The sequence below is a fragment of the Argopecten irradians genome, unplaced genomic scaffold (assembly GCF_041381155.1).
Source record: "Argopecten irradians isolate NY unplaced genomic scaffold, Ai_NY scaffold_0303, whole genome shotgun sequence".
Taxonomy (NCBI): domain Eukaryota; kingdom Metazoa; phylum Mollusca; class Bivalvia; order Pectinida; family Pectinidae; genus Argopecten; species Argopecten irradians.
In genome coordinates, this window is record NW_027187770.1 from 1,621 (window position 1) to 63,501 (window position 61,881).

Consider the following 61,881-nt stretch of genomic DNA (forward strand, 5'->3'; position numbering starts at 1 on the left):
GAGGTGCATCACTTTGGGGCGTTTTACGGCCACTCAGTGATAAGCAAAATATTTTGCATGAAGATACATTAGGGTCAGCTGCATATTGTATGCTATTCAGAATATCCGATTTTTTCTGCGCTCATGCTAAGGTCAAAGGGTGAACATGAACATTTTCATTATTTAAGTCCTAATTGATTACAAATTAGAATATAGAAAACATTTTTTGCAGGTTTTGCCTGTAAATATTGGGTTTGTGAAGTTCAGTTCAGAAAACTGATACAAAATTCAAAAAGTAGGTCACAGTGACCTAGATAAGCATTTATTCTATTTTAGCATTAAAAACTTTAATATTTTTGCTGAAAACTAGGATTTTTCAAAGATTTGATAGCATGAAATTGATGTTTAGTACTGCATAAGGATCTTGACATGATCTGCTGGAGATGATTACATCCTAGGGTCACATTGGCTAGGTCACGTGCATAAAATAGGTCTTATTCAATGAATGGTATCATCTGTCCACAAAGCATATGCTATTTTCCCATGTTTAAATGTTTTAGACTTGTTTATGAGCTTAATTTCAAGCAACGCCTTCACTGAAGTATGATGCTAGAATTATGCATGCTGCCCCACTGCATGATTGTGAAAGGCAACTAAATTTGGAACATTAATTTCATGGTTATGAACAAAGTTTACATTTTCAACCATTCAATAGCTTCAGCATGACGTGTAGAGCTTTATTTAGGTTATGTTATGATCTGGTTAAGATGATGCAGTGTCTAACATCACCAATTCAGTGTTATCCCAAATAGCTATTTATGTGTGTTATACTAAGTAATCAATATGGATTATTGAATCCTCTGTGTAACGTAGAAATCAAATGTGAAGATTTTATTTGATTACATTAGTTGCTTTACCTAATATTTATGCCATGGTAACAGTAATGAATAACTTCACTGCATATCAATCGGCGGGTAAGGATTTTTGTTTTTATATTCTTTTGATTGAAATAACAATATGTCGTTTGTGAAATTAAAACTTTCCCAAATTAGATAGTTGAGGTTTTGCCATTATAATATCAGGCTGACACGTAGTCGACATTAATGGTGATTTAAGCCTTGTATTTTGCGAAGCCATAATATTCTACAACACATGTAGACTAACATAGATTAGTTTTAACCACAAATTGTTAATCATTATCATTTATATATATAGGTGTATTTAAACAAATATGCTTATTCATTATAAAGAACGTTTGTTGTTTTACACGATTTCCACTTGTTTAATTTTCTTCCCTTTTTTCGTTGCTGTCTTCTGTCTTTTTATTTAAACAAAACTAAGATATTAACTTGATACTTGCCGTTAACGCCATTTATTATGTGGCTCCGTACGTCAGGCTTATTCGGGTAATTTCAATACACGTGTAGATAATAAAGGGGATATACGAATATAGAGAAGCCTTTGACGTGCGAATAATCCAAAAATGATTAATCACATGGGAATGTAGTAAACGTTACAGTTGTTATGACCCTACTATAATTAAGCACATATAGACAAACTAAAACGAGAAAAACATTAAAAAAATGTTTATGGAGCACTTGAAGAATGCAAATGATTGAATAAAGATATTTTAGTAACTGCATTAGACAAGAATTGCTCATGATTTTTGTTTAAAGATATATGAGCAATCGACAAAGGACTCCTCAATATACAACCTTTTATTATCCATATACGTGTACAGTAAAAGTTGTTATCTAGTATCAACATAAACAGTAATCATTGCATCAATCAACGAGTTCACAGAAACTTTAAATGTGCTCCCTGTCACGTTTTATTAGCAGGTAAAATATAATCACATTAAACTATAAATCCACGACATTACGTGACTGACCAGCCACTTCAGAGACTTTGCTGTTGAAAGAAACTCCAGTATACATGCGCAACGTTTCTGACCATAAAATGACTTCGTGGTTGTCTGGGATGGCATTAACGGTTCCCAAAATTGAATTATTGTATTTGACATCTCTCAAAACCCCTAAATATTGCATTGTCTAACATGTTTACCTGAATTGTGACACCACCATGAGGACAACAAACCACATATCCGATACACATATTTTCAGATACATGTTTATTTTTTCCAGATTGTTATGCCGCAGGTCTGTAAATATCTGGGTTGCCGATGACTACATAATTATGACTGTACGAGAAGTTGTGACGACCATACGTAATCATATAACCAACTCTCCAATAAAGAGTGATATATAGATGTCTCGTAGTACTTTCCTTAGTAAAGTCTTCCTTGAAGTGGCTCAGTAGTCATTGACAGATTTGAACTTAAAATAAACGATGACTATTTGCTGACATTACTGTGTTTACTCGGTTTTAGATTTATAAACGTCTGGACAAAGTAAATAGCTGATATGGCTGATATGTTTCTCGTACCTGTAGTGCTCATTAATCCCACGCAATGTACACTGTACTTCTCTCGTCTGCGTTTACATTTCATAACTTATCATTTAATACAAACGCGTGACGCCACTATATATATAATAACTGTGTAATTTGAATGTCGTTTTTAGAAACTAAGGTTATTTTAAAACTATCAAGGAGGCAAATAGCAGGCTTCGCGTTGAATACATTACTCAATTATCATTTATACATGGTGATCCGACTTAGAGGTGTGGTTTTCTGGGGACCGCGGTAACCGAGTGCTTATGTCCCGACATATCGCCACAAACCTTCCACCTTTGGGGCGCGAGTTCGAGCCCATGTGGGCAGTTGCCAGGTACTGTCCGTTGGTGGCGTTTCGTTCTCAGGATACTCCGGTTTCTCCTATCATCGAACCTGGCACGTCCTTAAATGACCACGATTGTTAATAGGACATGAAACTAAGCACAACAATGGCGATTTTCTCAAAATATTTCAAAATGTTAGGATATCAATATTGGGTAATTTCTGATGAATATAAAGGATAGGGATATTCTACTTTCGTGATCATAGCATGCTGTAAAACACTTGAAAGCCCTCTGAGTTTATCACAATGGTTTGAGCCTCGGATAGATTATTTCTATCCTCCACATATGAAAGGGTCTTATGATGACATTGCAATGAAACTTATATTTAGTTAGCATGATGCTACTAGGTGACTTATTTTCCCGATAGGTGCATGAAATACACAAGTGTTATGTTGTCAACAACAACAAATACAACCAAACGGGTATAACCAGATTTAATAAGGCATAAGTACAAAGAAAACACATTGGTGATAGAGGTCTAATTGATCAATAACATTTTTCTCAAATGAGAGAGCATCATCGACCATTTGCATTTTTAAAGAAAATATTAAACATATTTGTGTATATAAAAAAAAAATTATCCAATTTGTTTCATATTCATCCGATAATATCATCAATCACGAAAAAACATAATAAAGGTTTTAGACTGATTGACATAAGGTGTAAAAAAACAATGATATTCATGTATAACCCATTATAGGGTAATAACTCAGACGTTTTAACACTATACGCCCATTTAGTTTATGACGGATGAATACAGCTGTTTTGAAAAGTTCTCAAGTGTTGAATTGATATACACAATAGTGTAGCTGATTATAGTGTAAATGAAGTAAGCCAGCACATCTTATCATTGCGTTTCCACTTCGTTCACTCAGCAGACCCCATAGATCGGTTGTATACGATATAACGTGTGTAGTGTGTATTCTGAATGGTAGATTTGTTATTGCTTGTGGTTACAGTACGAGGAAACGTTTTACTGGTATCATTTTCCATAAACATCAGAAACCGCGTTGTCAAATGAGAACGAGTTTTGTCAAAAATGCTTGTTAAGTATTAGACAAGTAATTGTATTCGTTTATATGAGTACTGGGATTTATTTATATATATTTTCCTCTCCAGACGATAAGATCACTTCTTCCTGTTTCCGGCTATCATGGTGTTGACATAAGTTCTGTCTGAAATAGTATAGATATTTTATAGATAACAAAATCGGGAACAGTAAGTTATAAATATAATTAAGATCTTAATTCCCGATCCGTACCACTGAATTCGTTTGGAGTTACAAAATACTATCACTTCCATGATCTTATTCGTATCCATGAACATCCCATGATAGAAATCATTTGCTAATCAATAGCAAAAGCGCTTTCTTCTTATTATGTTATCGATCCATTTTGAAAATTAAAACAAAATAACATACTATGGTACTTATGATTAATAAAAGTATGTCATCTTATCATTATACACTGTACGTTTTACTCAATTTAAAAATGTTCACAATCAATGTATTCAATCTGTTCATACTAACTTGTTTCTGCTTTCAATAACGATAAACAGTATGATTCATGTATTGATTTGTGACTGTCTTCTATATAATATCTAAATATTGATTTCTGTCTACTTTTAATACTATAAGATTGACTTACCTGTTGTAGAATTTCGAAGATCTTCATAAACATTTGGAGGAGACTGTCCATGCAGTGACTCGTACTGTCTATATATAACATGTTACAAAGAAAATATAAATTAAATATCAACGAATTCCTGATGACATTATTATGTACAAATGTAAATCAACGTTAATCGTTAATGTTGTAATGTGTAGGACTTTGTATGGAAGAAATGTAATTGAACCATCCTTTGATAGTCGCCTGTTAAAACGCAAGTTATCAGCTATGCTGATTCACTTGTGACTCATAAGAGTTTTTCACCAATGCTGATTGTGGTTGTTTGGCCAACGTAGGTCAAAAACAGTTATGAACTCACTTTAGAAACACTTTACTGTAAAACATCACGTCCGATTTGTTTCGAAAAACATCATTTTTGAAGGTCTAAAAATCTCAGAGACCTAATATTAGGTATAAGCATGCTGACAATAATGGCTGCCAGGTTTGTTTATACGATTTACCTTAATCTGTTTTCAAGGTCACATTGACCAAAAATCTTTAAATCTTCAAGTGACTTCTTGTTAAGTTTTAGAAGGTCTAGAGACCTAATGTTAGTCCTGTAGCATACTGACATAAATGATTGCCGCTTTTCTTAATATGAATGACCTTGACCTTCATTTAAGGTCGCATGGGCAAAAAACCTTAAAATCTTCATATTATATTTCTTCTTAAAACTTCCTAGAAGATCTAGGATCTTAAATGACATTGGAAATTATATTCAATGTAACGGGCCAAAAACCTAGAATCTTTAAGTTAACTTCTTGTAAAGTTTCGAAAAGCCTAGTGAATTGATTTTGGACCTGTAGCATGTTGATATAAAGGGCTATTGATTTTGTTAATTAAATTGACCTTGACCGTAATTCCTTGTTAGAGAAAAGACCATCAATTTTTTCTGTAACAATTTCTTGTTTTGATGTATATTTCACTATGAAATAAGGTGGCTATGAATTTTATGTGCAAAATAATAGCAAATGAAACATTGCTTACCCTCTATCTCCGTCAGTAACTTGGTCGTTCTGGTAAACTGTGAAAAGACAATTTCCTCGAAAACGTATATCGTAAATATATTATATATCGTAAATATATTAAGATAAGGCTCAAGAATATAAGGTAAATAAAAAAATGAAACGCTTAAAATAGATGTGTATTAATTAAGGTATGGAATCAATTTGCGTATTACTTTATATTATACATACACATAACTGTCTTAGATATTTCGATTTGTAGTGTTCCAAATACTCAAAATGCTCACTTTTATATTCATTTTAGATGTACAAAAAATGTAGTAATAAATTCCTGTGATCTGCGTTTGTATCACATAACTTATACCAAAATGTGGTGATGATATTGTTAACAGTTTCTCCTTGGTATATTTCATTGTATATTGAATGTCATTGTCACAGGTGTGTGTATATAATATTCTATATCCCAGAAATGTTAAAGAGAAACATCCGTTCAGCAAAATTAAAGGAGAATAATTCATAAAAAAAACTCACTGTGATTAGTTCCTCCAAGTTCAGAATACACTGATGGACTCGCTATTTGATTTGCATCAAGTTCAAGATATTGGGATCTGTAAAAAATATACAAGAAAATAAAAAAATATATTATATCGCTATAAAATGTAAAGAGATTAGCCCATGTAACAAATAGATGTTTTGCTTATTTCCAAATTTTACATTTATTATCGCATTTAAGTGTTATCTTTCTACAAATTCAAATGCTATGAAATCGCAATTGGTATGCTGTGCCATTCAAAACTTATAATAGTGTCTCTCCAGCCAGTGTTATGTCTATAAGTTGACTTCATATAAGATCTAAGTTTCATAATATAGTCTTACCTCTCCTCGTCTGTATTTGATGATCTATCTGTAAACAGAAAAATGTATTTGAAAATTGTGAGTTTCAAAGATATCAAAACGGACAAACTTGCACGCAGTAATTAACTGTGTTTGAATTGTTTGTTTCTGAATAATCTAATGTATTTACCAGCGATACTTCTTCCTGCTTGGTTTTCATTTGCATGTTCCTTCTCTTTAAAGAACTGGCACTCCCTGAAAACGTCACAAGTCATTATTAAATCATAGATAGTTGATCTGGATACACTTTAAGACAGTTGATGATCCATAAATACACTTTGGAATATACTCCACATTTGCAAATATTTTCCGTTATTGAAATTATCGCGATGAAGTTATGTTTACGTAAAGATATAACCATGATTTACACGTATTATGTAATAATATAAGAAATGTTTTTTCTTGTTATTTACAGGTGTGTAAACTGCATTTTTACATCGTGTTGAAATATCTGTGTAGGAAAATACCTACCAGTAAACAACAAACAGTATCAAAATATCGCTTTTATTTACATTTCGACAAACTGTTTCTTTTAAATTTATATTTCGCTAAAATACATTTCTGTTTTTAACGTTATACGATTATCAACCGGCGCAATCATTTGATGGAATACCGAAACAGCTTCCTTCAAGTTGTAAAAATAAAGTACGGTTCCACAACTTTATCCCATTTATACAATATTCCTTAACATCGTATTTTACAGTTGCGCGTGCTGTTTATCAATCATTAGATAACATAAGATATACCCAAAAATATGTTTTGTTATTCCACCATTAACACAATATTTCCATAAAATTGTAATTTCATAATATAGTTTAAGATTCTTATTAATTCAACCTTATGCTTATGTTGAGGGTCTATCAGTACACATACAATAATCTGCATGGATTATGTATGCACAGAACTTGCGGATGTCAGAGTTCCGGTTTGTTTATTCTTGAGCGACAACCACGAGGTTTACGTAAGTGTAAACGATTACATGTTTAACATGTTTATATCAAAAAGTGAAAATCAAAATGTTAACATTATACTATTTACACAAATGTGTATTATTCCAATTCATTTACTTACCTACAGCTCATTTGATCGGTTCTTCCTAAAAAAAAACCACACTTACATTGATTAAAAAAGTTAAATCATATATCAAACTATTAAAATACTTATTGTTCCTTTGTATTTTGGTCGGTGGCCATGTGTTCAAAATGTTTCGTCATATTACCACAAGCCTTTCACCTCTAGGTTGCTAAAATGTAGCTCGAACCAATGTGGGGCAGTTGCCAGGTACTCACCGCTGATCTGTGATTTTTAGGGTACCCCGGCTTTCCTCCACCAACAAACTTGGCACGTCCTTACATGTCTCTGGCTATTTATAGGGCGTTAGATTAATAAACCCAAGCCTATTGCATATGTGTGGCTGAACTATGGAAACAGTCCTAGGGTTGATGGATGTGAGTTCAGAATGTTGATACTTACGTTTAACAACAATCACGATTCCAACTGCGATTAGAAATAGGAGGACACTGAGGACTGACACCACCGTCACTATAGTAGAGGAACTGTCCGAGTTCATTGTGAGTGCTTAAGAAAAAAACAATATTCAATTATAGAGTTTCTTGGATCAGTCTTTACCTCAATGCGTATCCTATGATAAGACATGATGATTTGGCTCAAATATAACTTACCTTTAATACCTTTGCCGTGACACCATTGTTAACCATTCGCTAATTGCAACATTTAAAATTTGTGGTTGCGCAGCGCCATAAAACCTTAGAACATGTTTACTGTCACCTTATATATTATAGATTCCTTCTTAATTATATTGGACAATCTTTTAATTAAAATAGATCCTGCAAAATATGAGGAAATTGGGCATCAAACAGAATCTATTTTAGCCATCACCAAAACATATAGAATGGAATGTTTTTCGATTGACATGGATGACCATAATACCTGAGTACGGTTGACTGTAAATAACTACCTTGTGTTGTACAGTTAACTTCTTCAGCAAAAGATGCGTTTCCGAATTCATTAACAGCATATACATTGAAGTAAGTCTTTGTGCCAGCTGCCAGACCAGACACCGTAGTTGTTACAGTTTGGTCACGTCCCGGGTCAGAAATATTTATACTCTCATCAATTGCAATGCTGCTCTGTGACTCAGTCCGTACACCAACCATAAATGTTTGGCTTGATCCCCCATTGAATCCTGATGTCCAACTTAGAGTGGCACTATTAGTATCAGGGCAAGTCACTTTACCTTGATCAGGAGGGTCCGGTTTTCCTGTAACAATACATGGATAAACTAATAATTTAAATAATAGATATATCAATAAGAAAAAAAATATCACTGCAAAGTAATGAAATTTCAATTATTGGGTCATTGTATTGAAACTTTTTTACAAAGTTAATAAAATAGCACGATAACATCCGTATCTATAGGTACCCGTAAAATTATTGTACCTCATGTTTATTACAGTATCTGTGATTAGTTGAAACAAATTACATGGCAAGGAAAGAAAACATCGTATTTCTCCCGAGGGAAATAACATAATATAGTTGTGACCGCCCATCTTTTACAGGGAGTTTCATCACGAAAATATACACACACAAAAAAAACAAAAAAAATAACGAATCGCCCAAAATTTCGGTATCATAAACAATTGATGTCACCAGTGGCCGTGTGATAGGGAGGTGTATCAACCCTCAAATATAATACTGGGTAAGCCCTCGGGAAGCATTAGACATTCCGGCAAATATACCTTCATATCACACTGCAACTGGGGCCATGGATTCATATTAGTATATTATTTTGGCCTAATGCATTTAATAACTGTATGCATGATGGACATACATTGAAATGCCCTAGGTGATTCAGATAATAAGCAATATACTGTTTGACGCATTATATTTATCTGGATTTACTCTTAAATATCTCTACAAGTAATTATCTTATTGCGTCTACCATTGTTTTTCTTCCTGGTAAGCAAAAATAAGCCATATGTTCAATTATTCGTGTAAGTTTTTTGCAGAGAATAATTAAATTATCTATGTCTCTGGTTGTTTTTTTTTTTTTTTTTTTTTTTTGTAAACAATAATTTGATTCCTTGGAGAGAGATGCGAACAAGAAAAGCTGAAGTAAAGACACTTTTAATGATGGTATATGTAATCGTACATGTAATTTATGACGAACGTACATTCAATGTAGCAGCTATAGAATTACACCAAGGGAATCGACAACACATTGATAATATTTAATTCTTTGACATTCATGTAGGCCTATGCTGTGAGAATTACACATCATATATATTTCCAGAAAACATATATGCCTACTTATGTTACTTTCCTTTTCTGTTGTTTCCTGTTCTTTTATTGTGCTCAAGGAATGATAGATTGAAGACAAGTCATATTAAAGAAGAAAAGGTGTACCACAGTACTTTGTCATAGCCGAGGGGTTCTATACTGTTTTTTAAAAAGTCAAGTAATTAATAATTAAATTGAAAATTTCAAAATATGATGAAATTGGTAAATTCCATTTTTGAATGAAGTGGTTCCGCCTCCTTTGAGAGTACACAGTGGTGTATTCCCTTCTTGGTTTTTATGATAATACCTGAAATAAGGGAACCTGAAATAACATTGACAATCATCAGGTGTGTGGTTGTTTTTGGGGGGTGAGGGGCTAACATGAGGTTGGGTAAGTTGTTAACTTGAGTGGGGTTTGAAATATAGAATAGCACAGATACCTTGAATGGAAGGGTGCTTTATATAGGAACTGTGCATTTAGCATAAGTTTAACAATGGCTTTTTTTTGGTTAAATTTTGGAGCATCATGAATCCATATTGTATATCATTCTTTTTACCATGTGTAGCTATTCTTCTGTAATTTCACCCTTCGCCCAAGTCACAACTCCCAAAAGGTACCCACTTTTTTGTTTAGGACTCATATCATAAGACAGATGTACATAGATACTAACATCCTACATTTTAGTCTAATGTGTTTTAATCAGCTGTTACAACAGTAATTAATACATTAAATGGTCTATGTACACAGTTTTACACATGACAATAAATTTGGAAATTTGGTTCAGACAAAAAGATTTTTAAACATTTCAGATAACCTAGTTTTATGTTTTAATTTATATAGTAGAAATATAGAAATCCTAAGACAATGGAATCTATACTATATGTTAAAAAAATCCTTATATTTTAAAAGTAATTGTAAAGCTATCTCACAAGCCCTGCAAAAACAAATTGGGCAAAGCATATGGATGCAAGAACTTATAAATCGACTGGATCTAGAGTACGTAATATAAACAAATATTACTACAAAGTTAAACTATGAAAAAGTATTCGCAATCATAATTTTATTTAATGATTACATTTGAAAGGAACATTTAATACATTATACTGTTTAAAAGGTCCATCTTGGAAAAGTATTACTTTCAAGAGCACACAAATCAACATTCTTTCGTCAGTCTGTCAATATGATGCTAATTGTATGTATTTGTATACATCAGTTGTATACAGTTCCAAGGATGAACATAATGTATTCATGTCACTAATGCATGCATGAAAAAAAGAAACCAACAATTTTTTATATCTGTTTCTTGACAAAAAATGAAAATGATTCATTTCAAATATATTATACAAATAAATGGTAGGTTCATTTCTACAGGTTTTTTTTTTTATTTTAGAGAAAACATTTTATAAGTTTGTGAATGTTTGCACTCAAATTTGATAGAATCATATATTGTTTCAAAAAAGATACAAAATTCATTATCTATAGGTCCAACTAAAATTCAAGAATAATTATAAAATGATAAATGGCTGACAGTCTGTAAAGTTTGTCATATACACATGTACAGCACGCACTAAATTAATATTATGGGACCAGAAAAAATACAGTATTAGTCCTCCAAATATATCTAAAGAACAAGCAAAAACCAAACCAGTACATAGATGTGTATATCAGAACATATACAATACAATTTTACCAATTAACCTACAATGTAAATCCTATAACAATGTATGTTAATAACCCTGACCCAGAAGCATGTATTTAGCAAATTAAAAAATCTATAAATATTACTACATCATAACGTATGAATTTGACCGGTAGCCATAATATACCGAACTCAAATAAAGTCATATACCTAAAATTCACAAACTAGGTTAATAGCTGAAGCAGTGAAGCTCAGAGTGTGACTCCCCTGACTGTTGGTCGCCGTGACGTTGTAAACACCAAACCAGGACTCCCGTATATCTGTCCGTGTCCCCACTGATACAGCCGACAGGTTAGTCGTTATATAACGGTTATTGATAGCAAAGTTATCCTGACCATTGACGAGAGTTGTTACACTTGTGGCTGGTGATCCTTGGAAAGACCAGGTGTATGTTGGTTCGGGATTCGAAAGAAACACTGCTCTCATGGTCAATGTTTCGGTGGTTGCTAATCGAAAGTCATAATCGATTTGAATTTTTGAGTCGATGCGTGGTTCACCTATATCACATATTGAATTGAAACTAATATCCATATGAAGTTTCATTAAATTATATCGAAATGCAATATGCTTAGAATACAATTTTGAAAATCTGAGGCAATATACTATTGAGGGAAAAAGCCATCACTTTCAATTTTGGATTTTATTTTAGTTTAAAATCCTTAATAAAGGAATCGATTGACTTTTAGATGTGTTAAATTGAATCCAAGCTGATGTAAACTGTGATTATTATGCAGTTTTGAAATAAACTACTAAACATATATACAAACATAAATTGACTGAATGTCTGAATTTGAAAATACGACCGAAAATTAAAACGTCAATAGGTTCAGGCACTGTATATATGTATAACTTTGATGGGTATATCCCTGGTGGCCACTGTGTTACTTACACAGAACGTTGATAGGTATATCCCTGGTGACCGCTGTGATACTTACACAGAACGTTGGTAGGTATATCCCTGGTGACTACTGTTAGTACTTACACAGGACGTGGATAGGTATATCCCTGGTGACCGCTGTGGTACTTACACAGAACGTTGATATGTATATCCCTGGTGACTGCTGTTGTACTTACACAGAACGTTGGTAGGTATATCCCTGGTGACTACTGTTAGTACTTACACAGGACAGTAGGTATATCCCTGGTGACCGCTGTGGTACTTACACAGAACGTTGATATGTATATCCCTGGTGACTGCTGTTGTACTTACACAGAACGTTGGTAGGTATATCCCTGGTGACTACTGTTAGTACTTACACAGGACGTGGATAGGTATATCCCTGGTGACCGCTGTTGTTACTTACACAGAACGTTGATAGGTATATCCCTGGTGACCGCTGTGTTACTTACACAGAACGTTGATAGGTATATCCCTGGTGACCGCTATGGTACTTACACAGAACGTTGATATGTATATCCCTGGTGACTGCTGTTGTACTTACACAGAATGTTGATAGTACATCCCTTGTGATCGCTGTGGTACTTAGACAGAAAGTTGAAAGGTATATAACTCTGGTGACCGCTGTAGCACTTACACAGAACGTTAGTAGGTATATCCCTGGTGACCTGTTAGTACTTATGCTAGGTTTACACTATGTTCCCGGCGGCCACGGCAGCCCCGTTTCGGGCCACCGTGGACAAAACGTGGTGACCGCGAGACAACTTGAGACAACGCAGAAGAACGTGATAGACAAACGTGAGCGGTCGTGATTACCGTGGATGCCGTGCCAGATTTTTAAACTGTCAAAAAATTTGCCACGGCAGTCACGGTACAGATGGTAAACGCCACAGGACGTCATAAAACGGGATTGACGTAACAAAACGTAACAATGCGTGCGAGGCCGTAACAAAACTTCCAGACGGTCCGTGGTGGAACGGGCAGCAAGCACGTTTCCCGGAATCTAACGGTGATTTCAAGGTTTTGTGACGTTCTGTTTTTTTTTCCACGTTTTATCACGGTTGATGCAGATTGGCTGCACGTTTTGTGCCGTTTCGTCAAGGTTTGTCAAGGTTTTGACGGCAAGCTAAGGTGGATGATAACCGTTTCGATACGTTCTGTCAAGGCACATCACGGCTTGTAGCGATTGAAAGCCCGACGTGATACGGCGTGTTACGTCTTATTACGGTCTTACGTTGCAACCAATATCTGATGAAGTATCATTGCCTGGCCTGGTACATATTTGCTACTTCATGGATTATTTGTATTATTAAACAGAAATAGTCATTATCAAACACATTAAAACCATCAAATTATACAAAAGCTATTATTGCAAAAGACAGATTAAGTGATTAACCATTACAGAAAAAAATGGCGTAAAAACACTTGGCTATAATATTTATATATTCATACCAAATATAATTTGTAATTAAAATGTGTTTGAAATGACATTTTTGGCAATAAATATTGTTTCATTTGCTTCAAAAAAATCCCGGTATCAGACTTTCATCCCTAGTAAGCCTTGGCGGACCGTGGAAAACGTATCGGAGCTTGATCAAAACGTGTAAAACGTAGCAGACCTCATCAGATCGTAACAGGCCTAGTGAGAACGTAGTGGTATCCTTGATAGACCGTGCTAAAGCCGTAGTGTACCTTTAACCTCCCGGAACAGCACTTTCCCGTATATCCACGGTCCATGACGTAATCCGTAAAAGACCGTGGCAAAACTTCACAAGACCTAGCTCAACTTGAATACAGAGACAAAAATAGCCAAAATTCCACGGCGCACCACGTTTCGGGCAAACGGGGCTACCGTGATCGCCGGGAACATAGTGTAAACCTAGCATTACACAGGACGTGGATAGGTATATCCCTGGAAACTGATGTGGTACTTACACAGAACGTGGAAAGGTATATCCCTGGTGACTGCTGTTAGTAGTTCTTACATAGAACGTTTATAGGTATATCCCTGGTGACCGCTGTGATACTTACACAGAACGTTGGTAGGTATATCCCTGGTGACCGCTGTGGTACCTACACAGAACGTTAATATGCATATCCCTGGTGACTGTTTTGGTACTTACACAGAACGTTGATAGGTATATCCCTGGTGACCGCTGTGATACTTACACAGAACGTTGATATGCATATCCCTGGTGCTGTTTTAGTACTTACACAGAACGTTGATAGGTATATCCCTGGTGACCGCTGTGATACTTACACAGAACGTTGATAGGTATATCCCTGGTGACCGCTGTGGTAGAGACACTGTTCCGGACAGAACAGGTGTAGAGTCCGGTGTCAAGACAGCCAGCGTTGGTTAGGGTATAGGTACTCTCCAGGATGTCTGGACTGGTCAGTAGAACGGTACCGTTAGCCTTATAGAACCACTGTATAGTAGACGGAGGGAAACTCTCCACAGAACAGATCAGTGACTTGGATCCATTCTCAGTGACGTCAGCACCACCGATAGTGTAACCAAGACTGATAATCTGAGGTGGAACTAAATTAAATATACAGTTGGAATTCATATCAACCGTGTGGAACGTAAAATCAATTTCGTTTCTTTTATATTGTTGCCTATTTATCATTTATATATTACTTGTCTGCGTTAAGCACATAATGCTAAAACCAAAACAATGAATCTGAGGCTTGAGTAGTATTGAACGTCTTTAAAAAGCAAAATCCTTCATGATAAACAAACTACTAGTGGTATCCTGATGGCAAAAATTGTCATAATAACTGTAAACCAATATCAAAAAAGTCAAGTCAAATAAAATAAGACGAGCAACGAAGTAAACGTAGATTTATGTCACACTTTGGCATAAATTAACGCATATTAATGCACAATGAACACTTAGAATCAATTTCTTACATCTGACGATGAGGTTCCAGTCCTTAGTCCCCTGACTGACCGTGTTACTGGCTGTACAGGTATATTGTCCGGCGTTGTTCCTCGTGGCTACAGACAGACTCAGTGGGTTTGGGTAGTCTGTACCGTCTTTAAACCAAGTGTAGGTACACGGTGGTCTACAGTCAGCGGAACATGTGGCGTCAGATATAGTCTGGTTCTCCATCACATCTACACTGTTTTGTAGGGGGGCGAGTGTAGTACTGTCACCAGGTCCATCTGGGGAATTTGAAACAACGTTTGACTTCATTTTTTTCTTATCAAGGCTTAATTATTTTCATTGTAATATTTCGTATCGATATAACATCAAAACGACAAATTGTGCTTCAATATATCAACCGTTCTTAGTGAATTTAAAAATGGTTCTCATATATCACGAGCTTTTTGCGAGTGTGCTGTTGAATATCATCGAATACATTTTATATATATATTTGTCAAATAAGTTATATATTACGATGAAATGGTAAATTTAGTAAGACCCGTTGAAACAATTTGTTTCGAGAAACTGTTTCTTTACATACATCAGGACGAAAAAAGGAACGTTTTTTATGCAAACCACTAGTTGTCTAGTTATGTTCAGTCTTTATTTGTTCACATATCAGACTAGCAATAGTCAGTTTATTTGTGCGCAAGATATACTTACATTGCACAATAACACTTAGTGTAATAGTTGACTCCCCTGCCACATTCCTAGCAGTACACCTGTACGTTCCATGTTCTGATCTGTCCAGTTGTCCGAGAAACAACACAGGTGACACAGTAAAGTTGGTGTTGTCCGGTCGTGTCCAGACAAAGGTACAGTCAGGTCTACAGTTCGCTGTACAGGTGATGTCCGGTAACGTGTCACCCTCTGTCCTGATGTAGGTAGTGTCCGACGGTAACAGGGCTAGGGCGGTACCGGGGCCGTCTACAAGAACATTTTAAGACAAACATTTTACTATTGAAATATTCACAAAACAGTTTTAACAGTTTTTATAAGGTGGCAATAGTTAGAAAAGTTGATAGAACTAGAAATATTGAAAAACAAATAATTATTTCCGCTATGGGAACTCCGTATGATACATTTTGACCTCGAAGAGTCCTTATTGGAAGTATGAAAAAAAATCTAATGAAATAGTCTTCAGTTTTGATAACAATAAATTTACCGATGTGTTCCTATGATGCTTCCCTTTCACAATGAATTTTTATATCAAAAGAGCTCGAGAACACTTTGTATTATTTTCACAAATAGTTTGGGGACTGTTTATTAGATATGACGGAACTAGTATTTGACTTTTGATTGGAAAGAATGTTCTAAAGTATAAACTTACATTTTGATCCTTATGTTCCTAACTGTTAGAGACCAATAATTAAGGAAATATATGTTAAATCGTTTTTTATGTGTATATAACAGAATGAGCAATTTGAATAAACACAATAACGGTGTGCTCTGGTAATCGAATTCGGGACCTCGGGTCACTAGTTTGACGCTCAGCCGATCAAGCTAAAGATACTTCTCCCTGGTCAAGAGGTATAATGCGGCTAGTGTTGACCAGGGTTACATTTAAATGTTGGAATATGTAAATAGTCATTAGCAACAGGATATCTATGTCAATAAATCTGATTAAATACATATCCTAGATCTCACTCTGTTACATCGAACACAACAACAAAGTAGATGTCACGTTATAGCAGAGAAACGAAAACATTTGTTATTAGTACCAACCTGCTACATTGAGTGTATAGTCATCACTATACAGATCTGGGTCGGGTAAGTTAAGGTTGGTACGTCTACAGAACCATATGGATCCCTGGTCTCCCGTCTGTGGCTGTATGATCCACCGGAACACTGTACCAAGGTTACCTCCAGACGTTACACAGGAACACACGTCCGCTGTACATGGTACTGGACTGGCTCTAGTGTTGTAACATTGACCAACACCTACTTGTATACTACCTACTGGGATAACGACGTCCGGACGGCGGTAAAACAGGACACCATTTGCCTCCTCTGGTACATCACACGTCAGTGTAAACTCAGTCCCGGGGACAGCGTACTCAGACGATCCCGTCAGGGTTACAGCATCTGGATATTAATATATATCCCGTCAGTAAAACACAACAAACAAATCGGGACAGAACCATATTATACACATTACGTCTATAACTCATCAATAAATTGTTTTATAGTTATCTTTTTTTAATTTATGATCAGATTATATCATCCTCATTACCATGGTGTTTTTCGAGATCTGTATTGTATTTCACAGATTTAAAGAGAAGAATGGGTAGTGTAGTGGTTAAGCCGCTCGCCTTTCATCTAGCCGACTGGGGTTCCATCAAGCATAAAACAACTATCTGTTATTATTTAGAGAACTATCGTGTATCCTTTTTCATTCAACCACAGTCAGGAATCTTGAGAGTGCAGTCTCTTATTCATTTTGCACGAAAAAGATATCCCCCTCCAAAGGCATCAACAACAGAATAGCTGATATAATACGCCTCCGTAGACAACAGTGAAATTTAACGCTGATGATACTATCTAAACAAATAAGAAATCGATAAAAATATGTATGGTATTATTACACACAAAAATACCATAACAAGGTATATTTAGTCCTTCAATGGGATACTCTTTTGCTTGATTTCAATGTATTTATTTTAAAGGACCTTCGACGGGATCAATTCGTTGCACAAATTGTTAGTTTGTTTGCCTTGCCCTATAACGTTTTATTAGGATCTAATATGTTTTCGTATTAGGTCACTAATAACCTGAGTAATTAATGAAAGTATATCATGACGAAATCATCATATATGGGAAATATTATCGTTTTGTTTACCTACATGTACTTAATCTTTGATTAAATTAAATAGAAAGGAAAACGAAAAAGAAAGTCTGGAAAGTCTTTTAGAAGCCCATTACCTTTCCGAATCAGCTTTAGTTTTTTTAAAATGGGAATATGGGAATGATAACTCAAGGATAATGCATTTGTTTGGTGTTGTAAAGTCATCGCAGGCCATCGTTATATGCTTTTCTATGTTATTCGTTTTCAAGAACTTTTTTCCGGAGAATGAGCGGGTCTTTAAGAAAAAGGCGAGATGCTAACAACTCCTAAATTTGTTGAACAGTAACTGAATTCTGTTCGTACATGTACGAGTTGTTTCCCTTTATATGTGCTTTGCTATAGCTTTCTTTATGTACAGTCCTGGTGAAATATATAAGCTACACGTACATGTTGTATTATGATCAGTCCGCGTATGTATTATTGTATCTAGAACAATTAAGGCCGGGAAAAGAAATCTATCGTAAGAACATTACACATAACACCTCTCTGCCACTAAACTGAGAGGTATATAGAATGCACATGACACATATATGTATTATTTCTTATCGATGCTAATGGGATCCTACCTGTAAATGTCCATAACACGATAATCAGGTAGAACAAAATCTCGCTGTTGAATGGTGACAGTTCCTGTAAGTTGATGCCAACGGTACTTCGCTGTATTAACATTTTGTATGTACTGTGTTATAGGAACATGAGCGTTAAAATCACTTCCTTGTCGGCCGTTTATAATCCGATACCCAGCTATAAATAGATCTGTTTTTGTCGTCTATGTACTTATTACTTAAATTGGCGTTGCATGCGTGTAGCCAAGTGCCCATCTGCTTTAAATAAACTGTGATTATATAATAATTTTCAGTAATATATTTGCTACGTTGTGTCTTTGATGATAAAAAAGAAACAAAATGACGAAGTGGTGATATATATTTTATTAGAATGCACAGCAATATATTTCATTAACAGATATGTATCAGGTATTAAGGAATCTTATCGTATTAAATATATTAAGCGTATTTCGGTATCTGACTTCCTTTTTACTAGTTACATACCTGTTTTATAAATGTATGTTTAACGAAATGTTCCCGTATATACTTAATATTAAAATGGATTCTAACGAACTATAAGTACAACTTCTTTTGGTTTATAAAACATGTACACTTACAGATATACGTCATTCTCTCGCTTTACAACTCGATCATTAATTCTTTATTTACGCAATGGGCAATTTTCATATCAGATCAAGTATGTCATAAAGTATAGTTATGTAATATAAGATAGAATGACAACACTATAATAACATTATCACATGTTATGCAGCTTTGTCAAATATTGCCAATATATGCAATAACTGCGAAACTATGATTATTCTGGTGGAGTTCAAGTGTCATACGTAGCATACATGTGTGCTGATATTTATCTGGTTGTTCAGGCATGTACATAAAAACTACAAAGTATCATCCAATTACATTCCTACAGGTCAGGTCCTACTAATAACAAGTATATTATTTTTTTATTCAGTATGCCTATCGGTGATATATATCTCAATTAAAAGAACTTATTTCATCACATTTTGAAAATTACTTCTAATCTATATATACGTTAACCTCATACATGTTGTGTATAACCTTTCAAAAGTTATGTACATGATTTCGTTTCATTTCTTTCTTGTTTTTAATATTTTACCGAATTAGTATCAGAACTATTCTATGAACATACATAATATTTCAAAACCATGCCAAAAGACCAAAAGGTGAGATGATTTGAAATAAGATATTAGAATGTTGCCAAATCCATTGCATACAGTGAAATACTTGATTTTTAACTTATTTTATTTAATAAGCATTGTCAGCAAATAAGATATATTGTTTATAACTGTTCCATAAAAAGTCGTAAATGAAACATGATTTGAAATGACATTTAAAAAAAATGGATGTTTACGAACAGCTTGCTTTTAACAGATATAGCACTCCGACGCTTTTTTATATACATTAGACCCCTACACAATGGATGTCCTGGTGTTATACCTACGTCAGTCTTCACCAGCTAACGCGGTATTTATATATGTCCCGTGGTTTCCTGATAAACAGAATAAATATTGGTAGATACTTTGTACACCCGGTAACAACAACAATGTAGAATATTTTGAATTTCAAATACATCTTCCTTGTTTAAAAAATATTATAACAATATCCATTTCTGTATCTTCACATATACCACAACGTATCACAGACTACTATTTTTATCATTTTTGAGGAATAAATTATTATTTATTAGATAACTTATTTTGATCTTCTAATGAGCGCGACGGTGGAGTAATAAATCAAATATAGACTCATTGTTTCCCTTTTGGGTAGAAGACTGGTATATAAGGTAATATCATCTAATATGACAGAGTCCTTAAAATAATAGTAATGGTGAAAACAGTTTGTAAGGTAACATGTATTTGCATCGAGTTTTATTTGGGATGTATATGATGGAAGCTTTTATCAGTGGTAAGAAATCTTATCGAGTAATTATTTCCGCCTGCGCTTATATACTAACCAGATATGCTGCTCTGAAGTTCTTCATAGTGATTCAGATTAGAAAAACTCTCAACTTCCCCATGACCTCTGTTCAGAAAAACAATAACTCACAATATGTGCATACATTTTGGATATAATATTTAAAAAAAGTATAACAAATTAATATTGATGGTGACATGATGACGATGATAAGATCATATTAAATAAGGATTAATGATTTGAGAATTATTTGTTTAATTTTTGTATTATTTATATGCAGAAGATACTTTGAAAAATAGACAATTACAATGAAATATATAACGAATTAGATTAGTTACTGAACACAGTATATCTGAATTAGTTTTTGTTTTCCTATTTTGCTGACCACTCAGTAAATAAAGCGATATAGATTATGTTCATAGCATCGCAAAGTTAGTAATCAAAATAGGTATTCTGTTGGTATCACACCTCGTTATAGAAAACAAAGCCCGTTGTTAATACTTAAATCATGATTTAAATACAATCGAAAGATTCAATGATATAGAAAAAGTACGAAATTGGACTTAACATGAGTTAATATACGATTCGAAATAACTATGTAAAGATACAAACAATTGTTTGGAGTGATCGATTGATGTCAAATAATTTTGTTTATACTATCCATACCTCAAATCTTCATCATTTCTGTTTTCGTTAACTGAAAATATAGACAATAATAGAAAGTGAATATCGTGATTGATCGCAGTACAGTGGACGGGTTAGAGTATCTGTAATATTTATTCCAACAAGAAGGAACAAATATAGAAAAAAAATAAAACTAAAAGCTCATTATCGACAGAATATAGTAGTCTAGCTAGGATAGACGTCATTGTCCCAAGTTGGAGATTTTAATCTGTTGATACTATTTGCATGATTATATATGTGCGACTTAATAATTTGATCCGGCTGTTACGAAACTAATGTACGTGATTTAAAATTTTATCCAGGGTTTTTCTTTAGGTTTGTTAAATATTTCTTAACGGAAACAAATTGATGTTCTGTGGTAATTTGAAATGATTCATCCTTAGACAAATTCAAGAAATACTTTGCAAAAATGAACTTCGTATAAAAAAAAGTCTTAATGCGTAATCACCGTTACTTGCGTTTGTAACCTTATAACACCAAAGTATGTTAGGAAGTATTTCTGGTTTGTTTCTGTGAAAGCCAACCATTTGCCATTTTGCAGCCATAAAGAGTATCTTGTCATTCAACGAAGGTCAATTTTGAGGCTGAACACAAACGTATAACTACTATCTTACACGTAAAACTATTTAATAACACATTCATTTACACTGTATAATTGAAAAGAGAATTAGATATTTATTTCACATGGTATGGATTCTTTTTGCCACAAAATACTGCCATGTTTCCATTTCGCATTACTTGTGGATAACTTTTTTTATTATTCAACCCGGATAGATACTAAATTTTACAAGTTAATTTCACTTTTGATCATTTAATTTCTCGTACATAATTGTAATGGGATCAGCTAGAGTGTACGTAATATTACATTTCATTCCATAGCGAAAAACTCGTCATTATAAAAATGTATATCTACTTTATGCAAATTATTCTATGCAAATACCATTGAAAATATAATTATGATTAAATAAATAGTATCATTTGATAAAGTCGTGCTTCATGACGTTACTTCTAACGATATCCAGCATCCCTCTGTCGCCCAAATATGGCGACGAATTGAAGGTCGTGTTCCATAGTGAACAACGTAACACATACTATTGTTCTTCTGATTTGATTTTAGTGTCGATTATTCTATATGTAAAAAAAATCCATTGGAATTAATATAGGGCTTAAATAATTAGTAGTTAATGCGCTGTGCTCTTGCCAAAATCGTAACTGTGTTCTGTGTCTCGCTTTACACTCGTATGAGACTGTCACAAGGTTGACACTGTAGCAGAAAATCACTTTTTAATGAAACACGCCAGTGCGCAGTACACGTTTAGTATTCATTCATTATTTACTGCAATTTCATGCACGTGGGGTTTTAAAACTCTAAATTGCTTTCTTACCCTGATGGTGTCCTGCAATTTCAGAGTACACTGACGGCTTGGCAACCTTACAGTGTCTAGATCCTGGTAGGACGATCTTGGTAGAATATAATATTTATTTAAACAGAAAAACAGAAAGTTCACTTCTTTGTATTGAAAAAAAAACAAGAGATACCATTTTAGCATTGATTGATAGGTTATTTAATATTTTATTAAAGAACGTAACAACAATAAATGTACATAACGCATGCTTTAGATTCACGTTAAGAATATAGTTGTAAACTGCTATAATCTTATTTCATTATCATATGATTTAACACTTTATTATTATATTATGATCAACCTAGTATATATAATTTCCTTCTTTTTCAATAAAAGAGTTAGTTTTGTCCTTCAAATCGTTCATTCACTTTGTGATATATTTAATGTTATGGCAGTGTCTGTATATACGACATTTTCTGATATCAATTCCAATGGAGGCAAAAAGTCTTTAAAATGAGTAGGGTATATATACTTACCCCTCGCTAGTGTGTCGACGTACCACATCTGTTACTAACATGAAAAATAAATAAAAATAAATACTCACCTTCCACAAAAGACTTATTATCGTTATAAAACACATTAAGTCATCAACATATGAATAGGCACATCAAGGTAGCTGGCATACAATAATGATATTTACCTTGATCTGAAAGCTGTATGTCTTGGTATTTGTCATGGTTTGTATGTTGTTCACTGCTGGAAATGATAAATAAATCAGACAATATATTGGCGTTTTAATTATTTACAACGTTATGGCATCATACAATTTTTTTATACATGAACTGTGGATTCCAAAAATCGAACCATTAACTTTACAAAATTTGAGGATATGTGATATAATTTTAAGTTGCATTCAAATACGATTATGTGCATTATAAATTTAAATTTGTTGTCCGTATCTTTGGTGAATTAGAGATAAAATTATCGTGTATTGAATAGGTGCTGTAATGGAAGAGAAGTCGGATATTTCAAAAGCTGGATTATACCGTGTCTTTTTCTTTCTTTCCAAAATCCAAATCACATCTAAACCTACTTTAGTTTTTATTATATTGTCCTTATTACACAATATAAGTAATAAATACAATCCTACTACAAACTGAATCACAGATAACAAAGTTTACTCACACCTGTTACTTCCATCTTTTTAAAACAACCTTTATACTGCTTTTAGCAGCATTATTGAGATTAATCTAAGACAAAAAGAAATTGTTGTTATTGTTTTGTTAAAACAATATTCAGTCTATATGCAGGAGGAGCTCTGGTAGATTATAACGACACATCGATTACAAACAAAAACATAATATTTAAAATATGTTGAGCTTGTCAATCTTATAAAATGCTAAAAGTGATAATTGTTTAATGTTTCTTAAATCAGAGCAATTAACATATAAAAATACATAATGTTAAATACATTTTTTGCGTTTTTTTCATGATAAGTCGATTGCGTTGTTTGTTAAATAAAGTACAAGCTATGAAAGCCAGAGAAAGAGTACCAATTGTTTTTATACTTACAAACAGCAGATTTTTCTGTGTCCCTTCGAAATCAAATAGATTGATATATAACGTATAGACTTATTTCAAAGAAAAGACAAAATATATCCGAAACAAAACAATTCAGAAATAGATCGCTATTTTTGTTTAATACTACTTTCGATATCGGATTATCATAGCATTTATGTATAGAAAATGAAGGTAAACAAATTCTTTTTAGGTAGGAATGGCAATCATTAGAACAGCTGGTGTACAGTAATGTTTATGTATTTATAATTCATAATATCATATTAAAGCATGCTTGTAACTGATCAAATATGCTTCTGAATATGTATATAGCGAATGTTAAGATTTGATACTGATGCAATTGGATGATTAAACGAAATATATCTTAATATCATTATCCAATTGCTAAAAAGAATAAAATAAAAACTGATATTTCTACGTTCTATGTTCTACTTATAAACATAAGTCTACTTTACTTGTATAGTCATTGTGCTGTGATTATAAGGCAGTGTTTACTTACGTACGTAAATCACGATGACAACTCCGACCAGTAAGCTGACAACCATCAGAATTATCCCCGCTATAAACATACTGTCGGTGCCACAGGAACATTCTATATTATAGTAAAAAGTTACGCCTTGATTTTTACACTCATTATATGACATTTTAATAAAGTAATTAAACATCAATATGCCCTATTTATATTTGGCCGTACTTGGCTTTCACCTTTTGATACCACGTAAATACACAGTTAGCAGTTTTAATAAATGAAAACGGTAGTGATGAAAGACTAGAGCCTTAGTGTAAAAATGCATTTTATAAAGTCATTTTGAAATCGGTGACATCCGGTGAACATAAACTGTATAATAAGAAATAAAAAATAACTGTAATATTCAGAATAATTGCATTTGTAAAAATGAGACCACTTTTTATTGGCATTCGGAATTGGTTTTATAGACAGGTTCGACTGTATTATGATTTTGAAATGGTTAATACATTTGGTATAAGCGATATGAAGAAATGATAAATAAAAACTATACCCTCAGAGATTATAGATTTTACATGCTCTATTGACCTACCAGGCAAGTCGTTAAATCATTTATGACTAAGATCTAATGTTTAGGTCAATTTACTGAATAAAAGCAATGTAAACATGGTTGTTGCTTTATTCAAAATAATTTCATGATCTGTGCCTCCTAGTTTTTCTGTTGTATGAGGTTGTTATGACGTTACTATCCTTAAGTATTTTGACTTTGATGAGGTGTATTTTTTTGTCATTTAGCCTACAAAAAACACAGTTACGTGCCAACGATTCTGCATTTGGTTAATTGTAACCAATTATTTCCATTATGTTTCTTCCCATTACCCACCTTCGCGAACAGAGCAACCCACGCTATCCGCAGATGTTGTGTTTCCGTACGAATTATAGGCTGCGATTTTAAACAAATAAACTCGTCCACCGTTCAGATCTATATTGACACTGTTAACGTCACTCCCGTCGGCTTTGATTGGTATCAACGATGGAGACACGTGTCTTGAATTCAGAAATCTGTCATCACTAAATAAAACCTGGTAGCGTTGTGTGTCCCCTCCTCCGATCCAAGATACTTCAGCCATATTGGGCTCGGTACAGATAACCATTAGGTTTGTCGGAATCCCTGGGTATCCTGAAGCACCAACAACAACAATACCATTTTTAGCTCAATTGTTTTCATCTACTGCAAACATATTTCTACATATCTTGGATAATTTTGCCGGTATTATATATGATAATCTATTGTGGTCATTTTGATACATAATTTTCAAATTCGGTTAGCAAATGTCAATTTTATTACGGCATTTCATATTCTAATGAAAATCGAGAAGGCGGCAATTTCGATGCATCATGACCGGAATTTCATCCCAGCATGTCATGCTATTATAAGCATTATGCAAAGTTAAAATTTTGATCTGTGATCAGGAGGTTATACGGGTTAAGAAAAATATTGGTTCAGAATATATTGGTACTTGATCAAATTTATCGAATTCAAAGAAAAGAAACGAATAAAACAATATGTTTCCATTGTTTACCCTAAATATTAACGGTAACATTTAAGGTATTAATATCAATAACTTCAAACTCAAGCACCGATGGAAAACAAAAACAAACTTACTTATTTCACGAACCTTAAAACTCAATACAGTGCTACCGAGATGGTTCGTAGCTGTGACGTTGTACGTTCCAAACCATTCTTCTTCAATATGTTGGCGAGTCACTACTGACCTCGCTGATATATTCTCTGTATCAAATGTATATAGTATCAGAACGTCGTCCGTCCCATTGGCTAGTTGCTGCGAATGTTCAGATTTGAAAGAGTTAAATGTCCACGTAAAAGATGGCGCTGGGAAAGATGTAAACATAGCATGTAACACAAGAGTGTCTGATTGTAACAAGTCGATCATTTGGTTTTGGTGCATTGTCGGATGTGGCCGTGGCTCACCTGAAATTAAATGGTATCACAGAAATTCGTTTATATTCGTATAAGATGTTCATTATACAACAATCGGCTTTACAATTACACGTTGTGTGTATACCTTGTATATCGCCTAATGTCTGTCCCAATATAATACTTACATTGAACAGTTATACTGTTAACTTTAATCGCCTCCCCGACAACATTCCTAGCAGTACATCTGTATGTCCCGTGTTCTGATCTGTCCAGATGTCCCAGTGACAACACAGGTGACACAGTAAAGTTGGTGTTGTCCGGTCGTGTCCAGACAAAGGTACAGTCAGGTCTACAGTCCGCTGTACAGATGATTTCTGGAAACAAATCTCCTTCAATTTCGTTATAACTCATGGTCTGTGGCAATAATAATATGGATGATCCAGGTCCATCTGTATAGATAATTTTGAGGAAAATATCAAGACACCGATAAAATCTACAAATTTCATTTTCCACTGAATTTCATTTTCCAATAGAAGTGAATAATTTGCTTCACTATATTATTTTTTTCTTTCAAAAAAGACTACACACGTACTCATATGTGATGCGTTGCAAATTGAGAAAAAAAAAAAACATTCATACGTTCGTATTCAACAGTGTTTAGTTACTTGATGTGCGTTTAATACCATGCACCTTAGGCAAATTTTAGATATTGGAACAGATCACATCTAATAAAGAACTCATTTCCCCAAAGGAGTTTGTGAAATGGCTTTACAATTATTGTAAGTATTATGATAAAATAGTTTCAATAGAAATGCTCTATTCTTCTTGACGCTGATTCCTTTTAATTTTCTTGTAAACTGATTTCCGGATACAATTTAATGTATCTGATATTCCATTGTTTACATGGTTGCTGCTTTAAAGCAAAAACCCAAATGTAGAAATATATGTGCAAAATTACTCTCCAATGTAATGTAGAATGGCTTGATTAATTTTAAAACAAATTCGTTAAGGGAAATTAATTAGTTAACCACGTGGTAATTATGCTCACCGTTATCCTCTAATAAAACAAAAGTCAATAAATCAATATCAGAATCATAAAACTGAACAATTTTGCGTCTTAGATTACATGCATGTTTCTGGGTCGTTTTATAAATGCCTGGTTATATGTTACAAAAAATATTTCTGATTTGCCTATTTCTCATCTTTGAATAGCTGTGTCATATATTTAGAGTACCACATCTGCTGTAACGGACCAAGTTTGTTTGTTAAGAGATTTTAAGATTTTTTACTTTTTCCATTTGCTTTTTTTTGTTTTAAGTTTGTGACATCAAAACAGAAATATCTTTGGAAATATGCATAGTTTTGAGCTCACTGTTTATGTCATTCTAAAATAACCACAAAAAATAGATAAACCCGAAGGTGTTATTAAAAGCCCCTAAAATATGTTTTGATTATATTTGATTTGAAGAATGTTTTTAAAACATTGATATAGAGTTAGGCTAGCAATAACAAATAAATCACTGATAAATTTCTCATAGTCTTATAGTACTCACACATTACTGTTATAATGATAGATATAGTTGACTCGCCGACCTCATTCCTAGCAGTACATCTGTACGTCCCGTGTTCTGATCTGTCAAGTTGTCCCAGTGACAACACAGGTGACACAGAAAAGTTGGTGTTGTCCGGTCGTGTCCAAACAAAGGTACAGTCAGGTCTACAATCCGCCGTACAAGTGATGTCCGGTAACGTGTCACCTTCTGTCCTAGTGTGGATCAGATTTGTGGAGATAAAAGCTATAGAGGTGCCAGGACCATCTAAAATCAGTTACGTTATAATGTATGCAGTTTGGGTATAGGATGTCAGAAATCACTCTTACTTGAGGTCAGAATAAGCTTGAAAAAATTTACCAGAATTAATAAGATATTACGCTAATGTTTGTTAATGCTTATTTCACATGATTGTTTGACTCATTCATTTTAATTTTTTTTTGTTTTTGTTTTTAACAAGTTATGTGTAAACTATTGAAGATATATACTGAAAGTTTGGACTACGATACTTACGTCCAATCATTATTAGTTTAATACAGAGGAAATTACATGTGTTTTATCGCATGCCTGATATGTTCTGTTATAGTAATACAAGCACATTTCCAGACAATGATATACAATGTTTTGCATCTGGCACATATCCAATACGTAACGACGGTCTTCACTTACTTGCCAGAACTTCACACTTATTGGCTTAAATTACCATGAAAAACATGTCCATGCATCTACCTGTATTTAGATGAAACGCTCGGAATGAATCGAAAGACAGACATATGGGGACGGTGTCTAAACACAAAAATTTTCACGATGTGGAATGACATTACAAGTAGTAGGAAAAATGTCGGTAACAGGCAACATTCGAAAAATATAATTAAAATGTATAATTCGTCTTCAAAACACCAGCATGTATGTACTAACATTGAACTGTAACATGCATGGAAATAGTTGACTCCCCCTGCCACATTCTTAGCAGTACATCTGTACGTCCCGTGTTTCTGATCTGTCCAGTTGTGCTAGTGACAACACAGGTGACACCGTAAAGTTGGTGTTGTCCGGTCGTGTCCAGACAAAGGTACAGTCAGTCTACAGTCCGCTGTACAGGTGATGTCCGGTAACGTGTGTCACCTTCTGTCCTGGTGTAGGTAATGTCCGGAGGGGAGAGTGCTATGGCGGTGCAGGGCCGTCTGTACAAGATTATGATTAAATAAAACTTACTATTTAAATATCTCTATAATTCGTACAAAGACATTTTTCTTTTTATTGAAAATTATTTGAATTTAGAGAGCATTTAACGTTTAAATTGCGCACTCATTTAACATTCAACTCTGAATTTTGAATGACAAATGTAAAGGTACATGAAAGTATTTAAACGATATGTTTCTGTTTTTATTATTGATAATGGTTGTCATATGATGTATTATGTAACACCAAGTTGGCATTGACATTCAAAATATTAAAAGCCACTGCTTTCTATCTCATGTGTTTTAATACCAACTTTGGACACCACTTTCGGAATATTCCGATGCAAAATATCGAGCATTGTACGATGAATTCAAAATAGACTACATCAACTTACATTACAAAACAATGTGTACCATATTATAAAATAATAAACAAAATCTACTTAACATGCCACGATTGAAAATACGGATTACCAAGAGTATACAGTTATTAAAATGTATCTATAGCCACTTAAATAATAACATAAATTCTTCATAAGCGGTTACGGTACAATTTATTTTTTCTCTAGGAAATTATGAATACGGATCAAGCATACCAAATATTTTCATCTCGCTTGATGGAAATTTAATATTGTTTAAAATTACTTCCCAATATCATATTACAAAGATAACAAGATATCGTACGGTCATTCATACGTCTGGTAGAATGCTTGCTGCACGGAGTCACTGTTTACTTGCACAAGGTTTGTTATCAATTTGTCACCCGTGGAATGTCCTATTTGGTTGTGTTTTGTTCTCACCACGTTAGTCATTACAGTTGTATAGATGTATAGTCACCTGCTGGGTTTTAGATATATTCTTGTTTATTGATTTCATTGTTGCTTCTTTCTAATTTTATATATCTTTTTGCATCAATGTCGTTGAGTTGTTTGGTTAGATAATTTATCACATGATCCGCCTGATTTCCATGATTTCGCCCTGTAAATTTTCGCATATGCCACTAATGTAATTGTGACGTCAGACAGAAACAATAAACATGACGTCAGGAATAATGGGAAGTGACGTCAAGATTACGAGGACGGCAAGACAAAATGGCGGCCTTTACTGTGATAAAAAGTATCGTATGTTTTGTGTTCATTTAATATGATATTTTATGAAACTCGTCTCACAAAGGCTCGCAAAAATAAAAACGTCTTAGACTCGTTTCATAAAATCTCCTACGAAATGAAACAATCATGTAAGATCCTATATATCTATAATTTTATAAAGTTATGAGATTTTAATAACTTTTTTTTTTATTAATTTGTTTAATTTGGTGATCAGACAATTTGATTTGTTGTTCCATAGCACAGACATTATTTCAAGCTCGTGATTACAACTACGTATTTCATTAAAAATACAACCACGATTACTTTGGTTTGTCCTATATATCAGCCTTATAAGGACTAATTACTTTAGAAAAAACGTGCTATTTTATTGTTTAATTTTGTAAACACACATGGAATAAATCTTGTATTAGCTTTATTTATGTTTTTAATTAATGAAATTGCTAATGGCGCAACATTCAACATTATTATATAGTGAAAACGAAAAAAATATGCAACAAATAAATAATAATTTGGTCAAGTAACACTTACCTGCAACGTTGAGTGTATAGTCATCACTTTCCAGTTGTGTGTTAGGTAGGTTATGGTTGGTACGTCTACAGAACCACACAGATCCCTGGTCTCCCGTCTGTGGCTGTATGATCCACCGGAACACTGTACCAAGGTTACCTCCAGACGTTATACACAGGAACACACATCCGCTGTACAGAGGACGGCTGGACTGGCTATGGTATGTTGTAACATTGACCACCACCTACTTGTATAACTACCTACTGGAGTAGTGACGTCAGGACGGCGGTAAAACTGGACAACAATGGCCTCCTCTAGGTACATCACACGTCATGTAAACTCAGTCCCGGGGACAGCGTACTCAGACGACCCCGTCAGAATGGCACAGCATCTAAATATCGTTCATAAAATACATTAATTATCCCGTTTTTTTCTGATAATTAGAAAGTCAGTGTTTGTAATATTCCTTTACATGATTTCATAGCTAAACTGACTTAAAGCAATGGCGTATTTTCGGCGTTGCTATTGTCACACGTCTTAAAGTAACTCTTATACATATATTATGGACATATGCATATTTATTTCCAGGGTATATATCGTTGATAATTGTTGCAATTTCTGCTTGAATGTTTGGGATATGAAATATTAACCAATGTTATATATATAAAAACTGAACTGCGAACAAACAAGTTACAGAGCTTATACAAATCACTTTCGATGGCCTAGATGTCCAGCGTGCAGGGGTATTTTAGAGTGGAAGAAAACTAATCTAAACTAAAGAATCCGCATAAAACTAACATGATATTTTCCGTGCTGGGATTGTACCCATGTCATCTAGGTGAAAGGCATGTGTCTTAATCTCTCGATCATCCCATCGTCCGACCGACAAATAGCGTGGAACCTAGTATAATTGTTGCAATTCTATTTATGTATCGAATATAAACTAGCATTTATCCATTTACACGTCAGATATAAAAAACAACAATGATAATAATGCACTCCATTAGAATTTGTATTTCATGTGCCGATCGACTTATGTGGGTTGTACAGTAGGAAAAGGCGAATGTAATAAATTTACGTCAGAGTTATTTCCCTTGTGTTATGATTTTGACATAAATGTGGAATCACATTTGTTTTATAACGAAATGTTTGTATTAATTACCTTAAAATACAATTAATCGTATAGGGGAGAAACCACTATTTTTACAAAGTAACCAAATAGACTGTATAATTCATATGGCGCTCATCGGCTTAATCGGTTGTACTGTATATCTGAAAGAGGTTATTTTATCGTTTTTGTATAATACAAATATAAAAGCAAACCTGTTGACGATACAAATATCCATAGAGTGATGAATATACAGAACCAAACATCTCTAACTAGTAAGGCGCATTATTTGTATCTTTAAACCAAATCCATTATAGTTTGTTGTCATTTTTGTATGCCACTTAAGAACTTCCTTGTTTGTTGTTCTTACCTATATATGTGCATGCACATATGTATACCGGTACCCGACTATAAATAGAACAGGGTAATTTCCGTTACTTCACTATACAATGTACCTGTTGGGACATAAAACACGTTAATGCCGCCGTGGTCATGTTTACGTTATGCTAAGTAATACTGGCATAAAAACGCCGCATTAGTGTCTTAACATTTTTAACATATTCGATATTTTATAAACTATTATCAAAATGTATTATATACATGAATAATGGAACATAATAGATTCCTTAATTTTGGAGCACACCGATAATTATTTATCTACCTTTATCAAAATTAGTAGCAAACATATTAACAATTGTTTTTAATTTTATTTGAAATCTCATATATCATTACACTTGTTTTGGTTTATTACAAAAACAAAATGACAAGAAATATAAACCTGATATTTAGATCCCTTGTGTTAGACTTAAGTCGGAGGCCTTAATCATGTTTAAAAAAAAATGAGCCAACTAACAACTAAAGATTATTGCAAAATTTGTTTGATGTTAATGAATGTTTAATGATATCTAAAGCTAATAAGCTGAAATTGCAAACTATAAACATAACAGTTAAATAATGAAAGTTTCAATTAAGTGAAAATATTTTAAAGATTTGGTTATAAATACAGTTATTCTTTCGGCAAGATGTAGTACTATGTGGTGAAGAGTGTGATTTGTGTTTCTTATTTCTAATACACGATTTAATTGTCGGGCAGCGAATGTCGATGGGATAAAAAACGTTTGGACGAATTACTCGCAGTGAAATTCGTGATACCTCGTCTATTTACAAAATTTCCTTGATAGGTAGCGTACTCAATTCCAAAACGACGCTTTTGATGAATTTTGAAGTTTTTTTAAGTGTTTATTATCTAACATTGGACATGTTTGGGATCTAGCCGACAATACTATTTCTATGATGCCATTGAAACGTTGTACAAAGATGAGAATAGAACAATGTTTATACAGGATAACTTGTCTAAACCGGATGTGAATGGGACCAGTCTAATTGTTCGGTTTATACAGGCGTTCGGTTTATACAGGTGTCTGGTTTATAGAGGATATACCCAAATCACAATTTGTTCACATGGAAATCATCAGAATATTTTTTTTACTACAGCACAAACATTTATTCTCACATATGTACATGGTAGAACACAGAATTCCCATCCTACGTTTTCTTGGTTTCTGAGGTGTACATGTACGATCCATTTCTCTCGGTGTGATACATTCAAATGAACTCTCAGAAGTTATGTGTATGTTTTATTGTTAGAATTGACCGTGAAAAAGTATTCACAAATACAATATACATGTAACAAAACCGTCGAATGAAAAATGAAAAGTTGTCACTATCTAACCCTTAGTATACTGGTACAGTCCCATGTTGTTGAAAAAATGCTGCCGGTTTGCCCAAGTTAATTGTACAAAGAAAGGTATAGTAACATTACCTAGACAGTTCCGGTTTTCAGAGTAGACAGGTTCCGGATTATGCAGGTTTTGGGTAAAATAGTTTATTAAGAAATTTTCCGGGACCAAACAAATTAATCGGTGGACAAGTTTCCGGTTTATACAGGGTTCGGTTTAGACAAGTTATACTATATACAGTTTGTTAATACGATATCTGCAATATTAAGGCAGGTGTATCCGAGTCAGTTACATGTATGTTAAGAAGGATTGCAGGTGCGTCGATTCTCTGTGCTATGTACAGGGGTTGTGTTGTAAATGGGATTCGGACTCGCGTGCCAAAGGTCGAAGGATTGTTGTAATATGTCGGGACATCTTAACCACTCGGTCAACATGGCCCCTCTATATATACCGGAGTTTGGTCGCAGTGATGTCAACAAGCAGACAAAATGGCTTCATTTCTTTGACACAACATTGCCATCAATACGGGTTGTCTCAGAACGAATTTTGTAAAAACTATACTTCATCATAAATTTATAGAATCTTAAAAAGTATGACTTTTTAACTTACATTGTTAGCTTTAATTCGCTAATGTTTAGATTATAGAGAAGAAAAATCAAAACGACATATTTATGACGCATTTAAAGTCAGTGACAATAACATTTATTTCATATGTAAGATTAGCAGCATTCGATAAACTACAGTCAAACCTCGATGTATCGAAGTTCAAGGGACCGACAGAAAAACTTCGATACTTCGAATTATTCATGGTTAGAATTTGATCGATGTTTTTTACCATGAAACCAACTGTGGTAGTTGTGTACATATCGTCTCCGTTCCGTAAAATGTATAATCATTGTATTTACCACAAACAAAATAAAAACGAAGTTATAGAATTAATCACGTGTATTATTATCGTAAGCAATATATTATAAACAAGACTTACGTGTACTAGGCCTAAACCATGTACATGTGTACATGTAGTGACTATTGAAGTGGTGGTTAATATTACAGATTGAATATAAAAACGAAAAAACGCAGTAAAAAGCTAAACTAAAAAAGAAGGAACCGAAAGCGCTACAACTCTTACAAAAATATTTAAATTTAGAATAATCGATTTGCTCCAGTATTTATGCCGAAGTTTAGAATTTAACACGTTTGAATATAAATTACTTACTATGTGATTCGCTGTTTACCATTCCGATTCATACATGGGTTTGTTAGTAATGTTATATAGTGAAGAAATTCGGGACCAAGCAAAAAGCAAAAAGCGAGAAATTGATTCATCAGAGTTCGAATCATCGAGGTTTGACTGTAGTTGGTACTATAAGTTACAAATCAGTGAAGTTCATTTTCACACAAAATCACAAAACTAGTTCAAAATTATTCTTCGGTAAAAAAAGTAAAATAATAATTGCAGGACGATTAAGTACGTACCTGTTTTTCGGGTACGCTTTATCTGTACCCGAGATAGATTTTCATCAAAATATACAAACGCAATAAATATCCGACATCGACGCTGTCCCTTATATGTTGCACAATATGCATCTTTTGTGCAACTCTAGATAAAACATGTTTACTGGCATGAATTGGTATCACCGGATGTGTATAGTGGAAAGAAAACGATTTTATCATTGATCAAACTGAACAGGTATGTAGCAAATAATTTGCAGATTACAGCGATACTTATTACTAATTACTCATAAGGACCGCTTAATTTCCTATATAAACCATTGGATGGTGATGAATACATATATATATTTATATGCAATATGCTGAAATAGGTAAAATAGGTAGATATTTACAAATACATGTTAGTAAACGAATCGCAAAATAAGTTTGGTATTGTATCAAAGAGATGTAAACGTTGTGCTGACAACATTCGATCAAACAATTCCAGATGGGATTATATCATTATTGTTTATTTATTTTTCCATGTTGAAGAGTGTGTTATTATTAAAAGTAGGAAACTTCATCCACTTAAGGACTAAAATAGCTGCCTCTCACTATCCCCTGACGGATGAAGCAGTTATATGGCTGTCCGTAGTGCTGTATCCATGTCAACAATCGCCAGGCGTGATGGTATTGATGTAGGTCTCGCTGTTACCTGACAACATATAAAACAGGTTTACATCATGTAAGAAAAAAAGTCTATATTTCCAATAAGACATTGTTTTTCTACTTTTACTTTTTTGTTTCCGTTAACATAACGATATTGTCTGACACTTTTGTATTTTTGTATTATATATATCATACCACTTTTAAATGAGTAACAATCAATTTGTTTAATTACCTACCGGAAGGTTTACTCTGGAGTTCTTCATAATGGTTTGGGTTAGATCGCCCTTCCAGTGACTCGTAAGGCCTGGTGATATAAATGTACGGAATGAAAAACATGAGTATGCACTTTAAACTTGACTACTGTAATATTAGAGGGTTTTTTTCCTTCATTACCGATATAATGTTTGGTGGTTCGGGCGATACTCAGGTATTTTATTTGGTAATCATATAAGTATATGGATTAGATGGGGATAATACGATCAAGGTCGACAACTTGTGTAGAATTTTCGATTTTTAATAGATCATCGTTCAGCCAACTCAAAAGACCGCAAATGTAACTTAATATTATGATTTAGAACCTAGAAAACATGTAATATTCTTTGAGAAGAAACAGTCGTTATTACGAGGTACTAAGTCATTATAACGACAAAATTTAGTCGTTATGACGAGATACTATGTCGTTATTACGCCATACTAAGTCGTTATAACGACGTAATGTTTTTTGGGTTTTTTTTTTCAATGTGACCCTAACAGGCTTCTGTACTATCGTAGCGGTTACCCCACTGTTTCCCTTTATAGTAATTCAATTCAATAGTCATATGAACAGAGCGTTATATGCTATCTACAGTCCCTATATTTCCCTGTATTTTCGTACCCTCTTACGCCAGGACAAGTCTCGTAGGTAGGGGCTGCCCAATCACTTGTCCTGGCCCTGGCCTTTCATTCCTTCCTTTTTCCGCATTGCTTGCAAGGGAGATAATCATTGTTGTTTTATTCATTTTGACTTGAGTTCTCTCCCCTCTGTTGTAGTTTACCTTTTCCATTCCTCTTTTTATTTTTGCTATTATACTATGTGATTCACCTTTTATGATTTTGTTATCTTTTAGATGATGAATCCTTCGTGTACGTATGTTTAAATATTAAAATGTATTTTTATACTATTGTGCAGCATATTGTACTTAATACTTTATAGCTTCAATATTTACATAAAACTGACTACAAAGTCTATCCCTTTTAGTTCACACTAAATTAGTTATATTCTATCAAATTTTACACTTTGTTATATTATCAGATATGTACACTACACTCTCTAAGTGTTTTGTATCTTTTGATTAGCAATATTGTGATATACTAGTATTCATTTATTTGTTTTCTTACTCTGTTTGTCGCAATAATAGCTCTACAGAGCTAATGCTGTTTTGTTACTCAATATAGTAAGTTAAATAAACACTCTTGAATCATGTATCTTGAAAGGGAAACTTCTATATTCTATCCACTTGCCGAGTCACACCATAGTCCGTAAAAAGGTAGTTTCCGTCCTTGTATAGAGCTAACTATAAATGGAGCGAGACAATTGCTTCATCCGTTGTTAGTATAATGTGACCGGATAATATTATTAAATGGGGAATAATTCCATCATGCAAAGTGATATAAAACGAGGAATATGAGAAACCTGAACTTAAACGATTCCGACTCTTTATATATGTAAAAATCTCAGCAAGCAAACAACATGACGTCCAGCGCATTATGCAGCCATTTTAGACTTCCACAGAGTATTTGTTTGGGCATAAAGCTATAAATCATTATACAGATTTTAAATAGAAAGTATCACATAATATTTTGCATACCCGCCATTTCCGTCGTTGTCATTTTCGGAACCTGCAATTATAAAGTGAACTACATCAGCTAAATACAATCGCTTCAAATGCAATATTTTTGTTCACCAATTTACAGCCAAGTAATATCAAGGATAGATGACATTTTACCTACACGTACATATGAAACATATTATAGGACAAATGAAAATATTCACTTTACCTACCTACATCTGCTTAGTACTACTATTATTTCGAATACAGCATATTGATAACAGCCATTTCTCCACAAATCTCCGTTTCTATTTAAGCCACAGGACTATCGATTTGCCCTACATTTACTTACCCTGCTGCTGTCCTCCAATTTCAGAGTACACGGACGGCTTGGCAACCTTACTGGTGTCTAGGTGTTGATACGGGGATCTTAATGAAGGTAATAACAGTGTTACACAATTTACAAACAAACAATTATAAGTTGTATTAAAATCTTTCCTACCTCAAGTATTTCAATGGAAACTGGCCATTTTGACTATTTTTTCCTATAATTTGACGCTTATTGCATGTGTATCAAGTCCATGAATGGTATGAATAGAAATAATGCAAATAAATAAAATATGTAATTATACGTTCAGAGGTTAATATGCTTGGTATTATAAGAACTATAATGAGGACGTGTAGCAATCATCGCGTCTATATTATGTCCTTTTAGTGAAAATGACACTAAATGAAAACAGAAATGTTTCCACTGACAGATTGGTGCCGTGAAAACAAATTAAATATTAAAAGTAATCTCAAAATTTAAACATACGTTTGTGATATGAATGAATGGGGATAATTGTGTATCAGTTGTTATTCAAGTTGAACATCATAGAAATATCACAATATAAATACTAATTCATGCCGATATATGACCCCAATCTAATCAATAAATTGTTTTTTAGTGTTATTGCGTATTTTTGACACGCCGAATTACCTTTTTTATGATAGGATGAGAGTACCGGTATCAAAAGGTTTCTCTTTAATTTCCTAAATGTCATTTGTGTGTTAAGGTCTGAACGATTTAACATGGCATTTAAATATGAGTAATTCCATTGCTCCGACTGGTACTCAAATTGTTGAGATTTGAACGTGAATGAATATATCAATCCAGTTGTTTACACATTCTGATGGAGCGTTTTCACTCTATAATTTACATAAAGACAGCTCAAAGTAGATTTTATAGTTTCATAAAAACAGTTTTTACTGTTCAAATGAAGCATGAACTATAAATGATTTTCTACTGACTTCAGAAAATAATGGGGCCATGAAGAGATCCTTTTCGTCCCCTATATTATACACGTATATGGCTCGAAACAATGTATTTCTAGCATAGATGTATAATTACTTAATACATTTATATAAAAATGAACCATAATATGTATTCTAACGTATTCCTTACAATAAATGATGTACCAATACTTACCTATCAGCATTGCTTTGACGGACGTCATCTGTAATTGATAAAACAATAAATCAAACACAATATTCGAAAACATACTATTGCATACATAATAAATACAATATCATAATGATAAAAAAACGATACTCCCATTCTAATGAATCATAAAATTTACAAGTTCAGTAAATATGAGTACACTTACTACGACACAATTAAAACTGTAAGACATGTATCACATAATTTAAAATGCCTTCAAAGTCTACATTTACTGAAAATATCCCAAACAATAGTCTCCGTTTGTGACATCAACATTACCTTGTTCTGAAAGTTGTATGTCTTGATACTTGTCTGGTTTCGGAATCTGGTCAGGGCTGGAAAAAACATTCAAAACATCAGTGTTGCTAGCTTGACCAGGTAAATATGAATAGCCCAATAAACAAATAGTGGGAATCATCTGCAACATGTCGTATACTCATTTAGCATTAAAAGTGATATTTAATGTCGAATTTATTCAACATTTTAAAAAGTTATGCAGCTTAATTTTCATGCGAAAACATTTAGTTTAAAGGAATGTTATATACTTACCTACAACATACCAGTCTTTTTCCTGTAAGACAAATACACATATATCTTTATCACTGATCAACTTTGTATACATGTTGCGTTTTCTTTTTTATAAAAAAACTCACTTCCTTAACTCATTAATGTAAATGTGGAAAATTTACTTACTTGTGACGAAAATCACAAGACCAACACTTATTACAAGTGATATTACTCCGACGACTGCAAGGACTACTCCCGTGACAAACACACCGCCGCAATTATTTTCTGTGCGTGATAAAAAGAGAGATCAAAAAGGAAAAAAAATGTGATTGTCTTCTTGGACTTATTAGAAGATTATCAAACATGCTTTTTTTAATCTTTCTGGAATGTCTTATAATTTAAATTCCTATATGTTAGCCCGTCGTGTTTTATAGTATCCATTTTCTGTTCACATGTAAACATTTATTACCTTTATTAATACGTAATCGTTTATTATATACATATATAATTATGCTCCTTTCCCCATGAACTTACCTTCCCGCACAACACAACCCACAGTTTCAGTAGATGTCGTGTTTCCATATGAGTTGTAGGCTGTAACTTTAAAGAAGTTAAGCTTGTCCTGTGACGAGATTTTCTATTATTAGACTATACCCGCCACTTCTATCTGCCTGGCTTGGTATCGTCGATGGGTAAACCTCTTTTGAGTTCAGAAATCTGTCATCACTGAACATAATCTGATAGTACTGTGTGTCCCCTCCTCCAATCCAAGATACTTCAGCAGAATTAGGCTTAGTACAAGCTGCCAAGGATATCGCGGGGAGTCCTGGGTTCCTGCCATACCATAATGTATGTTTCACACATGTTATAACCCGTCACTTGTGTAGTTAATGTGTAAATTAATTCTTCTGCAGTATGCTTCTCCATCTACAGCATACACTACTGCCATAACATCAGCAATTTACTCCTAACACCTAAGGCAGCCGCGATGTATTTAGTAAGAAATATAACTTTAACTTTCCGTAATTAATTGTTTAAAAACACGTTAACAATGAGCAACGTAGCGTTCATCATTAGATTTATAATCCTTTGTTAACTTATTTCGGTTATATTTCATTTAAATATTAATGCTTTTTCTCAAACCTCCAAAAAGCGAACTTACTTTTTTTCCCGAAATGTAAACCTTAATATTCTTTCGGTACCAAATGTCGTTTGGTTGGACCTGTCACCTTGTACATTCTCAAACCAATCTCCCTCAATATGTCCTGGACCGAGTCACTACTGACCTCGCTGAGATATTATTTATCTGTGTCCAAACGTGTTTTTGTATCATAACGGTCATCTCGTCCCATTGAACTAATTGCTGGACATTAACAGATTTGGATGACTGAAAAGTCCATGTAAACGATGGTGCCGGGACCGCAGTAAAACGTAGCTTGGCAAAACAAGGTTTTCGGATTGCTGTAAATCCATCGTTTGGTTTCGGTGCAGTATTTGATGTGGTTGTGGTCTCACCTGAAATTAAATGGAATCACTATAATAAGACATTTACATTTACCCAATATCATACTTACATTGAACAATCACACTAATTAGACCTAGTCGCCTCTCGAACAACATTCCTACCGGTACATCTGTACGTCCGTGTTCTGATCTGTCTAGTTGTCCCAGTGACAACACAGGTGACACAGTGAAGTTGGTGTTGTCCGGTCGTGTCCAGACAAAGGTACAGTCAGGTCTACAGTCCACTGTACAGGTGATGTCCGGTAACGTGTCACCCTATGTCCTGGTGCAGGTAGTGTTCGGCGGGGATAGGGCTAGGGAGGTACGGGAGCCGTCTAAAAAATATTGTAGGAATAATGTTAAAATTAAAAAAAAAGAAGATTTTTCATACAGTTAAAGTATGGGGTTTTGGAATATAGCAATCTTCTTATTTCCCGAGACTAGCCTATTTTCCAAGGCGACGCACAGCTCAGCAATATTTTTTGAAAAAAGTAGGAAGCTAGTAAATGTAACAAAGTGACTTTTACATATTGTAATGTAAATAAAGTAGATGTATATTAAAAAATATTGAAATTGCCGTTGTGTGTTCGCTATATTACGTTGTCAACGAATTTGACGTTCTTGTTTTATTTGAACGTTATTTTGACGCGCACGCGTTAATGTATATCAAGTATGTGTATATTTGTTAACGTAATTTAACTTCTAAAACGTTTGAAAATATTTGAAAGATATTTGCATCAGTTCTTATAAATGAATACTGGCGTTGAAATAATCCAGAGTTTATTAATGAGTATAAACAATTTTACAATCAAAATAAATCACACATTACTCACATTGTATTATTATACTTTTTGTAATACTTGACTCGCCGACATCATTGCTAGCAGTACATCTGTACGTCCCGTGTTCTGATCTGTCAAGTTGTCCCAGTGACAACACGGGTGTGACACAGTAAAGTTGGTGTTGTCCGGTCGTGTCCAGACAAAGGTACAGCCAGGTCTACAGTCCGCTGTACAGGTGATGTCCGGTAACGTGTCACCCTCCGTCTTAGTGTAGGTAGTGTCCGGCGGGGTCAGGGCTATGGAGGTACCGGGCCGTCTGAAAAAAAGTTGTTTGAATCATGTCTAAAATCACATATCTAATTTTTAAATACGAAGATTTTTTATGGCGTTATATGTATAAAACCCCGGGGAACTTTGTATGGTTTGTGTCATTTTTTTCATTTTAAAATACTGTTTTTGAAAGGAGGGGTATGACTTTGGGCCGTTTTACGGCTAGTCACATATAAGTAAAATAGTTTACATGAAGACACCATTGGGTCAGCTGCATATTGCATGCCATGCTATTTATGGGCTCAGAGGTCAAATGTCAACGGTTGTCAACAGTCGCATATTCGTTTGTTTATGTCCTAATTATTTAAATATTAGAATACAAATTACCTTGTTTTATGAGCTAATTGAACCGAAGGCAGGATGTTAAAAATTGTGTCCGCTGCCTCACTGTATGATAGTAAAAGGCGACTATATTTGGAATCTTAATTTCGTGACTACCGAGATAAAATACTTAACTGTATGATAAAGTATTGATAGTATATCTTCAACATTGCACAGCTTTAGAGTGACGTTTATCACTTTACTTGGATTTTTTCCTAGAAGTAATGGATCTTTGTATAGTTGTGTAGGATGGGTTTTGAAAAGAAATTCATCGCTCTTTTCAACGGTAGTAACCGTTTTGGTGAAGACGGACTAGGAATGTGATTTTTTAGCAGCCAAAACTAGGTGGGGTAGAATTTTTGTTTTGTGGAGTTTTCCATCCATTACGTAAATAGTACTATATAGAGTATGAAATTTACCGATTTATGTAGACCCCTAAATCGTCTAAAACTGATCAATAGGCACTCTGGGGGGTTTAAATTTATATAAAACTTTAACTATTTCTCAGATCTCTGTGTTTACAGCTGTTGTTGCTATTATAACCATTCTAAAGAAATTTATTAATATAGGAAATGTCTTGCCGAGTTCATATTGCGCCGTTCTGCTCCTTCCCAAAGTGAAAAGAACAACTTTCTAATGAAGACGTCTTTGGCTTATTAGTCCGCTAAACCTGCCTATATTATTTTCTATAATTTTTTTTATATATATATATATTTTTTCCCTAAAATATGTATTAGGTACAATTTAAAAAAACTCCTATGCTATCGTGTATCTCTTGCTATTTGAAACACGTACATTCTGTTTCTTAGATGTGTCATTGTTGAGAGAATGTATACCAGAAAAGCGCAAATACTACATAATTTTGCTGCAGGTTTTGGTTATGGTACACACATTAACTACAAACTTGAATGACTTTACGTGATCAAATTAAATGAGTTTTCGGATATACCATGGCGCATTAAATTAATTAGAGCTGCATTTTAATGTTTTTCATGTAATTTTGCACTTTCCAATTCATTTAAAAAATCAATTAAATTGCATGCTAATCATACGCATGTCTTCTTATTACGAACCTTGTTCTCCAAATACATCATACGGTTCATGCAGCTAAAACTGACTTTTTTCAAAATGTACCTAAATGTTTTCTAACCACGAACCACTTAATGTTTGTCAACACGCTCCTACCTGCCAGGTTGAGTGTATAGCCATCACTGTCCAGTATTTGGTTAGGTAGGTTAAGGTTGGTACGTCTACAGAACCACACAGATCCCTGGTCTCCCGCCTGTGGCTGTATGCTCCACCGGAACACTGTACCAAGGTTACCTCCAGACGTTACACAGGAACACACATCCACTGTACAGAGGACAGCGCTGGCTATGGTGTTGTAACATTGACCACCACCTACTTGTATACTACCTACTGGAGAAGTGATGTCAGGACGGCGGTAAAACATGACAAGTGCCACCTCCTCTGGTACATCACACGTCAGTGTAAACTCAGTCCCGAGGACAACGTACTCAGACGATCCCGTCAGGGTTACAGCATCTGGATATTAAGATTTCCCTTCAGTAACACAGAACACACAAGTATTGGGGACCATTTCATACACATTATTCCTATAAACCCAGCAATACATTGTTTTATAGTTATTTTTCTTCATTTATGTTCAGAAAAAAATCTCAACCTAATTACCATTGTATTTTTTCTAGATTTGTAGAGAGGAACGGGTGGTGTAGTGGTTAAGCTGCTAGCCTTTAACCTAGCCGGACGGGGTTCTATGGAACATATCTATCATAGTACAGTGTTTTTTCGTACTCATAGTGATGGATTTGTTATAAAACCACTATCTGTTATTTATCCAGGAACAATCGAGTATCCTTTCTCATTCAGCCTTAGTCAGGAATCATGAGAATACAGTATCTTATTCTATTTTTACGAAAAAAGATATCCTCCTTACAAAGTCACCAGCAACAGAATAATTAAATTTAACGCTGATGGTACGTACAAAACAAATAAGAAATCGTTAAAAAATATTGTAGTATTATTAGACAATCAGAGACCTCAACAAGGTATTTGAGTCCTTAAATGGTATAATATTTTGCATTTATTTCAATTTATTTATTTCAATGGACCTCCAACGGGATCAATTCGTTAAACAAGTTGATAGTTTGTTGGTCTTTCCTTATACAAGTTTTATTTAGATCCAGTATGTTTCCATATTTGGTCACTAATAACCTGAGTAATTAATGATATCATATCATGACGAAATCATCATATAGGAAATAGTATGGTTTTATTTACCTACATATACTTAATCTTTGTTAAAATTAAATACAGGACTTAAATGGAAAAAGAGATAGAAAGTCTTTAAAAGGCCCATTACCTTTCCCAAACAGCTTCTCATTTTTAAAATTGGAATGTGGAAATTATCACACATGAAAAATGCATTTTGTTCGGTATTGTAAACACATCGTAGCTAGGCTATCGTTATATGTTTGTCTACCTTAATATCGTTTTTTAAGGGCATATTCATTTTTTTTGTTTTGTTTCGGAAAGCTAGTGGGTCTTTCAGAAAAAGGGAAAATGTTAACAATTCTTAGATTTGCTGAACAGTAACTGCATTTTGATCATACGTGCACGAGTTGGTTCCCTTGTACATGTACTTTGACATGGTTATGTTTATTTGCATTCCTGCCGGGAGTTGAATTATATGAGCTACACATGTTGTATTGTTATCAGTCAGTGTATATATTGTTGTATCGGTATAATTTAGGCCGGGAAAAGGAATCTATCGTAAGAACATTACACATAACACCTCTCTGCCACTAAACTGAGAGGTATATAGAATGCATATGACACATATGTGTATTATTTCGTATCAATGCTAATGGGATCCTACCTGTAAATTTCCATAACACGATAGTCATGTAGAACAAAACCTCTTTGATGAATGGTGATAGTACCTGTAATTTAATGCCAATGATACTTCGCTGTATTAACATTTTGTATGTACTGTGTTTAGAAACATGAGCGTTAAAATCACTTCCTTGTCGGCCGTTTATAATCCAATACCCAGCTATAAATAGATCTGTTTTGTCGTCTATGTATTTATTACTTTAATTGGCGTTGCAAGCGTGTAACCTAGTACCCAGCTGCTATAAAGACACTGTGATTATATCATAATTTTCAGAAATCTATATGTTACGCTGTATCTTTGATGATAAAAAAGAAACAAAATGACGCAGTGGTGATCTATATTTTATTAGAATGCACAGCAATATATTTCATTAACAGATATGTATCAGGTATCTGGAAATCTTATCGTATTAAATATTAAAGCGTATTACGTTATCTGACTTCCTTTTTACTAGTTACATACCTGTTTTATAATTGTATGTTTAACGAAATGTTCCCGTATAAACTTAATATTAAAATGGATTCTAACGAACTATAAGTACAAATTCTTTTGGCTTATAAAACATGTACACTTACAGACATACGTAATTCTCTCGCTCTACAACTCGATCATTAATTCTTTATTTACACAGTGGGCAATTTTCATATCAGATCAAGTATGTCATAAAGTATAATTATGTAATATAAAATACAATGACAACACTATAGTAACATTATCACATGTTATGCAGCTTTGTCAAATGTTGCCATTACATGCAATAACTGTGAAACTATGATTATTCTGGTGGAGTTCAAATGTCATACGTAGCATACATGTATGCTGATATTTATCTAGTTGTTCAGGCATGTACATAAAAACTACAAAGTATCATCCAATTACATTCCTACAGGTCAGGTCCTACTAATAACAAGTATATTATTTCTTTATTCAGTATGCCTATCGGTGATATATATCTCAATTAAAAGAACTTATTTCATCACATTTTGAAAATTACTTCTAATCTATATATACGTTAACCTCATACATGTTGTGTATAACCTTTCAAAAGTTATGTTCATGATTTCTTTTCAATTATTTCTTTTTTTATATATATTTTACCAAATCAGTATCAGAACTATTCTATGAACATACATAATATTTCAAAACCATGCCAAAAGACCAAAAGGTGAGATAATTTGAAATAAGATATTAGAATTTTGCCAAATCCATTGCATACAGTGAAATACTTCATTTTTAACTTATTTTACTTAATATGCATTGTCAACAAATCAGATATATTGTATATAACTGTTCCATAAAAAGTCGTAAATGAAACATGATTTGAAATGACATTTAAAAAAAACATGGATGTTTACGAACACAGTTTGCTTTTAACAGATATAGCACTCTGACACTTTTTTGTATACATTAGGCCCCTACACAATGGATGTCCTGGTGTTATACCTACGTCAGTCATCACCAGCTATCGCGGTATTATATATGCCCCGTGGTTTCCTGATAAACAGAATAAATAGTGGTAGATGCTTTGTACACCAGGCAACAACAACAATGTAGAATATTTTGAATTTCAAATAACATCTTCCTTGTTTAAAAAATATTATAACAATATCCATTTCTGTATCTTCACATATACCACAACGTATCACAGACTACTATTTTTATCATTTTTGAGGAATAAATTATTATTTATTAGATAACTTATTTTGATCTTCTAATGAGCGCGACGGTGGAGTAATAAATCAAATATAGACTCATTGTTTCCCTTTTGGGTAGAAGACTGGTATATAAGGTAATATCATCTAATATGACAGAGTCCTTAAAATAACAGTAATGGTGAAAACAGTTTGTAAGGTAACATGTATTTGCATCGAGTTTTATTTGGGATGTATATAATGGAAGCTTTTATCAGTGGTAAGAAATCTTATCGAGTGATTATTTCCGCCTGCGCTTATATACTAACCAGATATGCTGCTCTGAAGTTCTTCATAGTGATTCAGATTAGAAAAACTCTCAACTTCCCCATGACCTCTGTTCAGAAAAACAATAATTCACAATATGTGCATACATTTTGAATATAATATTTTTAAAAAAGCATTACAAATTAATATTGATGATGACATGATGATGATGATAAGATCATATTGAATAATGATTAATGATTTGAGAATTATTTGTTTAATTTTTGTATTATTTATATGCAGAAAATACTTTGAAAAATAAACAATTACAATGAAATATATTACGAATTAGAATAGTTACTGAACACAGTATATCTGAATTAGTTTTTGTTTCCTATTTTGGCGACCACTCAGTAAAAAAAGCGATATGGATTATGTGCATATCATCACAAAGTTAGTAATCAAAATAGGTATTCTGTTGGTATCACACCTCGTTATAGAAAACAACGCCCGTTGTTAATACTAAAATCATGATTTAAATACAATCGAAAGTTTCAATGATATAGAAAAGTACGAAATTGGACTTAACATGAGTTAATATACGATTCGAAATAACTATGTAAAGATACAAACAATTGTTTGGAGTGATCGATTGATGTCAAATGATTTTGTTTTATACTATTCATACCTCAAATCTTCATCATTTCTGTTTTCGTTAACTGAAAATATAGACAATAATAGAAAGTGAATATCGTGATTGGTCGCAGTACAGTGGACGGATTAGAGTATCTGTACTATTTATTCCAACAAGAAGACAGAATATAGTAGTCTAGCTAGGATAGACGTCATTGTCCCAAGTTGGACATTTAAATCTGTTGATAATAATTGCATGATTATACACACACAAATTGTAATATGTACGACTGATAATTTGATCTCGGCTGTTACGGAACTAATGTACGTGTTTTAAATTTTTGTCACTTGCATAATTGTGATGGCCCTGGACAGATTGTGCGTGATAGTACATTTCATTGCATAGCGTCAAACTCGCATTATAAAAAAGTTTATACATTTTATGTAAATTATTCTATGCAAATACCACTGAAATTTATGTATTATAAATAGTAAGGAATCATTGGATAAAGTCGTGTTTCATGACGTTACTTCTAACGATATCCAGCATCCCTCTGTCGCCAAAATATGGCAAATTGAAGGTTTGTTTCATAGTGAACAAACGTAACACATCTTTGTTCTTCTGATTTGATTTTAGTGTCGATATTAAAATAAAATCCATGGAATTAATAATAATTAGTAGTTAATGCGCTGTACTCTTGTGTCTTGGCTCGTTTGAGACTGTCACAAGGTTGACCACTGTAGCAAATCACTTTTTAATGAACAGTGCGCGTACACGTCAGTAGTTCATGATTAACTGATTTCATACACGTTTTCACTCGGTTTCTTTTTCTTACCCTGATGGTGTCCTGCAATTTCAGAGTACACTGACGGCTTGGCAACCTTACTGGCGTCTAGATCCTGGTAGAACGATCTTGGTAGAATATAATATTTATTTCAACAGAAAGTCACTTCTTTGTATTCAACAAATTACAATAGATACATTTAGCATTGATTGATAGGTTATTTAATATTTTATAAAGAACTAACAACAATAAATGTACATAACGCATGCTTTAGATTCACTTAAGAATATAGTTGTAACCTGCTATATCTTATTTCATTATCATATGATTTAACACTTATATTATATTGATCAACCTAGTATATATAAATTTTCTTCTTTTTCAATAAAAGAGTTAGTTTTTTCCTTCAAATCGTTCATTCACTTTGTGATATATTTAATGTTATGGCAGTGTCTGTATATACGACATTTTTCTGATATCAATTCCAATGGAGGCAAAAAGTCTTTAAAATGAGTAGGGGTATATATACTTACCCCTCGCTAGTGTGTCGACGTACCACATCTGTTACTAACATGAAAAATAAATAAAAATAAATACTCACCTTCCACAAAAGACTTATTATTGTTATCAAACACATTAGGTCATCAATATATGAATAGGAACATCAAGGTAGCTGGCATACAATAATGATATTTACCTTGATCTGAAAGCTGTATGTCTTGGTATTTGTCATGGTTTGTATGTTGTTCACTGCTGGAAATGATAAATAAATCAGACAATATATTGGCGTTTTAATTATTTACAACGTTATGGCATCATGATTTTTTTACTTGAAATACGAAATGAAAATCGTACAATATTTTACAAAGTTGAGGATTTGATATATTTTTAAGTTGCATTAAAATATCGATTATTCTTATGATTTTAAATTTTTGTCAATATCTTTGGTGCGTGATTATAAATTAACCAGTGAGCCGTAGGGCTGAATGGAAGAGAAGTCGGATATTGAATAGCTGGTAATTATACCGTGCATTTTTCTCTCTTCAAATCCAAATCACATCTAAACCTGCTTTAGTTTACAATATTGTCCTGATTACAAATACATGTAATAACACTTGTTACTTCCATCTGTTTAAAAGAACCTTTATTGCTTTTAGGGGCATTATTGAGATTAGCCCAGAAAACTGCAGTTTTTTTGTTTTGTTAAAAAAGTCTATATGCAGGAGGAGCTCTGGTAGATTATAACGACACATCGATTACAAACAAAACATAATATTTAAAATATGTTGAGCTTGACAATTTAAAATGCTAAAGGTGAAAACTGTTTAATGTTTCTTAAATCAGATGATTTACTTATAAAAATACAAATGTAAATATTATTTTATGCGTTTTTCAGGATAAGTCGATTGCGTTGTTTGTTAAATAAAGTACAAGCTATGAAAGCCAGAGAAAGAGTACCAATTGTTTATACTTACAAACAGCAGATTTTTCTGTGTCCTTCGAAATCAATAGATTGATATAAACGTATAGACTTATTAAAAGAAAGACAAAGTATATCCGAAACAAAACAATCAGAAGTAGATCGCTAATTTTGTTATTTCGATATCGTAGCATTTATGTATAAAATGAAGGTATAAATCTTATTAGTAGGAATAACAATCATTAGAACAACCGTGTACAGAAATGTATGTATAATTCATAATATCATATTAAAGCATGCTTGTATTGTTTCAAACATTTATCTGTATAAACAATTTTAAGATTTGATACTGATGCAATTGGATGATTAAACGGAATCATTAATCATTATCCAATTGCTAAAAAGAAATAAAAATGATATTTCTACGTTCTATGTTCTACTTATAAACATAAGTCTACTTTACTTGTATAGTCATTGTGCTGTGATTATAAGGCAGTGTTTACTTACGTACGTAAATCACGATGACAACTCCGACCAGTAAGCTGACAACCATCAGAATTATCCCCGCTATAAACATACTGTCGGTGCCACAGGAACATTCTATATCATAGTAAAAAGTTACACCTTGATTTGTACACTCATAGTATGACATTTGTAATTTTAAGTAATTAAATATCAACATGCCCTATTTATATTTGGCCGTACTTGGCTATCACCTTTTGATACCACGTAAATACACAGTTAGCAGTTTTAATAAATGAAAACGGTAGTGCCCTTACAGAAAGCTTAAGTGTGCAGCAATATTGCTGCAATATAGCTGCTATATTGCGACACACTGATCTGTGTGCAGCAAGTTACTCCAGCAATTGAGCAGGTTAGTGCGGCTAGCCGCACCGTTCTGGCACTATTGCCGCACTAATACTTTGTTGCAGCTATATTGCGGCAATATTGCGGCTTTCGTGCAAGAAACTTTTCTTTAAAAACCTGTGTGCAGGAATAGTGCCGCAAAATGTACTAGAAGCATCCTACACAGAAAACATTAGGAAGGTTGCGGCAATATTGCGGCAATATTGCTGCTATATTGCGGCAGTATAACAAAGAATTATGGGTACTCCCATAATCCTTTGCAAAGGTTAAAATCAGTTGACCTTCAATTCAAACATTGATTCGAGAGGTTGTGGTGTATGAAGGACAGAGGAACAGGGCCCAATAGAATAGAAACATCTTCCATTGGATGTATGATAAGTTACAAGTGGATGTAGTCTGATAGTGTTTTGGATTTGATAAGGTTTGTTGGTGAAATTTAAACAATATAATTGTTTTTATTGGTTTATAGTCATTTTATGTCACAAACACTTAAATGTACATGTATCTATAGCTTTATTTACTTCATGTGTCCTGGAACAATAATTTTCATCTGATGCTGAAAAGGTAATTCTTTTTCAAGATTTTTCAAGACTAATTTTATCACCTAATGAATTCAAAAGGTCATTGCATAATGTATGTACCAAGAATCAAAAGAATAACTCTTGTGATTTTTCAAACTTTTCTATTTATACCTTTGTACTTATTTAAATTTAAACCAGGAAGCTAACGGCTATGGTGCCACAACTATGTGCGGCTTTGGTGAGGCAAGTGTGTGCAGCTATGGTGCGGCAAGTGTGTGCGGCAAACTCATTTGCATATGAAAAGTATGTATTGCAGCAATATTGCTGCAACTATGTGCGGCTTTATTGCGGCAAGTGTGTGCTGCTATGGTGCGGCAAGTGTGTGCAGCTATGGTGCGGCAAGTGCGTGCGGCAAACTCATTTGCATACGAAAAGTATGTATTGCAGCAATATTGCTGCTATATTGCTGCAATATTGTTGCAACTGTGTACCAGAGGCCTTATATTTCTGTAAGGGTGATGAAAGACTAGAGCCTTAGCGTAAAAACTGCACCGATGAACATAAAGTGTATGATAAGAAATAAAAAAAAAAATAAGCTGTATATTCAGAATAATTGCATTTGTAAAATGATACCACTTTTTATTGGCATTCGGATTGGTTTTATAGACAGGTTCGACTGTATTATTGATTTTGAAATGTTAATACATTTGGATAAGCGATATGAAGAAATGATAAATAAAACAATACCCTCAAGATTATAGATTTTACATGCTCTATTGCCTATCAGACAAGTCGTAAACCATTTAAAACTAGATTTAATGTTTAGGTCAATTACTGATTAAAAGCAATGAAAACATGGTTGTTGTTTATTCAAAATAATTTCATGGTCTGTCCCCCTCTTCTTTTCTGTTGTATGAGGTGTATGACGTTCCTATAGTATTTTGACTTTGATGATTTTTTTGTCATTTAGCCTACACAAATTCAACAATATTTTATTGATATTATGTACATCAATAGGATTGGACATCAGGCTACGCCTATTTAAGTCCTCTTCAAATCATATTTCAAAGTATAAACATGAATTCATTCTGCAATTCATTAATACATATATTTATATATACAAATAAATTGAATTAGTAACAGTATAGTGATAATAAAATTAATAATTACTAATTAAAGGGGGATAACTCCAATTTTATTTTTAATAGAAAATGTTTCACAACAAGTTTAGTTATTTGGATTTCATATTTCTAATGATTGTAGTTTTTGGATAGGGATAAGAATCATGCTCATTTATTGACAGACTAACACACCTACACACAATGAGATATTAGGCCAAAAAACACAGTTACGTGCCACGATTCTGCATTTGGTTAATTGTAACCAATTCTTTCTGTTATGTTTCTGTCCATTACCCACCTTCGCGAACAGAGCAACCCACGTTATCCGCAGATGTTGTGTTTCCGTACGAATTATAAGCTTTGATTTTAAACAAATAAACGCGTCCACCAGTCAGATCTATATTTACACTGTTAGCGTCACTCCCATCGGCTTTGTTTGGTATCACCGATGGAGATACGTGTCTTGAATTCAGAAATCTGTCCTCACTAAATAAAACCTGGTAGTACTGTGTGTCCCCTCCTCCGATCCAAGATACTTCAGCCGTATTGGGCTCGGTACAGATAGCCATTAAGTTTGTCGGAATGCCTGGGTATCCTGAAGCACCAACAACAACAATACCATTTTTTTAGCTCATTTTTTTCATCTACAGTGTACTGCAAACATATTTCTACATATCTTGGATAATTTTGCCAGCATTATATATGATACTCTATTGTGGTCATTTTTATACATAATTTTCCAAAAAATTCGGTTAGCAAATGTCAATTTTATTACGGCATTTCATATTCTAATGAAAATCGAGAAGGCGGCAATTTTGATGCATCATGACCGGAATTTCATCCCAACATGCCATGCTATTAAACGCACTATGCAAAGTAAAAATTTTGATCTGTGATCAGGGGGTCATACGGGGTAACTGATCAAATTTATCGAATACAATGAAAAGAAACGAATAAAACAATATGTTTCCATTGTTTACCTTAAATATTAACGGTAACATTTAAGGTATTAATATCAATAACATCAAACTCAAGCACCGATGGAAAACAAAAACAAACTTACTTATTTCACGAACCTTAAAACTCAAGTCAGCGCTACCGAGATGGTTCGTAGCTGTGACGTTGTACGTTCCAAACCATTCTTCTTCAATATGTTGGCGAGTCACTACTGACCTCGCTGATATATTATCTGTATCAAATGTATATTGTATCAGCACGCCGTCCGTCCCATTGGCTAGTTGCTGCACATGTTCAGATTTGGAAGAGTGAAATGTCCACGTAAAAGATGGCGCTGGGAAAGATGTAAACATAGCATGTAACACAAGAGTGTCTGATTGTAACAAGTCGATCATTTGGTTTTGGTGCATTGTCGGATGTGGCCGTGGCTCACCTGAAATTAAATGGTATCACAGAAATTCGTTTATATTCGTATAAGATGTTCATTATACAACAATCGGCTTTACAATTACACGTTGTGTGTATACCTTGTATATCGCCTAATGTCTGTCCCAATATAATACTTACATTGAACAGTTATACTGTTAACTTTAATCGCCTCCCCGACAACATTCCTAGCAGTACATCTGTATGTCCCGTGTTCTGATCTGTCCAGATGTCCCAGTGACAACACTGGTGACACAGTAAAGTTGGTGTTGTCCGGTCGTGTCCAGACAAACGTACAGTCAGGTCTACAGTCCGCTGTACAGATGATTTCTGGAAACAGATCTCCTTCAATTTCGTTATAACTCGTGGTCTGTGGCAGTAATAATATATGGATGATCCAGGTCCATCTGTATAGATAATTTTGAGGAAAATATCAAGACACCGATAAAATCTACAAATTTCATTTTCCAATATTTTCCACAGAATTTGAATAGAAGTGAATAATTTGCTTCACTGTATTTATTTTTCTTTCAAAAAGACTACACACGTCTCATATGTGATGCGTTGCAAATTGAAAAAACAACAACATTCATACGTTCGTATTCAACAGTGTTTGTTACTTGATGTGCGTTAATACCATGCACCTAGGCAAATTTTGGAACAGATCAAAATCTAATAAAGAACTCATTTCCACAAAGGAGTTTGTGATATGGCTTTACAATTATTGTAAGTATTATGATAAATAGTTTCAATAAGAAAATGCTCTATTCTTCGTGACGCTGATTCCTTTTAATTTTCTTGTCAACTGATTTCCGGATACAATTAATGTATCTGATTTCATTGTCAAATGGTTGCTGCTTTAAAGAAAAAACAAAATTGTAGAAATATATGTGCAAAATTATATCCATGTAATGTAGAATGGCTTAATTAATGTTAGAACAAATCCATAAAAGGCTAAATAGTTGTTAACACTTGGTAACTATGCTCTCATTATCCTCTAATAAAACAAAAGTCAATAAATCAATATCAGAATCATAAAACTGAACAATTTTGCGTCTTAGATTACATGCATGTTTCTGGGTCGTTTTATAAATGCCTGGTTATATGTTACAAAAAATATTTCTGATTTGCCTATTTCTCATCTTTGAATAGCTGTGTCATATATTTAGAGTATCACATTTTATGTAACAACCACGTTTGTTTGTTAAGAGATTTAAGTATTTTGTACTTCTTTCAATGGGTGTTTTGTTTTAAGTTTGTGACATCAAAACAGAAATATCTTGAAACATGCATAGTTTGAGCTCACGGTATATGTCAGTATAAAACAAACACAAAAAATAGATTAACCCGAAGGTGTTATAAAAACCTAAAATATGTTTTGTTTAAATTTGGTAAGAAGAATGTTTTTAAAAAGATATATCTAGAGTATGGCTAGTTATAACAAACACATCACTGAGAAATTTATAATAGTCTTATAGTACTCACAAATTACTGTTATAATGATAGATATAGTTGACTCGCCGACCTCATTCCTGGCAGTACATCTGTACGTCCCGTGTTCTGATCTGTCAAGTTGTCCCAGTGACAACACAGGTGACACAGAAAAGTTGGTGTTGTCCGGTCGTGTCCAAACAAAGGTACAGTCAGGTCTACAATCCGCCGTACAAGTGATGTCCGGTAACGTGTCACCTTCTGTCCTAGTGTGGATCAGATTTGTTGGAGATAAAGCTATAGAGGTGCCAGGACCATCTAAAATCAGTCACGTTATAATGTATGCAGTTTGGTTATAAGATGTCTGAAACCATTTTAATAGAGGTCTAATAGCTTGAAAATTTACCAGAATTACAAGACATTACGCTATTGATTGTTAATGCTTATTTCACAAGATCGTTTGACTCATTCATTTTAAACTTTTTTTTTAACAAGGTAGTGTAAACTATTGAAAAGATATAGTGAAAGTTTCACAACTACAACTTGCACGGACAAACCTTTGGCTTTCTCATCACACATGAAGACAGCTGGTGAATTGCATATGTACGATGTTTGGTCTACCATACTTACTTCCAATCATTATTAGTTTAACACAGAGGAAAGTACATGTGTTTATCGCATTCCTGATATGTTCTGTTATATTAATACAAGCACATTTCAGATAATGATATACAATGTTTTGCATTGCAAATATCCTATACGTAAAGGCTATTCACCTACTAGCCAGAACCACACACTATTGACTTCCCTTGTCATGGGAAACATCAATTTTTCAAACATCGCCTTCGTTTATTTTTTATAAAATAATTTTATTTCTCTAAATACATAAATGAATGCATCATAATTATCGTTCCAACATAAACATGTCCACGCATTTACATTTATTAAGATGAAACGCTCGAATGAATCGAAAGAAAGACATACCGATGTCTAAATACAAAGATATGACGATTTGGAATGACATTAGTAGACAGAATTTTGGTCACAGGCAACATTCAAAAATATTTATTTAAAATGTATAATTCGTCTTCAAAACACCAGAATGTACTCACATTGAACTGTAACACTCATGGAAATAGTCGACTCCCCGGCAACATTCCTAGCAGTACATCTGTACGTCCCGTGTTCTGATCTGTCCAATTGTCCCAGTGACAACACAGGTGACACAGTAAAGTTGGTGTTGTCCGGTCGTGTCCAGACAATGATACAGCCAGGTCTACAGTCCGCTGTACAGGTGATGTCCGGTAAAATGTCACCCTCTGTCCTGATATAGGTAGTGTCCGGAGGGGACAGGGATATTGAGGTGCCGGGACCATCTGTACAAGATTATGACACATAAAACTTACTATTTAAATATCTCTATAATTCGTACAAAGACATTTTTCTTTTTATTGAAAATTATTTGAATTTAGAGAGCATTTAACGTTTAAATTGCGCACTCATTTAACATTCAACTCTGAATTTTGAATGACAAATGTAAAGGTACATGAAAGTATTTAAACGATATGTTTCTGTTTTTATTATTGATAATGGTTGTCATATGATGTATTATGTAACACCAAGTTGGCATTGACATTCAAAATATTAAAAGCCACTGCTTTCTATCCAATGTTTGAATACTTCATATCCACTTTGAATATACAGTTTGTATCCCGATGCAAAATATAGATCATTGACCTGAATTCAAATTAGACTACATCACTTACATACAAATGTGTACCATATTATATAGAGAATACATGGTTAGTATCTTACAATACAAGGTTTATTTTGGTGCGAGACTTAGGAAAGCCGAGATGACGAGGCTTTGCCGAGTCATCTCGGCTTTCCGTGTCGAGCACCAAAATAAAACTTGTATTGTAAGATACTAATCGTGTATTCTGTTTATCCTGCAACTATTATGGCATTCAAAACGAAAGCAAATTGACAGTTATTTACTTGGTTTCGCTCGAAGCGTGACGCTTCTTTGATGCGGAGGTAAATATTCATTCACTTAACCGAATGAGAGTGTACTCCTTTTTACTGCCGTGGGAAATAAATAAGCGCATTCACAAACACCATCCGTAAATCCATTCAGTGTAATATATCACTGAAACAATATGAAAATACTCAAAAACAATATATATACCCGTTTAAAAATTACTTTGCAATACATACCTTTGCCATGAGCCAAGAAAAAAACGACACCGCCATACGAGATTTTGGATACCGTAAAAATGACGTCATTCCGATGAATGTGACGTCACGTTTTAGCGGGACTGAATGACGTTTAATTCACCGGAAGGTTCAAGTTCTGGGTCAAGTTAGAAAAAGTTCCGTCAGATATGGAACAAATTCACGTGATCGTATTGACGGATAAAGCATTTCGTATTGACGGATAAAGCACAAGTTTATCCGGCAGTAGTTATCGGTCAGTATGTGGGACAGTTGCAGGATAAAAAATAATAACAAACCTTACTTCCGTTCCACGATTGAAATACGGATCACCATACCAAATATTTCATCTCGCTTGATGGAAATTTAAATTGTTGAAAATTACTTCCCAATACTATTTATAGTTTATAAATCTTTGGTTCTCACACATCAATGTCCTTGAGTTGTTTGGTTAGATACATTATCACATAATCCGCCTGATTTCCAGTGATTTCGCCCGTGTAATATTTTTGCATATGTCACTAGTGTTATATGACCTTGATCGATTTCCATTGGCTGGAAATTCATTGTGACGACAGACAGAAACAATAAAATGACGTCAGGAATAATGAAGTGACGCCAAGATTACGAGGACGGCAAGACAAAATGACTGCCTTCGCTGTGATAAAAAGTATCGTATGTTTTGTGTTCATTTAATATGATATTTTATGAAACTCGTCTCACCAAGGCTCGCAAAAATAAATACGTCTTAAACTCATTTCATCAAATCTCATACGAAATAAACACTCATGTAAGATCCTATATATCTACAATTTTATAAAGTTATGAAATTTTAATATGTTTTTTATTAATTTGTTTAATTTGGTGATCAGACAATTTGATTTGTTGTTCCATAGCACAGACATTATTTCAAGCTCGTGATTACAACTACGTATTTCATTAAAAATACAACCACGATTACTTTGGTTTGTCCTATATATCAGCCTTATAAGGACTAATTACTTTAGAAAACGTGTTATTTATCATTTTATTTTGTAAACACACAACCAAACGTGGATTATATCTTGGTATTTATGTTTTTAATTAACGAAATTGCTAATGGCGCAACATTAAACATTAATATATCGTGAAATCGAAAACAAATATACAACAAACAAATAGTAATATGGTTTAATATCACCCACCTGCCAGGTTGAGTGTATAGTCACCACTGTTCAGGTCTTGGTTAGGAAGGTTAAGGTTGGTACGGCTACAGAACCACACAGATCCCTGGTCTCCTGTCTGTGTCTGTATGATTCACCGGAACACTGTACCAAGGTTACCTCCAGACGTTACACATGAACATACATCCGCTGTACAGGGGACATCTGTGATGTTATTATAACACTGTTCCACCAGCTGGTTGTATACCACCTACTGATGTGACGTCAGGACGGCGGTAAAACTGGACAAAGTTGGCCTCCTCTGGTACATCACACGTCAGTGTAAACACAGTCCCGGGGACAGCGTACTCAGACGATCCCGTCAGGGTAACAGCATCTAAATATCGTTTATAGAGTACATTAATTATCGCCGTTTTTTCTGATAATTAAAAGTCAGTGGTGTAATATTCCTTTACATGATTTTATAGCTAAACTGATTTGAGCAATGCGTATTTTGTGGCGTTGCTATTGTTACACGTCTTAAAGTTACTCTTATACATATATTATGGACATATGCATATTTATTTCCAGGGTATATATCGTTGATAATTGTTGCGATATCTGCTTGAATGTAAATGAAATATTAACCAGATGTTAGATATATATATTTAACTTAATTGCGAAAAAACAAGTTACAGATCTTTTACATAAGTCACTTTCAGATGTCCTAGATTATAACTGTGCGGTGGTATTTAGAATATGAAATAAACTAATCTAAACTAATAGAAATCCTGCAGAAAACCAACATGGATATTGTATCGCATCCGTAGCTGTTATTGAACCCAATGTCATCTTAGGAGAATAGGCTTAGTGGATCTTAATCTCTCTATTAATCCCAACGTCCGACCGACAAATAGGCGTTGGAACCTAGTATAACATGTATTTTTCTATAATGTACATTCAATAGAAACAAGCATTCAATTTATAGAAGACTGTTTTATATCCAATTGAGGTATATAAAAACAAAAAACGAGTTATAATGATACCAATGTAGAAATTATACTTCATGAGCGCCGATCAACTCATTGTGGTTTTTTATGCATTAATACAATATGGAAAGTCGAATGGGATTAAATTTTACGTTCAGGAGTTTATTCTCCCCTTGAGTTATGTTATGACATTAAATAGTGAATCGATAGTTGTTTTATATAGTCTGAAATGTATTCGTAACACATTATCCTTAAAATACAAAATATAGAAGGATAGAACCGATATTTACAAAAGTAAACCGCAAGATGTGTGTATAAATTCATAACCGCTCATCGCCTCGATCGGTTTTTAGACATGTATACTCTTGAAAAGAAGATAGATTTTAATCATTTTTGTATAGTGGATAAAAATCAAATATAAAAGGCAAACCTGTTGTACGATACAAAATATACGCAATAGAGTTGATTCATAGTACAGAACTCTACACATCTCTCTAAATTTGGTGACGTGGTTTGTGTATTGTTATCTTGTATCTTTAAAACCAAATCGAGCTATAGTTTGTTATCAATTTTGTATGTCCTTTATAAAAGAACTTCCCCTTCGTGGTTGGTTCTTCACCTATATAAGTGTAATGCACATAGTTATAGCCGGTAACCCGACTATAAATAAAACAGGTGTAAATTTCCCGTTACTATCACCATACAAAGTACCTTTTGGTGCCGTGGCCGAGAGTCATGATATTACGTTATGCAAAGTAATACTTGTCAAAAAAACACCATAGCCGGCATTAGTGACCTTAAACATTTTTAACATATTTTTGATAACTTTTATAAACTATTATCAAAAATGCATTAAATACAAGAATAATCTGGGAAACATAATAAATATCCTTATTTATTGGTATCACACCTGGTAAATGTTAATCAACCATTAATCTAAAACAGTAGTCAAACATGATTTACTGTTGGTTATATATTTAGTTTTAAATCTAATATATACTTGACGTTGTTTTGTTTGATTTACAAAACCCAAATGAACATGATTATACTGCCTGATATTTAGATCCCTAGGCTGCTAAGGGGTTAATATTTAAAAAATTGTCATGCGATAACTATAGATTATTGCATTATTTTGTTTGATATACATAAATGCTAATTAATGTAAGCTAAAGCTGACATGGCAACTTAAATAGAAACAATTAATATTGAAGTTCCAATGAGTGAAATATTTTAAGAATTTAAACATGTATAAGACATTCTTCTGTCGCAGAATGTTATTGTGTTTCTCTTTCTATGCCGATTAAATTGCCGGCAGAATATCGATGGGATAAAAAAACGTTTTGGACGAATTACCCGCAGTGAAATTCGTGATACCTCGTCTATTTACAATATTTCCTTGATAGGTGGCGTACTCAATTCCAAAGCGACGCTTTTTGGTGAATTTTGAAGTGTTTTTTAAGTGTTTATTAGCTCACATTGGACATATTGAGATCAATGCAGACAATAATAGTTCTAAGATTTCATGTGACGACATTCGTAGACACAGGTGAGAATATTTATACATACAGATTTGTAATTACGATATTTTTGCAAATATTAAGGCAGGTGTAATCCGAGATCCAGTTTATGTTTACAAGAGAGTGATTTGCAGGAGTCGTCGATTCTCATGTGGCTAATATAACATTGTGAGATGTGTGTTTGTTTCGTTCTTACTGCTATCAACATGCTTGGGTCATGGTTAAGACTTTGTCCAATATGATAGAGGAAGGAAAACCGGAGTAGGCCCTTAGAAAAAAAAAGACACGGACCAGTGGTCAAGTGTCCATTAACTTAGCAACTACGCGTAAATTGGATTTGAAACTCGGTCTAAGGTTTTGTGGTAAAATGGGTCGGGACATCTTAAACCGAACTCGGTCAACATAGCCCCTCTATATACCGGAGTTTCGTCGCAGTGATGTCAACAAGCAGACAAAATGGCTTCATTTCTTTGACACGGCATTGCCATCAATACGTGTTGTCTCAGAATGAATTTTGTAAAAACG

The 61,881-nt window shown here is 33.8% G+C and overlaps 5 protein-coding genes across 7 annotated transcripts; all 5 read right to left on the reverse strand.

The window, feature by feature from the left end:
- Nucleotides 1-3,201: 3,201 nt before the first annotated feature.
- On the reverse strand, nucleotides 3,202-8,608 carry LOC138312396 (uncharacterized). The gene is made up of 9 exons (XM_069253285.1): nucleotides 8,282-8,608; nucleotides 7,777-7,881; nucleotides 7,375-7,399; nucleotides 6,434-6,498; nucleotides 6,286-6,313; nucleotides 5,941-6,017; nucleotides 5,432-5,468; nucleotides 4,424-4,491; nucleotides 3,202-3,952 (listed from the first exon to the last, which is right to left on the reverse strand). The coding sequence occupies exons 1-9, from the start codon at nucleotides 8,478-8,480 to the stop codon at nucleotides 3,906-3,908; spliced, it is 651 nt and encodes a 216-aa protein (XP_069109386.1). The 5' UTR covers nucleotides 8,481-8,608; the 3' UTR covers nucleotides 3,202-3,905.
- A 2,845-nt stretch (nucleotides 8,609-11,453) lies between these two features.
- Nucleotides 11,454-18,725, reverse strand: LOC138312394 (carcinoembryonic antigen-related cell adhesion molecule 5-like). Its single transcript, XM_069253284.1, has 6 exons — nucleotides 18,543-18,725; nucleotides 16,857-17,216; nucleotides 15,795-16,058; nucleotides 15,116-15,370; nucleotides 14,462-14,743; nucleotides 11,454-11,800 (listed from the first exon to the last, which is right to left on the reverse strand). Exons 1-6 carry the CDS (start codon nucleotides 18,643-18,645, stop codon nucleotides 11,454-11,456), a joined length of 1,611 nt encoding a protein of 536 aa, XP_069109385.1. The 5' UTR covers nucleotides 18,646-18,725.
- Nucleotides 18,726-18,887: 162 nt separating this feature from the next.
- On the reverse strand, nucleotides 18,888-29,276 carry LOC138312399 (roundabout homolog 1-like). 3 transcript variants are annotated; one of them, XR_011206940.1, is made up of 13 exons: nucleotides 28,962-29,275; nucleotides 28,047-28,310; nucleotides 26,679-26,942; nucleotides 26,218-26,544; nucleotides 25,435-25,731; nucleotides 24,584-24,677; nucleotides 24,080-24,100; nucleotides 23,208-23,263; nucleotides 23,044-23,077; nucleotides 22,547-22,622; nucleotides 21,144-21,174; nucleotides 20,518-20,585; nucleotides 18,888-20,052 (listed from the first exon to the last, which is right to left on the reverse strand). XR_011206940.1 is itself a non-coding variant. In XM_069253288.1 (11 exons), exons 1-11 carry the CDS (start codon nucleotides 29,005-29,007, stop codon nucleotides 20,006-20,008), a joined length of 1,515 nt encoding a protein of 504 aa, XP_069109389.1. In that variant the 5' UTR covers nucleotides 29,008-29,276; the 3' UTR covers nucleotides 18,888-20,005. The 3 variants fall into 3 exon arrangements, 1 of the variants encoding a protein (XP_069109389.1); XR_011206941.1 differs by lacking the exon at nucleotides 21,144-21,174 and having other exon boundaries at nucleotides 28,962-29,276; XM_069253288.1 differs by lacking the exons at nucleotides 22,547-22,622; nucleotides 23,044-23,077 and having other exon boundaries at nucleotides 28,962-29,276.
- A 3,772-nt stretch (nucleotides 29,277-33,048) lies between these two features.
- Nucleotides 33,049-54,334, reverse strand: LOC138312397 (uncharacterized). Its single transcript, XM_069253286.1, is given in 26 exon segments — nucleotides 33,049-35,833; nucleotides 36,024-36,091; nucleotides 37,635-37,665; nucleotides 37,948-38,024; nucleotides 39,064-39,091; nucleotides 39,355-39,410; nucleotides 39,625-39,646; nucleotides 39,769-39,867; nucleotides 40,117-40,198; nucleotides 40,200-40,416; nucleotides 40,869-41,097; nucleotides 41,157-41,330; nucleotides 41,984-42,163; nucleotides 43,704-44,063; nucleotides 45,418-45,530; nucleotides 46,899-46,929; nucleotides 47,396-47,463; nucleotides 48,022-48,052; nucleotides 48,803-48,879; nucleotides 49,285-49,318; nucleotides 49,449-49,504; nucleotides 50,227-50,248; nucleotides 50,679-50,771; nucleotides 52,979-53,275; nucleotides 53,744-54,070; nucleotides 54,205-54,334. Coding segments are annotated over 25 exon segments (2,796 nt in total). The 5' UTR covers nucleotides 54,048-54,070; nucleotides 54,205-54,334; the 3' UTR covers nucleotides 33,049-35,786.
- A 489-nt stretch (nucleotides 54,335-54,823) lies between these two features.
- Nucleotides 54,824-59,296, reverse strand: LOC138312398 (peroxidasin homolog; the record flags this gene model as incomplete). The annotated part of the gene is made up of 4 exons (XM_069253287.1): nucleotides 54,824-55,812; nucleotides 56,607-56,870; nucleotides 58,893-58,995; nucleotides 59,096-59,296. Coding segments are annotated over 4 exons (882 nt in total), but the record flags the coding sequence as incomplete, so codon positions are not given.
- Between the last annotated feature and the right edge of the window lie 2,585 nt (nucleotides 59,297-61,881).

Bases quoted from the DNA above. Each gene is read 5' to 3' on its own strand.
- LOC138312396 (XM_069253285.1), bottom strand. From the start codon at position 8,480: ATGGTTGGTGTACGGACTGAGTCACAGAGCAGCATTGCAATTGATGAG. The intron at 6,314-6,433 runs GTAAATACATTA...TTCTGTTTACAG, and splicing joins AGCAGGAAGAAGTATCGCTG to ATAGATCATCAAATACAGAC. The intron at 5,469-5,940 runs GTGAGTTTTTTT...GTCTTTTCACAG, and splicing joins ACTTGGAGGAACTAATCACA to TTTACCAGAACGACCAAGTT.
- LOC138312394 (XM_069253284.1), bottom strand. From the start codon at position 18,645: ATGTTAATACAGCGAAGTACCGTTGGCATCAACTTACAGGAACTGTCA. The intron at 15,371-15,794 runs GTAAGTATATCT...CAAATTCCCCAG, and splicing joins ACTAAGTGTTATTGTGCAAT to ATGGACCTGGTGACAGTACT. The intron at 11,801-14,461 runs GTAAGTATCACA...TATGTGATATAG, and splicing joins TATACCTATCAACGTTCTGT to GTGAACCACGCATCGACTCA.
- LOC138312399 (XM_069253288.1), bottom strand. From the start codon at position 29,007: ATGTGGCAGGGGGAGTCAACTATTTCCATGCATGTTACAGTTCAAT. The intron at 24,678-25,434 runs GTGGGTAATGGG...ACTATAATATAG, and splicing joins GGGTTGCTCTGTTCGCGAAG to AATGTTCCTGTGGCACCGAC. The intron at 23,264-24,079 runs GTAAGTATAAAA...TATCATTTCCAG, and splicing joins CACAGAAAAATCTGCTGTTT to CAGTGAACAACATACAAACC.